The 72,089-nt window shown below is 40.5% G+C and overlaps 1 protein-coding gene across 3 annotated transcripts; it reads left to right on the forward strand.

Moving 5' to 3' along the window:
* Window positions 1–7,200: 7,200 nt before the first annotated feature.
* Window positions 7,201–53,270, forward strand: VSTM2A (V-set and transmembrane domain containing 2A). 3 transcript variants are annotated; one of them, XM_089532341.1, is made up of 5 exons: window positions 7,201–7,665; window positions 9,892–10,058; window positions 15,057–15,107; window positions 25,847–26,180; window positions 51,878–52,000. In XM_089532341.1, exons 1-5 carry the CDS (start codon window positions 7,590–7,592, stop codon window positions 51,922–51,924), a joined length of 675 nt encoding a protein of 224 aa, XP_089388467.1. In that variant the 5' UTR covers window positions 7,201–7,589; the 3' UTR covers window positions 51,925–52,000. The 3 variants fall into 3 exon arrangements, with proteins under 3 accessions (XP_089388467.1, XP_089388466.1, XP_089388465.1); XM_089532340.1 differs by lacking the exon at window positions 51,878–52,000 and adding an exon at window positions 52,016–52,229 and having other exon boundaries at window positions 7,202–7,665; XM_089532339.1 differs by lacking the exon at window positions 51,878–52,000 and adding an exon at window positions 52,139–53,270 and having other exon boundaries at window positions 7,204–7,665.
* The last annotated feature ends 18,819 nt before the right edge of the window (window positions 53,271–72,089 follow it).

Consider the following 72,089-nt stretch of genomic DNA (forward strand, 5'->3'; position numbering starts at 1 on the left):
GTTCTTCAGCAATCACATGGGTGGAAGGGAGCAATAGATCCAGTAGCCTAGTGCTGGTCATTCTTATTTAATAGGACACAAATCAAGTTCAAAAACAATGCACTACTTCTATTTTACAGCGCACACAAATTGAACCAGTCTGATCTCTCTAGGAAACTCATTGTGGAGCCTAGAAACAGCCATCTGAGAAGGATCTCTTTTGTGTTCTCCCCAAATGTGCCTGTGAATGTTGTGGGGCTGAGAGGAAGCCCATCCCTGAGGAACTAAAAATTCAGGCAGGCTCATAGTATCATAGAGCTGGTAGAGGTCCTATGGGCCATCAGATCCAATCATCCCCTCAGTATAGGTTCTCCAGCTAGAGAATCCCTGGCAGGTAGCTGTACCACCTCTTTTGGAACACACCCACAAAAGGAAAACCTATCACCTCTCTAGGCAGTTAGTTCACTGTCAAGAAGATTCTTCTAATGTCCAATCAAAATTTACTTTCTTGTGACTTAAAACCATTAGACCTAGTTCTACCCTCTAATGCGGCAGAGAACAAGCCTGCACCCTCTGATGCAGCTCTTGAGGTATTGCTGTCCAACTTAAAGAAGAGACCAGACACATATATAGGTTGTAAAAAGGGCCACTTTATTTAATTAACCTATTTAAGGCAGGGTACAGACCGCCCAAAAAGGGCGGTCTGCCAGCGCCTTGTTTTGCTGCGCAAGGAAGCTGCAGTGGACAAACCACATGGCTACCTGGTGCGGCAAAAAAGCAGGTTCTTTCTGCAGTTCCATAATGCGGCGTCATTATGGGGGCATGACATGTGGACGCTAAGCGTCCATTGCATCAAAATGGCAGCGCCCGTGTGTACAGGGCGCCGCCATTTTGACGCCCTCATCACATGCTAGGAGTGAGGCACATATGGGTGGTTCAACCTCAGCCAACCCCTAGCACATGATGAGGGTGCCCTGTCGGCCCGTCTGGACAGGGACTAACTGTCTTCTTAAAAACCTGTAAAATTTAAAGGGATCAGCCTGGTGTGGGAGCAACTGTGGCAGGTGGTCTATTCTTCAGACCGCCTCCTCAGCTTCCCCTGGGCGAAACACCTGAAAATATCATGGAGGACTTCATCAAATGTTTTACAGAAATTGAGATAAATGACATCCACATTGAGATAAATGACATCCACAGCATTCCCAACATTTAGTAGTAGTAGTAGTTAGCTATTTTTTTTAAAAAAAGAAAGATCTAGGTTTCTGCCAATGTTGCTCTAGTCACCTTCATATTTCTTTCATCACTGTCAGCTCCTTGAGAAATCTATTCTGTGATTTTTGACTCCACCCTTGAGAACAGTTGTTCAAGAACAATTGTGTTCACCACTGCCCTGGTCATTTCCTCATTCAAGAGGTCAACCAGGGCTTCACCAGAATTGCTTGCCAAGGCAACAGAAAACTCTCCAAAAACATCCAGGAAACCATTTGAATCCATAAGCCTCTTGGGAGGGACTATCGTAATCACTCCTCAACCCATGCAGAGATTCTAAATCCAAGCATGTCTAAACCACACTAGCTCCATGACAATCTGTCCATAACAATGAACTACAGACATTTCCTCCATGTCCTGATCATCATCACCCCACCCAGCACAGAAACAAGGTCCAGATTGTGTCCACCAACATGACTGGGACTTGAAGCAAGCCCATGGCTGTCATGGGGTACATTAAGTCCTGACCCATTCCTGACAGGGCAGTCTCAGTGTTCTTATACTTTGGGGAGACTCCCTTTTACTCTATTCTATTAAACTGGAGTATGCAGAGCAGCAAAGGGCTAGAAGGAACTAGAGTAGAAACTTGAACATAGCCCATAGCCAATTCCTCCTACTTCTTCTCAGGTGACATAAACTTCAGAGGAGTTTTTGTTCCTCTGCAGCAATTGTTCACTTTGTAGCTAGGCACTCTAGTCTCTATGCTGCACCAACATGCTACTAAGTTGTAGAGATAACCACATGTTACATTTAATGCAGGTACAAGAATTATTAATCTGTTCACAGGGAGAGTTTTTCTATACATAACATTCAATAACTTACATCTGTGAGTTCACTGAGACTATTAAGTCGAACGCTTTCATGGCCAGCATCCATAGTTTTTATCAGTTTTTTTGGGCTATATGGCCATGTTCTAGAACATACTGAGACTGATGATCATTACTCAAGTATGATTATTCACAGGTAACAGAATGTTTGTTGTTGTGTGCCTTCAAGTCATTTCTGACTTATGTTGACCCTAAGGCAAGCCTATCATGGGATTTTCTTGACAAGTTTCTTCAGAGGGGGTATGTCATTGCCACCCTATGTAGCTGAGAGAGTGTGACTTGTCTAAGGTTACCCAGTGGGTTTACATGGACAAGCTGGGATTTGAAGCCTGGTCCCCAGAGTCATATTCCAATGCTCTAACCACAAGACCACAAATGTACACATGCTCATACAATAGTTTACGGATTTACAGTACAGTTCTAATGTGCAAATGCCTTGATTGGGAAACAGTAAAAAAAATAATTTGGGATGTTTTCTAAAAAAATTTCTTCAAATTTTATTGTATTACAATTCACGGATTATATAAAATGCTTCTTTTAAAACTTAAAAGCAGTTGAGTTGCCGTAAAAATAGTTTCCATAAAATAAGGCTGCATCTATTCACACTTAGACACATGTGTTCATTCTAGCCAACTAAAGCTGTAACCTTGATATGAATTTAGCAGGATTCTGAATTTATGGGAATAAATACGAATACAGAGACTCTCACTAACATTTGTACATACATGCAGATAGTATGGGTACATGCACAGTATAATGGGTGAACAAACACCCTAATATTGAGCAAAGAAAGATGTACACACTCACTTATCGTCATGGTTATATAGGTTATTTGCTGAAACTGATCTGTGGAACTTTCCTTCTGGATTTTAAATATGACAGCCTGTTAAGAAAGAAGATGATCTCCCTAAATGATTAGTCATCAGCTGTTTTGCCTTTTAAAAATACAAAAATATGATGCCCATTTGATGGCAGATAGATAGATAGATAGATAGATAGATAGATAGATAGATAGGAGAACAAATTGAGAATTAACTTTTCCAGTCTCCTCAGTCTTCTCTTCATTAACTGGGTGGAAGGTAGACTAAACAAAGCACAAGTATTGGCAGCTCACCAGTAATGAAATTGAAATAATGGATCTATCCTGGTTACATCCTTTTGCCACTTCCTATTCAAAAGTAACTGGAAGGGGAATCTTAGCTAGCTCTTGGCTGTAATAATCAACTTACACCAATGATCAGCAATAGGTGAAGGTTGTGCAGGGATCAAGACTTAACCATACTGCAATTTCCCTAAGTGTTTTACAGAAATTACAGTAAAACACATATGCATGCACACAACACACACACATGCATTTAAGGATTCCTACATAACTATGGATTTGTCCTTGAGGCAAGCCCCTCTCTGTATTTGAATATAACATTTACACATCAGGAAATCACATGGGCAGTTGGAAATGTTTTCCTTACAACTAAACAGGAATAAATAGATGAAATAACATGAAATCAGCTAGTTAGCCACCTGTGCATCAATCTACCCTTTACTCAGATTTAGTGTAAAAATAGCCCAGTGCAATGTGCTCCTGTGTGGCCCCCTTTCCCCTTTTCCTCATTTGTTTGTAGGATTTTCTACATTGGAGAAGAGTACACAGACCTGCCTGGTAGTGTATTTGGTGCATGGAAAGGGCCAAAGTGGTTCAGTGGTGGTGAGGAAAAATAAAAACAAACAACACCCTGCAAGATCTCAGATATTCTATTTTTCCTTCATGTAAGCCAAGAATGAGCCCTAGCATGAAGAAAACAGTTTATCGGGCTAATTTCTATTGGATCACAGATTACAAGATGCCATTGGTGTACACAGTGGAGGGTTCTAATTCTGACAGTTAGGAATATAGAAGGGTGTGTGTGTGTGTGTGTGTGTGTGTGTGTGTGCGCCAAGTCCAGCTGCATTGACTTAGAATTCCCAAAGATATGATCTTCCCTAGTCGTGCCAGGGAGTAGGATGTTAGGGGAAACCTGATCTCCCAGATAACAGTGTAGATAAATCCAACTTATCATCATTCTCAGGCTACCCAAGTGCGGCTGCATCTGCATTGCAGCAATAATCTGGTTTGACACTAACTTACTACTTCCTTGAGCAAGCTAGGAAGAGCAACAGGAGTGAGAGTGAGGGCACGCCTGCCCCTCCTTGTCTCTTAGCTTGCTTACTTGAGCTAGCTAAGAAGAACAATGGGGGAGGGAGCATATCCCCCCCCCAACTTCCCTGTTGCTTATCTCACTTACTTGAGCAAGCTAGGAAGAGCAGAGGGGGAGGATGTGCCTGTCCCCTCATCTTCTGTGTTAGTCATAGAATCAAGGAGTTGGAAGAGACTTCAAGGGCCATCCAATCCAACCCCATTCTGCCATGCAGGAACTCACAGTCAAATTACCCCACCAGATGGCCATCCAGCCTCTGTTTAAAAACCTCCAAAGAAGGAGACTCCATCACACTGTGAGACAACTTATTCCACTGTCTAACAGGTCTGTCAGAGCAGCTAGGAAAAGAGTGTGTATGTGCATACAAACATGCCAGAGCCCTAAGATCTTCAGAAGAAGGCTTTCTCTCTGTCCCACCACCATCACAGGCTCACTTGATGAGGACACAAGAGACATCCTTCTAGGTGGCTGCTCTCAGCATCTGGAACTCCCTCTCATGGGAGGCTGGTTCTCTCCCTGCTGGTAAGTAAAAATGTTTTTATTCCAGCAGGCATTTTAAAATCTCCAAAGAATCATGACAGGGTGGCCTTTATATGGGGTAGGTGTTTTAGATTATGTGTTTTAACTTTTGTATGATTTTTAATCTTCATTTTGTACTGTTTTAACTGGATTGCTTTAATTGTTTTTTTAAACTTGTTTTTCAGGGATTTTTATCTTGTGAGTTGGGCCCCTTTTTAGGAGAAAGGTGGCATAAAAATGATGATGATGATGATGATGATGATGATGATGATGATGATGATGATGATAAATTCTCCAGTGGTGGTCAAGTGCTCCCCCACCCTGCCCTGCACCATCTGAGTTCCTGCATGTGAATTCCTGCATGGCAGGGGGGTTGGACTGGATGGCACTTGTGGTCTTTTCCAACTTTATGAGTCTATGATTCTCTGTCATCTCGGGAGTTAAGTGGCCTGTGGCATTGACTGGGGGGAGGGGGAACCTCTTGGCCCCACCCCTGGAAGCCCTGCTCCCCCAATGGGTGATGTCTCCCCAAGTCCAGCAAGACCACAAGTTGAACATGAGTCAACAGTGTGATGCAGCAGCTAAAAAGGTTAATGCAATTTTAAGCTGCATCAAGAAAAGTCTAGGGTCTAGACAGGGGAAGTTATAATGCCAATCTGGCCTCATTCTTACTACAAAATAAATTGTTTTTTGAATTGAACTGATAAAGTGATTTAGCACCAAATAGATGTTCACCCTATTTTAGTCATGATCAAACTTACCCATTTCAATCCCCTTTGCACTCACATTCAGCAATGGATTGATTCAACATGGAGTCGCCTCACTGGGGCAATGGTGCCAGAGGAACCAAATCAAATAGACAGTGTATTCACACTTGCACTGAATTAATTCCTTTCAAACGAAGTGAGGAATGCCACAGATCTGGAAGAACTGGTTTAAATGGGTTCCATGCTCTGTGCCCCCCTGTGCCAGAAATTTGGTACAAGTGCAAAGAAGGGCCATTTAAACCTCTCAGTGGCTGCTCCTATCCTGTGGAATGCCCTTCCATGGGAGGTTAAGCTGGACCTCCCCTCCCTGCTAGCCTTTCATTGGTGAGCCAAAACATTTTTATTCCAGCAAGCTTTTTAAAAATCATGCAGGCCAGGTTTTATTGTGGTGGTGGTGGTTTAGATTATGTTTAACTTTTGTATGTCTTAAATTTTAATTCTAATTAAAATAATAATACTTCTAAAAAGCAGAGTCCTACCTCCAGTCCATCTGCCATGGTCCAGGCCTCAGAGGGAGAGATGCAGGCCCAGATCCTGGCCTAGATTAAGAAGCAGACCCCTCCCTCCAGTCCATCTGCCATGATCCAGGGCTCAGAGTGGGAGAGGAACTGTTGGACCTGATCACCTTCCCCACCGCCATTTCCCTCTCCTTTTGTGTCATGTCTTTTTAGATTGTAAGCCCGAGGGCAGGGAACCATCTAATTAACTGTTTGTAAGCTGCTCTGAGAGCCTTTGTGGCTGAAGAGCGGGGTGGTGGTGGTTTATAAATAATCCAAATAAATAAACAAACTATATCAGATTCCCTACAAGGGAAAACATTAGTTCGACCATAAAGAACAATTCCCAGGATTCCCCAGCGCTAAGCCGGGCAGTTAAAGTGGTCTCAAAGTGGACAGTTTCACCAGCATGCATTCTCTGGACCAAAAAGTGTCACATTTTGTGGTACATCAGTGTATAAATAATAATAATAACAATAATACAATTTATTTATACCCCAGCACTCTGTCAATGTCAATCAGGGTGGCTTACAGTTAAAATCTATGCAAATAAATGTCCCTCTAGCTAGCTAGAAAGTCCATTGTCCCCAAGTAGGCCCTGCCTCCCTCGGACACACAGGTTGTATGTTTTGTATGTTGTTAAAAAATTAACTTTTAACCGTTTGAATTAGGCTCGTTTAAGGGTTTTTAAAAAAGTTGTTTTAATGTATTATATTGTGAGCCGCCTTGGGTTCCTTTTGGGGAGAAATAAAACCAAGGCTGCATCCACACTGGATAAATAACCCGGTTTGGCAGTGCTTTAACTCTTTGTGGCTCAAGGCTATGCAATTCTGGAAGTTGGAATTCTGGGCCCCACAACAAACTCCAACTCCCAGTATTGCATAGCCTTGAGCCACAAAGAGTTAAAGCAGTGCCAAACCGGGTTATTTATCCAGTATGGATGCAGCCTCAGTAAATGAAGCATTTGGGATTGGTTTGAAATCCAGTTCTAAAAGGCCCTGTGAGAGCAGCTGGAGAGCTGCCTTGGAGGCTCCCCTTCTTGGGCATCTTTCAGCACCCTGGACAGCAGTCGTCATCAGCGCAGCCATTCCAGGCGAGAGAGTGAGGGGGGGGGTGAGGCTCACAGCGAAGCCCAGCTCCTTTCTCCCTCCCTCCCAGCTTTTCCGATCGGGCTCAACGTTTCGGGAGGGCGCTGCTCCCGCAGTCCGGAGCAGGCAGGACTGAAGGAGCCATCCAAGCAGCCGCAGCCTCCCAGGAAGGGGCATCCCTCGCTCTGCCAGGGCAGGATCGGCACTCCCCCGGGGTGGGTTCTTTGCATGTGTTTGTCGGGAGCGGATCCTGGCCTCGCCAGCCTTGCCAGGAGGAGGATGCTGCCAGGGGTGCCAGGAAGGCTCCTCCAGAGCCTGGTGGGCCGGTGCTGAAAGCCCTCTGCCCTGCCTTCCTGCCTTGCCTTGCCTTGCCTGGGACAGCAAGGTCTTCTTGGCATGAGCCCAATGTGACTTTCCCAGCCACCCCCACCCCCCTCGCTCTGGAATCATGGGGATCTTTTGGGTTTCTGTTGGATTCCTTGTCTTGCCGGTGTTATACATCCAGCAGGGACTTTCTGCTCAAGGTAAGACCCTTGCTTCCCTTCCCTTCCTCCTTTAGCCAAAACTGGTGCAGGAGGGTTTGAGGAGGGACAGAAGACGACCATCACAATGCGCTCTCTCCCTCTCTCTCTCCCCTCTCCTCTGTGTGAGTGTGTGTGTGTGTGTGTGTGTGTGTAGGGATGTATGTAGGACTGTAGCCCCCTCCTCTGTTTTAGCCTATGCTTCTTTGTGCAGGCAAGGAAGAAGTCCCCCCCCCCGCCCCGAAGTGTATAGGAAAGACCCTCTGCGCTGGGTTTGCAAACTCCAAAAAGGCAGCTGGGGCAGCCCCAGGGTTGTTTGTGCGGAAGAAAGCCATTTGTTTTTCTTACAAAATGGGCATGCCTTGGAGGGTGGCATATAGCTGCCAGTGTTCTCTCTCTCTCTTGCAACCCTTGTTTCAAGGATCCAATACCATAAAACCCTATGAGGAAAGGGTTTACTCATAAGGGATGAAAGAAGGCAGTCTTTTCAGGGATTCCCCCCTTTTCCTCTGTCCTTCCTTGGCTTCCCTGTGCCTTTCCGCAAAGCCTGGCCTCTCCTGCACCCCAAGCACCCTGGGAAAGGCACCTCTTGCATCCCAAGCAGCCCCCAGCTCTGCAGACTCCAGACGGTGCTTCGAGACTTGGAGGGCTGAGTGGATCATTTCAGCACCAAGGACAGATCCTATTGGGGGGGATGCACCAGGGACAGATAATAGTGGACCCCATGTGAACACTGCCCAGCTCTCCTTCGCTGGTTTATTTAACTCTAAAGGGAGGGGAATGGCTGACATGGGGAAGAAGGAGTAACAGGCTACAGATGATGTGAATATGCATCACTGGAGAAAGGGTACTGTAAACAAAAAATGGGAAGCACATATTGACAATGATTGAAAAGAAACCATTTTAAAAAAACATCTTACGTGCTTCTGATGTTAAGGCCACTTTTTTCCTCTTCTCCAATACTACAGCTATGAAGCCCCAGGACATACTCTAGCACAGATGCATGCCACATTTCTACAGCCCCTCTCAATATGCCCCTTGTCAACCTGTAACCAGTTGCAGAATTGAAAGGAGCAGATAAACCAAACCAGTGAATCCTTGCCTATTTCTCTGTCTTGTCTCATCACTGTAATAAGTGAAAGGGTCATGATTATTTTGCCTGTCGTTTTAATTGAGATTTCACATGGTTGGTGGAACGGATCACTTTCTTCACTTTCCCTATGTAAATAGAGAGAGCATAAAGGAGACAAGTTATGAAAACTGTCTGGTTACTGAGACAGATCTTCCTGCGTTCTGAAATACGCCACCGAGATTCATGGCTGGTGTTGTGTGAAACGAAGCGGTAGCCATACTGGAGTGCTAGGATTTAACAGAAGAGGCAAAGTATTGCTAATTTGTGAATCTCCCTGGCTAAAATATGTTGCAAGTCTTTTCTTGGCTTGGCATTGCAAGGGAAAGGAGGAGAGGGGATGACATAAAGATGCAATCACAAGATAGAGTGAAACATGCACCATAGGACAAAGAATGACTTTAATCTACTCCTTAGAAAATTCACTTTCCCCAATGAAACAAGCCAAAGCCTCTATTTTTATAAGCTCTAGTGTATTTTATAATTCACAGTCTTGCGCATAAAATACTATAAATTCTCTGGAATGATTTTCCAACCCAGATTCTGCATTCCTGAGCTAGCATTCATATATAGAGCCTTCTAGAGACTGTTGCTATTTTAATTAGTTTCAGCTAATTTCCCCCCAGATTGTTGTGTGTGTGTGTGGTGGGGTATTTCCATTAGTTTTATTGTGGGGAACATCAGTTTACTAGTATGTGCATGCAACTGTGAAAAGAACAGGGGAGAATATAGTGGGGGTGGAACAGGACAAATCAGTGGGGGAAAACCAAAACCCTAAAGTAAAAGCTGGAGATTAGAAGAGGCATGAAGATGAAAGGAGGGGCAGATGTGAAATAGGGGAAAGAATCAAGGGTATCATACCATGGACACTTACCGGGGAGTAAGTCTCAGCCAACACACTCAGCATGTATATCCAGAAAGCACCTGTGTAAACATACATTTACTGGTCATTCAGCCTCTGTACATTTAATGAAACTGATCCCCTTGTTAAGTGGGTACAACACTGAAATCTTAAGAGAAATGAAGAGGGTGAAAGGAAAGAGAAGACATGGAAGAAATGGGGGAATGGAATTTCAATAAGATCTGCTTTTCTTTTGCAGCCAAATTTACGGAATTCCCTCGAAATGTCACAGCAACCGAGGGGCAGAATGTGGAGATGTCCTGTGCATTCCAGAGTGGCTCTGCCTCAGTGTACCTGGAAATCCAATGGTGGTTTCTGCGGGCAGCTGAAGACCAGGAACCTGGAGCTGAGGTGACAGGCACTCAGGTATCAGTTTACAGCCCTTGAAATCCTATGCAAGCCAGCATTCCCAGAAAGGATCTAGAGAACAAGGGTGGGCTTCCCCCCAAACCTACTGATAGCAGTAGAAATCCAGCCACCATTGTGGGATAGAACCTTGAGTCTTTCACCATTTTTGTTGAAAAGCCAGTAAATTCATGTGTATGGCTCATGTATCTTTGAACTTAAGAAACTGCTTTTCATCAATAAGGTATAATGCAGATAAAAAAAACCTTGGGAATGGCTTCAAATGAATTTGTAACCTTAGCTGTCACTGGAAAACAAACCGTCCCATTAAGACGACTGCCTGCTGTAATTCTTTCATCTCAGGGAATCGCATTACCTCTTCCATTGTTTGTTTCAGAATGATAAATACACAGAGCAGAATTTCTGTTACTAACACAGCATGCATCAATTTACTGCATATGTGATTTCTGGAAACAACACTGACTTTCTTTGACTCGGTTTTATTAATCTTTTCTCACTTTCTTATCTGGCAAGAAAAGATGTCAGTGGTTTCCGATTATGTTTGTTTTTCTTCTTCTCCCAGGGTGGAATTTTTCTCAGCATCTCTGTTGCTTTATTTCCATTCAGCTTTCCCGCCCATCCAGCAAAGTTTTTGTGCTATGAATTCCTATGATGTCCAGGCAGCTTCACAATTTAGTAATTTTTTTTAATAGCAACAAAAGTGTATGAACCTGTTATCTTGTTTGGACAGGTCCTCCACTCTTGTAAGATTGTCAGTGATGATCACCATTGAAGAGAATTTGAACTGATCAGCTCCTGCTCAGGCAATATAGCAGATAGGTTAGCAGAAACAGGAAGGAATGGTTTTCTGCCTATAGATGGCAGGCTCAGCATGTGAGTTCATCTCCAAGGCAGAATCCTGGGATTATAAGCAGCATTTCCATAACAATTTTTTTCTTGGAAGATTCACTGCTATGGCTTCTGCACAAGTTCTTCTTTTACTCTCTGGTTGTTGCATCAACAATGACACTCCCGATTTGCAAGTCTGTTATATAAAAAATAACAAGCAGATGAGTATGTGTTTGTGAGGGGGAACTGGGTCAGGAATTGGGGGTGTCATATGAATGTGGTACTACTGGTATGCCCTGTCCTCTGTGTCTTCCATTTGCAGTACAAAATGTCAAATAGCAGATGTCTGTGCAGAATTCCAATTAAGATTACACATGAGGCAAAGGGCTTACACCACCCAATGCCATGGGCCTGATCTGGGTTCCCCTCCCACCAGCTAGGAAAAAGAGGAGGAGGATCACCATAACCACCAGGGCTAAGCAACTGACACAACATTATATCTAGTTTGACCCCTCTATTCCTTCAGTTAAATTTCTCCAAGGAATGGGCCCCTCGCCTCTGTGCATCATTCAGTGGAAGGGATTATAGGGAGCCACATTCACCACGGAAATCTCATGCCAAAGGCCATTTAGATTCATCCTGGAGAGGGCTGAAAGCCAGATAGTCTGGAGTTCATACAGTAATAGAGATAGGAAGAGGGGGTGCCTACAATCAACTAGCCAAATACATACCTTCCAGAATTTTCTGCAACTTGGGACACGGCATCCATTTAAAATTGGCTATTGGTATCTGCCATGGATGAACTTCATGTTTCAAGTAGGCATGGGTAAATGTATAAATATAGAGCCAGGTTTCTCCATCTTAGCAAGTTATTCACACAGCCAGTTTCAATGATAGCAAACATGTGATGTGGTTAGTCCCTTCCAGTGCGCTAAGGATTAGATCATTATCCAAATTGCCTTTCATGATGAAATAGAACTCTCTGTGGCAGGAGATTTATGAGAGTGATTCACATATTCAGGGACAATCAAGCCATCATCGTGTTCCTCTCCTCAAATAATTCTCTCCCTCTTTCCCTCCCAAACACATATGACTACTCCTTCCCTCCCTCCATGGAACACCTGAACTTGGCTATAGTCTATACAGAATATTTTTTGACAGGAAGGTGTTCTTGAGAATGGATTTTGTCTCTTTGCTTTCTGTAGTGTTTTTACTTCTGTAAACAACAGGATTAGATTTTTCTTTCCTGTTCTGTTGCTGCTATTTTTTCTCTGAAGGCTTTACTGGGAAAGCCTTCCATAGAGGCTAGAAGGGCTGCTGGGAAGTCAGGAAAGCCTTGCGCAGTGGTGGAGCCTACACTTTCTTTTATTTTGTGCCCCCTATTCATCAAGCAATAAATGGGATGAATAGGTACAATTTTGACTAAATGGTATTACCATGCTGGCATCTAATGATTATCTGAAGCCATCATGCTTCCATTAAACAATGAGACTGTTGGGATTAAAACAACAACAACCACTTAATAAAAGCATGAAAGACCTCCTGCTTTCTCTTAACATTCACCCAACATGCCTCAGGGCACAGTGCAGGATTAGCTGGCTGTGTATGAGCTAATTGGGATATCTAGATATAGATATAGATATAGATATAGATATAGAGATATAGATATATAGATATAGTTGTAGAGGTATAACCATATAGAGGTATAGTTGTATGGGTATTGTTTCTTTTTTCTTTCTGCCAGATTTGAACAGTAAAGTACAGCTGTGCTGAGAATTAGTCAAGTTTCTAAGTTTTGGTTAGCTAGGGATAGGACAGTCAGGCAGCCAAGCCAGTGGCTTCCATGTCAGTGGGGCAGTGATTATACTCCAGGTTTTCCTCTGAAATTTAAAGAAACTATCATAGGCACAGAATCCTGTTTGGGGGATGGTTCAGCACTTTAGAAAGCTTCTTAATGCTTTGACTAAAACCCAGACTGAATTCACCCATCTTCTGATATGGAAGCCATTAGCAGCCACTGCTAGTCACAATGGCAATATTTTGCAGGAGGAAAAAAAATGTAAAACAAAATAGAAATGTAAGTAAAAATTCTGAGGCACATCAAATGTGATGAAGGGTTTTCAGGACTTCTAGCCAAAGACACAAGACCTAGGCAAGCACAGTCGGTCCGCCTTATCCACAGATTATTTATCCACCAATTCAAGCATCCACAGCTTGAAAATATCTAATAAAAGTATAAATTCTAAAAATCAAACCTTGATTTTCTATTTTATATTAAAGGCACCATTTTCCTTTTCCATTATATTTAATGGGGCTTGAGCATCCATGGATTTTATTATCCATGGGGGTTCTGGAACCAAACCCCAATGGATAACAAGGGCCCACTGTATTCTCTTTGGGCCAATCCAAAGAGTCATGAAGGTTTGTAGGCACATGAGTTGACTAAGGAAAGCCTCCCTCAGGTCTTGAAAATGTATGTCTATGGGAAGGCGCATAGGAATAGACCAACCTCCAATGTGAAAATAGGTCACTGTTTTCTTAAATTATATGCAGTATTTCATTCCCCAGTAGCTCCTGCATATGAGTATGCTAGGTTAGTGCTACAGGATGTTGCTTCTGTTTTTGTTAAACATTAATGGAATAAAATATGGTTCTGGTCCTACTTTGCCCAACTAGGTACATATCTCATCCTTTTATTCCAGCTGTAGACACAACAGTAATTTAATTTGGGGTGGGAGAACTGCATTATTTGGATTTTTTTTTTCTTCAATACAAGATAAAATAATTTTATTTTATTTTTTGCTAAAATAAAACTTGGAAAGAAAGACTCTATCCAAACTGTGCCCTTTAAGAGATTTTGGACTACAGCTCCCAGAAGCCTCAACCATGTTGGCCAATAGTCTGGAATTGTGGGAGCTGAAGTCCAAAATCCCTTAAAGAGCACAGTTTGGGGACCACTGCTCCAGGCTATTGAATTAAAAGTATTCATACACCTTCCCTGTTTCAAAGCTTCCAAGACTTTGACAAGCATGCATATATAGAAAGTTAAAAATCACCTTTTGGAGACAACTGTAATGATGCTTTGAGGAGCCGAAAGGACTGTCTGGATTAGTGGATAAAGGATACCCTTTGTCTAAAAATATCTTATATTCATGTAAAGAATCACATTTTTACACCTATCCTGTAAGGGTATTGCTGTTTGTAATAGACTACTACACTAGAAGCTGGACAAGTTCATATTCTAAACCAATGAATTATGAACTGCAGCAGCATGACTAAATTAGATTAAAAGCCTAGCTAACTGAGCACTCAAGAGTGACAACCCAGATCAATTAGGAAACTCATAAGCAACATCAGACACCTTCCTGTTGTTTGTCCCAGACCCCTTAAAATCAAGCCATTTGAAAATGGAGGTTCCACTTAGCTGTAACTTCTATTAGCTGTTAAAAGGCCTATAGTGCATCAACCTGGTTAATCCTGACTCAGAAGACAATTTGAGCTGGTGCACAATCAAATTTTGTGATACATAAACCAAAGAAGCAATGGGAAGTGGGACAAACATATATTAGCACCAGAGGACTCTTGGAATGATTTCATTAGAAAACTGTTCAATAAGTCATTTTGTACTGCACAATTAAAGTGCTATTTTCCACTTTAAATACCATGGCTATATTCTATCATATTCGGGGTTTTGTAATTTGGTGGGGCATTAGAGATCTCTGGCTGAGAATACTCAATATCCCTCCCTAAACTGCAAATCCCAGGATTCCACAGAATGTTGCCATTACAGTTAAAGTAGAATTGCACTGCTATAATTCAGTAGTGTGAAAGCACCCTATCTGTAAGAATAATCAGCTTTTTACTACTGAACAACCTAGGTATTTTAACAACAACCTTGCCCTCATAATGAACTCCATATTGATGACATTCTACACCTGTGAACCCTCTTGGGCCAAACCATACCTCAGCTGTTTGCGGCTCAGCAGGTATAAGTATATCCTTAGCAAGTATAGCTGATATTAGGGCTAATAAGAAATTAGACTAAGACCAGATGGTGACCAAGAGAAACTGCAAGTAAACATCTGAAAAGAAAGAGAGGAAGTACCGTAATTTTTGTAATGGAAGTGAGTTACCTCAAGTATACAAAAACAGCTGTCTGTTCTCCAACAGGTGGAGCTATTACCAGAAAGAGATTTGGACAATGATGGAACAAAGATAAGCGTAAGTATGTGTCAAAACATAGACTGCTGCTACAATCTAAATTGCTTTCCACTTGCTGTGCTCCTTTTAATTAACAATCATCCAAAACCCATGAGCAATAGACCTATTAATGGCATCCACTCATGCTGCCTTTGACTTTGAGATAAAATATTGCATTACATGTAGATAAATGGTTTGCAGTTTTCTGAAAGAAACAATCTGTCTCTTAATTGTCTTTTTCTGGGTTCTGCACACCCAAGTGGATGAATGGGCAGTAAAGCTGTGTCTAGCTTTCTCATGAAGTAAAGTTTTGGAGCTCTCTTACTAAGTGAAGCAAAACATTTTCAAAACAATTAGTTTTCCTTAATTGCTCATGGGATTGTATACATCCCTGGGATCTAAAAACAACATTTATACGGGGTGTTGTTATTCTAGGTGCATTGTAGTATCTCTGTAGGTCTTCTTGATCATCCATCCTGGTCAATGAATTCTCCTTGTAATACCACAAGAGCTGTGCACACTAGATTTTATCCATCTCACAGTGCATTGGAAGCATGCTCATACACCATAATTCCTAGCACAGAAAGGGATGTCGCCTGAGCTCACTACATTTCATGGCACATGTATGAAAGTTTTAGTGCCTTTATTTTCCCTGTGTCTTCCTCTCCATAGCTTCTCATGATATGGTCAAAGTATGACTATCTCAGATTAATCATCTTGGATTCTAGGAAGAGTTCAAGTCTGATTTGCTCTAGGGCTCATTTATTTGTCTTTTTAGCAATGCATGATATCTGTAAAATTCTTCTCTAGCAACACATTTTGAATGAGTTGATTTTCTTCCCATCAGCTTTCTTCACTGTCCAGCTTTCACAACCATATATGGAAATGGGAAATATGATGGCATACACAGCCCTAACTTTAGTATTTAATGATATATCTTTTATACTTCAGGATCTTGTCTAGCTCCTTCAAAGCTGCCCTTTGATGTCCTAGTCTTCTTCTGAAATATAATGATTACAGCCTCCATTTTTGTTAATGACTGAGACAAGGCATGGAAAACTTGTACTATTTCAATGTCTTCATCATCTACTTTCATTTGTGGTCATTATTATTTTTCCCCTAATGTTCAACTATAATCCTCTCTTCACATTTTCTTCCTTGATTTTCTCCAGTAATCCTTAGAAGTCTTCACTATTTTTTGCTAAGAGTAAGGTGGCATCTGCATATCTTAGATTGGTGATTCCCAAACTGGCCAGCACTCCCACCCAGGGAGTGTTGGAAAGATCCAAAAGAGCAGTGAGAGGGAAAGGGGGCAGCAGGAGGGAGGTGAGGGGAAAGGGGATGGCAAGGGGGCCCTCAGTCAAATGCACAAGAAGGACAAGGGGTGCATAAAGCTGATAGTAATGATTTTATTGTTTTTATTGTACTATTTATTCCTTTTGGATGTTGTTTTTAATTTCATAATTGAGTTTTCTATTGGATCTGTTGATAGTAATAAATGATGGTGGTGATGATTATGATAACTAGGGGGATATCAGCCTTTAGAACCATAGTGGGAATGAGGGTTGCATGAAACTTCTTCTCAGGGTCCCTGAAATCATAAGGCAGCCTCACTGATGATTCCATGTGGTGGTGTCTCCTGCTCTTTGCCTGCCCACACAAGCTCACTCCCTTAGCTGCATCTTTCTCTGGTAGAGGTGGCAGGTGGGAAACTCTTGCAAGGCTTGGATGCAGGATGTCGCTTCTATGGCTAAGAGTGGCACCATTTTGGGACAGACTGACTGACTAGAGCAAGGCGTTAGAGCACATGGCAATGGAGGACGAGTGGTGGCAAAAAGGAACTTTCAAATTTGGGACCCTACTTAAGCTTTGTGAGATTTGCAGGGACTTACCTGGCAGGTTGGAGCTGCTCTGCTGCTCCTGTTTTCTTTCATAGGACAGGCTGAGAGAAGAAGTAACAGAAGAAGCAGTGTTTGTGTATGTGTGTGTGGTGGGGGAAGAACACTTGAAGCTGTGTGGGGAAGGCATGTCTCTGGTGAAGGAGAGGGAGAAGCAATGGGGGTTGATTCTTGGAAAGAGTCCTTTACCTTGGAGTGGCTTCTGTAATTAAAATCTCTCTCTTTCCCCATCCATGCCAGTGTCCAGTCCAGGGCATGTGGGCCCTGTAAACTACCTACACACACACTGGCTGTGCCCATCAACAGCCTAATGAAGAAGGTTTGAGAGTAGTTCCTTGACAGGGAGAAGCTTCTCCCTTTGTACAGGTCACCTTGGGAGCAGCAACTAAGCAGCTGGCTGAGCAGCAGTTGAGAGGCCTCTCGCCTACACTGGCCTTTGCTGGAGGAGTGGCATAGGTGAGAGGCTTTTTGGTTGCTGTTCATCCAGCTTGCTCAGTTGCTACTCCCATGGTGACCAGATGCAAAGGGAGCAGTGACCAAGATTGGTTGTTTTGAATTTGTAGTACAACAGTAAACCTAATATCAAGAAATATGCATGAGGGGCACTAGGTTCATTGCCCAAGACAAAAGAGGGTAGTAGCCAGAAAAAGTTTGGTGACCAATGTCTTAGGTTGTTGCTGTTCCTTCTTCTTATCTTCACTCTCCTTTCTTCTGTGTTTTAACCTACTCTTCGTATGTTAATCTCTGTGTAAAAGTTGAACAAATAGGGTGATAGAATGCAACCTTGCCTGACCACCTTGCCAAAAGGAAAACCATTCTGTTTCTTTGTATTCTGTCTGAACAGTAGCATCTTCTCCTGAGTACAGATAATGTATCAGGGTAAATGTTGTGGCATACCCATTTCTTTAAGAGCAGCCCATAGCTTTTCATCAGTCTGTGCTTTAAAGATTATAGCAAAGTCTTTGATTGTGTTGACCAGTGGTTCCTAATCTTTGGTCTTTGATTTTCTCCAGTGTTTTGGACTTCAACTCCCAGAAGTCCCAGTCAGCTTGTGCAACACTCAGGAATTCTGGGAGTGGATAACCAAAACATCTGGAAGACCAAAGTTTCAGAACCACTGGTCTACACAACCAAAGACTTTGCTGTAATCTATAAAACACAGGCTGATTTTTCTTTTTGAAATTGTTTAGTGTGCTCCATTATCCAACATATGTTAACAATATGATCCCTAGTATCTCTTCCTGAACCCAACTTGGACATATGGCATCTCTCATTCCATCTATGGCAAAATACATTGTTGCAGAATTTTGAGCATCATTTTGCTTGTATGGGAAATAAATGCAATAATCCTGTAGTTACTGCAATCCCCTTCTTGAGGACAGGAATGTATAATGAGCATTTCTAGTCTGTGGGACATTTATTTGTTTTCTATGGCAGGTTACAAACCGCCATTAAAGTACGGACTCAGTCCGTACTAGGGTTAGGAAGGTGCGGTGCTTCCGCACCCCCCTAAGCCTAGTATGGACTGAGTCCATACAAAATGGTGGCTCCCCTTCCACAAGGGGGCCGCCATGACGACGTCACGACCGCACCGCCTCTACACGGGGCAGCGCAGCCGTGATGTCGTTGGTCCGCGCCAGGGCGCCTAGGGTGCCCTTTCCACGGACCAGGAAGGAGCTCCGTTTCGGAGCTCCTTCCTGGTTTGCGGCGGTGCTTTGCTTCGCTGGGCGCAGCCTTCAGACGGCTGCGCCCAGCGAAGCAATGGAGAAAGGGGCCAAGCGGCCCCTTTCTCCTTCTCCCCGCCGCCGCGGGGTGTCCGTGGGGCTTGAAGCCCCAGGGACACCCCTTTTCAGGCTGCGGGGAAGCGGCGTTTTGCTGCTTCCCCGCAGCCTGAAAAGCGGCGGATCGGGGCCTCAGCGGCTGCCGCTCTCCACACTGAGGCCCCAATACACCGGGGAAAGGGGCGGGTGCAGACCGCCCCAAATGGGCGGTCTATAACCCGCCTATATTAGTTGACAGATTTTTGTTAAAACTAGAGTAGATTCTGTCTCTGTAGTTTGAAGTAGTTCTATGCCATCTCTTCCTGGTGATTCATTCCTCTTCTCTGAAGATGCCAGTCATAGATGCTGGTGAAGTTTCAGGAATAAACTCTTAGAGAACATGGCCAAATAGCCCAAAAAAACCCACAAAAAACTACAGATGCAGGCCATGAAAGTCTTCAACTTCACACTCTGAATACAACTTCCATTTCACTTTATAAAAACGTAGGGTCCTCTTCAAATGGTTCTTCCTTGAATAAATTTGTCACCTATACACAGTTCTTCAGTATATAGTTTCCATTGTCTATTTATTTCCACTTTTTCATGTAATGCTGCTGGTTATAGAGCATCCCCACTCTTGGTTTAAATTTCTCTTTGATTTCTCAGATCTTGTGGGAGAGTTGTCTTGTTCTTTCTTTTTTGTTGTTAATTCTATTTCTCTACATTGCATATTATATTTCCCTCCAGCAGTACACAAATTCTGAATCTATTTCTGTCTCCTTTTACCATTGCTTTTAATCTGTTCTTTACTGTCTGAAAAGTTTCACCTGAGGCTTCATTGAGTTTTCTACTTCTTTTTGTCTACAGACAGTATCTTTTTGCATCCCTCCCTGACAGTGTCCCCGGCTTGAGTCCAGAGTTCTGGTTCTAGGTCAACTAGGCTTAATAGTGCAAATTTATTTTTTCCAGTATATTTCAGTTCTGCAGGGATGTTCTTCATACTGTGTTTTGGCAAGACGGCTAGTTTAGTGATCTTCGTCAGTTTTACCTTCATTTTTGATATTAGCAGTTTATGATCTGTGCCACAGTCTGTTGGTGGTCTTGTTTTTGCAGAGGGAATGGAGTTTCTCCATCTATTTGATTTCTACACTGGCCATTAGATGTCCGTGTATACAGTAATTTCTTTGTTTGCTTGAAAAATGTGTCTGTTATGAACAAACTATTGGTCTCACAAAATTCAGTCAGTCATAATCATGCTTCATTTCTTGATCCTAGGCCAAATCTTTCAAAAGCCCAAAACATGAGGGTCAGATGATGTAGATTCTGGCCACATTTGGACATAGAGTTCAGACGATGCATGCCCCGAATGTGGCCAGAACCCACATTGACACCACACTATCCAGGAAGAATCAGGCCAAGAAGGAGCAGATATGATCCACTCCTTCAGGCAGGCTGGTTTAGGACTGCGGTGGCAGCCCAGATTGGGGTCATGCATGTCCTGTAGCCATGGCCCTGGTGTGATCAGTGCCTAAATCTTTCATAGTGTTCTGTTTCATACTTTTGCAATCCAATATCTAATGATTAACAAGAAGTCGTGTGTGTGTGTGTGTGTGTGTGTGATCAATTTCCTCCTAGTCTCCAGCATAGAATCTTTCCATGTCTTCTTCTGCCTCTGTAGTTCAAGGGTAAACTTGGATTAAGGTTATATTTGTGAGGCTTCCCTGAAGTCTTACTGATATTATTTGGTCAGACTTAACATTATATCCTCTGAGTGATTTTGCTGCATTTCTCCTTACTATTAATGCCACCTCATTTCCTCTTAGATTTTCATTTTCTAAGGGAAATACCTTGGAGTTTATCAAGCGGGAGGAATTTCTCTTAAATTCAAATGAAAAGAAAGTGGGGCCAAAACGCATTCACTTAAAGTGGCTAGTTTCGCGCAATTACGTGAATACGTATTGCATTCGAACTGGCTCCCCATTGCCCAAAAATAGCATGTCATTGCCCGAATTTGTGTGTGGCAGTCTATCATGCAATAACGTGAAACCCCATGATTGCGTTCGGACTGACTTCCCATTGCCCGAATTTGTGAGTATTGGGTTATCACGCAATAATGTTAAACCCCATGATTGCGTTCAGATTGCCATCGGATTATACTTCCAATTCCCCTTGTCTGATAAACTCCTGTGTTTTAGTAAATTTAAATGCCAAATTCCTGTGTACTTTAACTGACTCACAAGTATCTCAATGTTTACTGTTCCAGTCCTTGTTTTACAGTGTCAAGCTTCCCCTGATCCTTGTCTCTCACATTTGATATTTTCTAAAATTTGGTGTGCAGCTTCTGACTTTCCTTTCACCTCTGAGCATCCTTTTGGTTTCACTCCAGTTCTGCCATTAGCAATTGTGCTAGTCATATTTCTCCCCTGCTGTACCCTAGTAGCTTGTTGAGTGCCCTCTGACCTGGGAGTCTCATCTTCTGGCACTATCCCTTGTTTCATTTTGGATTGTCTCATCATAGGGTTTGCATGGTGAGAGACATTCAAAATAGGTTCTCTATGCATCCTTTTGCACAGTATTAACAAGTGTTAGCTATGATGCCCCTGCCCTCTCTGAGACATCTCCTGCTAGTGTGCTCTCCCTCACCATTGCTGCTTCCCAGTAGTCATTTGTCACATTTAGACTGGCTCCTCAGACTAAACATCTGAGGAAAAGCCTGTGTGGCCCTACTAGAAGCACTGGATCAGCATAGCCTTTTTCATCACAGAAGGATGCAATCCCACCACCATTAAAAAGTAATGCCATTGGTTGGATGGTAATGCTTATCCCATCAGAATCCACCTGAGAATGGATTTGGAATTTAATGTGTAATTTCTATAATTAAAGCATTTAAATCTGAATGATCATGTATGCAACCAGAGCTTTAAAGTGTTAGTTTTTGTACTACATTCCCAGAATCTGCCAGCCAGTATGGCATTAAGATTCTATAGACATCCACCAACACCAACTTTATACAGTATGCCTGCATCCGCACTGCAGAAATAATCCATGTTGACACTACTTTAACAACCTTTTCTCAATACTATGGAATTTTGGGAATTGTAGTTTTGTGAGACATTTACCTTTCTCTGTCAAGAGAGCCACAACAAACTAGAATTCCCAGAATTCCATAGTACTGAACCATGGTAGTTAAAGTGGTATCAACATGGATTATTTCTGCAGTGTGACTGCAGCCTAAATTTTGCTAGAATAAAGAGGGTTTTTTCCCCTTTCTTGGACTCACACATCAAACTTTCATTAGCCTTAATGGATTTTTTGCCCCAATGAAAAAATAAACCCTTCAGAATCTTTTCATTTTTTGATTATTTGTTTTTACAGTGTGACATTACAAACATACAAGGGCTGCAATTGCTTTCAATATTATTTTATTACCTGGTGCAATGCAGTTAAAATTACATAGGAGCACTATTTTCAAAATTACATGGATCTCTTTAGAAAACATATGGTACAAATGAATAAAGTAAAGAGGTGGAAATATCAGGGTCCGAACATGGGATGAGAATTGTATACCAGATGTTCTTTTACTAGTTCAAAGATGCAAAATTTGAGACATAAAAAGAAATGCAGCCCACTAGCTATGTATTATGGTTTGCCAAGCATTATATTAATCCTTCTCTTCTTAGAATTCCAGGCATGCAAGTTATGTGAAATCCTCCTCTGCAAATTTCACCATACTGGATTCTAAAATCAAAGCTTAGAAAAATTACTTTTTTGGATTACAACTCTTAGAATCACCAGCCAGCATGGCATTTGGCCATGCTAGCTAAGAGGCTCTGGGAGTTGTACTAAAAAGAAAATATATGCAAGCTCTTGCTAAAATAGGTTGCATTTTGGTGCTTTGTGCAAAGAGTAACAGAAATGTGGGCCACTGCCAGAAAAACAAGACAAGAATGTCACCCTTTTCTCAATATTTTTACAGCTGTCATCTGACATACACACAACATTCCCAATATACTCTTATCGTCTCTCATATCCCATTCCCTCTCACACATTCACTGTCATACACAGTATTCTTATACCCCCACAGACACCTTTTTCAAACCCTGCTTCTCAGCTGATCCATGCAGATCAACTGTGTCTCTCTGTGTGTAGGGAATTCATTTCATTGTGTTAGTTTGACTGGGAGAGATAAACCTACCTGCCCTACATACAAAAAATGACATAAAGCAGAAAGGTCATATTTTGGAGCTGAGCTGATTACTGGCTTTTCTGAAAGTTTGGAAGGCTGCATCCACACTATCATGGGTACCATTTGGGGTGATCAGAAGACCTGTCACATCACTTTTGGTTCCTTTTTGGGTTACATGTGGGGAAGTCTTGATCCTTTAGGTTGGTGATCATTTAAACAACTTAGTCACATGTCATGAAGCATTCTAAAGTGGATTTTTAGATTAAAAAATAGTAGAAATATGGAGGAGATGCTCGAGTCTTGGTGGTATCACTGGGGGGTTCCAGGGCCACCATCCCCATCCATGGCCATGGGTTGCATGATTCTTACACCTGAAAGAAAGAATGGAATTACTCCACAGTTTGGATGTCCTAGAGAAAGGTTTCTTTATCCTCAACAAGAAGTACTGTCAGGGATGAAGAATGGGACTTCTTAGCAATCCACCAGAGAAACTGAGAAATCTGTCTTCATTCCCACTCCATGCTATTTTCTAAGCAAACTGCTATTTTGTGTTCAAAACAACCAAGCACAAATTTTGTCCAGAATAAGTCCTGAACCGTGAATTCATGTCAGTTCAGGATTCTTCTCACCAGGGTTACTCAACATTCAAAAAACATGTTTTTGACCATTTTAAAATAGGTTTTGAATATCCTTTCCAGCTCTATGCATACCAGATTTCACCACAGCAGATACTGTTGTGGTTATTATGTATTTTAATATATCTAATAATACATCCCTCTTTTAATAAGCAGTTTGAACCTTGGTCACAACTAATTCTACCTGGACTAGGCTTTTGTGATTTAAATGCTCAATGATCCTATACAGCCTTCTAATTAAAAGTAGGTTTAAATGAAGAAGCGTACTAATTTGTGAAGGGAGCTCACAGGTCATATTTTTATTCTTAAAGAACTCATTAAAATTGTAAATTAGAATAAGGGTGTGAATGAAAAGAGAATACTATGGATGCTGTTCTGCCAAAGTTAATCAACATAGATTTTGCTGATTCAAATGCTTTTAAAGAGTGATATTCTCTATACTCATATCTCCACTGAAGAATATATTACAAAGATCTGGTGCAGATCAGAGGCTATGACCCAAACACAGTGCAGAAACAGTCCAGTTTGAGACTGCTTTAGCTACTCCAGCTCAGTGCTAGGGAGTCCTGGGAATTGTAGCTTATTGTGGCACCAGAGCTCTCTGACAGAGAAGGCTAAATGTCTCACAAAGGTACAGTCCCCAGAATTCCTCAGCATTGAGCCAGGGCAGTTAAAGTGGTCTCAAACTGGATTATTTCTGCAGTGTGTTTTGGGCCTATCAATGTGTGTTGTAGATTGGGACATTCATATTTCAGTCATTAGAATGGTAACACCGAATTTATTTCTGGATTCACTTATATGGGAACCATAATTTATTTGAGAGTAGATTAAGACTGGTGGCGGGCCAACAAAAATATTGCTGCTAAAATCCAGTGCTGCCAGAGCTTGTTAGAAATAACTCCTCTTACTCAAAAGCTCTTATCCAAAATTTTCATCGGCTGCCACTATCCAGTCATCAGTAGTTAATTGAAATGACATGTATAATTTTTAATCTTCCTCACCAGCAGTTTTCATCTGCTGTATCTAATCTGCTGCATGGATTGCAGATGTGAAACCAAGGAAAAGTTGAACTTGCCTGGACTTCTGCCTGTACTAAACTGATTTCTGTCATTCCAGCCACCATTTTGACAACATGCATATTATCTTTACTGTTCGTTTGACACTTTTTGCACTTTACAAGACATCCTCTCTCAAAAAACCCACTTCCACTTCTGCAACTTGGACTAATAATAGCAGACAAATTTATAATAACAACAATTTATTTATACCCCTCTTCAGCTAAAAGGCTATCAGAGCAGCTTATGAATTGTTAATTAGACATTTCCCTGCCCTCAGGCTTACAATCTAAAAAGACAAGACACAAAAGGAGAAGGGAATGGCAGTGGGAAGGGGGAAAGTCCATCAGATCTTCTCTCCCTCTGAGCCTCGACCAAGGCAGATGGACTGGAGGAAGGGCCCTTCTTCTTACTATGGCTAGGCCGGATGTAGCTGGCCTGCCCTTCTCTCCCTCTGGATGATGGTGTATGGCTCTTCTTCTTTTCACGCAAGGCCTCATGGACCTGGCCTGCCCTTCTCTCCCTCTGGATGATGGTGGATGGATGGAGGGCCTTCTTCTTTCAGGCAAGGCCTGATGGAGCTGGTTTGCCTTTCTCTTCCTCTGGATGATGCTGAATGGAGGGATGGCCTTCTTCTTTCAGGCAAGGCCTGATGTAGCTGGCCTGCCCTTCTCTCCTTATTGTATTATATTGTAAGTAAAGTGCTTTGGTCTTTGAAAAATTGCTTCATAATGTTCTTTCCAGATATAGTTAATGGTCCATAAATTGAGCAAATAAATAAGAAATAAAAAAAGTTTTTTATGTCATATTGTATTATTATATTGTACTATCAACATAATATTACATTGTCAGAATGGCCGGTTTGTTTTGTATATGTTTTAAATATTTATACCCAACTTTTGATTGCATGATACTCAAGTCACTTTAGAACAGGTTGAAATAATGCCTCCACTATTCTATTCCCCACCTCACCCCCAAATAAATTCACATGACAAACCCACACACATACAAACAACCCAGTTAAACATAATTCTGTGGCCAGTGGATGGGTAACTTGCTTCCTTTAGTAACCTCAAATCCAAGGTCAGCTGCTAGCTGACTCAGAATCTTCTTTCTGGCAGGGGGGAAGGAAACAAACTCCGTCTAGATGGACCTTCTGTAAATACAAATAGTTGGGACATTTGCTGAATGTAATGCCTGATACGTTCTTTCTCAAACTTTTGCAGACAGTGAAAGTACAAGGGAATGACATCTCCCACAAGCTGCAGATCTCAAAAGTCAGGAAAAAGGATGAAGGGTTGTATGAGTGCAGGGTGACCGATGCCAATTATGGAGACCTTCAGGAATACAAAGCCCAGGCCTATCTCAAAGTCAGTGCAAACAGCCACTCCCGACGGATGCAGGCCTTTGAAGCATCCCCTATGTGGCTACAAGATAAGCCTCGCAAGAACATCTCAGCAGCCATCCCTAGTAGCATCCATAATTCTGCCAGCCAGCGTATACGCCCCACCTCAAGCCCTCCAGCAGATGCCAAAATCCCTAAACAAAGCCCACAATCAGGTATGAGAATGTATTTTGAACCGTTGATGGATTTGTGTGTTAATGATCTTGAGACATGTTTCAAAGTGAAAAGGGGAATAATGATGTTACTAGAGAAAGAAAAAATACTTATCATGCTCTGTGTTGTTTTACATCCAAAATGGCTTAGGGAAATATGCTAAACACAAGCCCATAGCTTTGGAATACATGGTTCTCTTACTCTCCAAAACAAAAACCAAAAGCCCCATTGACTTTGCTATGGTAAGCATTTAAAACAAAGGCTTGTTATCCATAAACTGAAATGCACAAACTATGTATGGAAGCCAACACCCATCTTCAGGACTTAATCATTGCCCTGTTTTTAGTGTTTTTGTAAGATTGCAAAAACAAACAAGAGTTATTCCCTGGTATGTATGGCATGATGGACTATGTTGTATGTGGTCTTAGTTTGAAGAAATAGGAAGACAATACATCATTGAGTCCTAAACAACGATTTTCATTGGTAATGTAAGAAAACATTGGAGCCCAAAGTAAGAGGATTTATATCAAAATATGCTAATTTATGTTTCCTGTATTTTCTCCCTGCCCCCTTCTTTTATGGAGAGCTAGATTTTCCTTGTTTCCATTTACAGAATTTTGTTTTTCTCTAAAATCAAGGCTGAACAATTTTTTGTGATCCACTAAATTAGCTGTAAATAGGATAGTGTGTGTGTGTGTGTGTGTGTGTGTTTGTGTGTGTGTGTGTGTTGGGGGGATATAACAGCAGACTTGACAACTTATGTCCCATCCAGCCTAATGCAGCCTATCAGCGTAATATTTGACAACCTTTGAGTTTGGGTTTAACAATGTCTTTGTGGGCTACCGTACATTGCTGAAGGCTGAATTAGTTTTGGTATGTCACATGTTAGGTTTGCTCCAAATCGTTTCCCAGTGACCATATTATTTATTTTTAGATAACAACTAGATGCATTAGTTGCAGAACATTAGAAGAGAAAAGAGAAATTTGTTTTTGTAAGAATTAAAGAGAAAGAACATTGTCCATGGAAGATCGTTACTGGTACATTTTGAAATGTGTCAGTTTTTGAAGAACACAGATGATTACTCACATCATCTTTGGAAATAATTCTTCTTGTTTGACTCTGGTAGTCCAGATATTCTGTTGGTTCATTTGCATATAGCTACTTGTATATTATACTACTTTTTGGTGAGGATAATTTTATTATTCTCAAGCTTCTCAAGATTTCTGATTGGGAGTTGAGTTATAGTGAGATGGTGAACTCTCATGGATCTGAGTGTGAGTTAGGAATAGTGATGAATTGACCATTAATTTAACCGTCCAATTATAAAGATTGTATGTATAGCGCTGTGTAAATTTACAGCGCTTTATAAATAAAGGTTAATAATAATAATAATAATAATAATAAAAATAATAATAACAATAGGCCACACTTTCTTAGTCTCTATCCTCCACAACCAATATGGTAATAATATTGAGTTGTCTGACAGGATTGTTAAAAATACCACATCAAGGAGGTGTTTAGAATACTCAAAAAGTACTCTATAATGGCAAGAAATGGTTTACAATTATACAGCACATTTTGAGTATTCCAGCCACTTGGTCTTCTTAACAATCAATGGTTCCATCAATTGGTTACACATGTGATTATATTTATTTACCCTACAATATTATACTTAACAAATGGTTTTCTACAGTCCCGTCTATGACTTTATATTGTCCCCTTTAAAAATTCCTCCTGTGGCCTTATTACTCATTAATTAATAGGGGTTTTTTTTCCAAATTTAAGTCAAGTACTAAGAATTACATTTAATCAATCAATAAATCAATAAAAAGTAATTTCCACTTGGAGGTATCACACAGTGTTAGATGAATAGTAAAGACTGAAACGTTGCCTGTAAACTATTACCTGTGCATTTGGAAAAGCTGGGGAAAACATAGTTATACAGAAAAAAAAAAACAACTCAAGTCTGAAGCACTGCAGGAATTTTAAGATGGAATTTAGAGTCAATCTAGTACCAGGAAAGATTTTTAAAAAATACTGTTATGAAAGAATGAGAACAAGATTTTTTCCCCAATGAATAGGTCAAATCTGCAGGATCAAAATTATCTTGGTTACTTAAAAAAACAAACCAGACCAAGTTCAGTTCGTGGAGCTAAAGGTCATGCTTTGGGTATGCTGTTTTCAGTGTGTCTCTCAAAATTACAACAAGATTTTTGTTGTTGGGATTTTTTCTAAAGAAAAAGAACATAAAATTACATTGCATTAAGAACTGAGCGTGGCAAGTGAAATTAACTCTTCCCTATCCTGCTCTGAACACACCCATTACATGACTGTTTAGCATCACTGAGAGTTGCTGTTGTTGTTTCCACATTGTTATTTGCCTTCTTCCTAAAGATTTTAGCCTTAGAATCATGCTTAGTCTGCTTGCACTTGCTGTTAATAAAAAGCAATCACTGTGGGCTGCATCCACACTATGGAAATAATTCAGTTTGACACACCTTTAACTGCCATGGCTCAATGCTGTGGAATTCTGGGAACTGTAGTTTCTTGTAGGTCCCAGAGCTCTCTAACAGAGAAGGCTAACTGTCTCACAAAACTACAAATCCCAGAATTCCATAGTTTTAAACCATGTCAATTAAAGTGGCGTTTAACTGGATTATTTCTGCAGTGCAGATGCAGCCATGGTTTCACTTAAAAATACATTTAAAGTAATATATTGTCAGGCCCTTATTTGAAGACCAGCTGTCCAGATGCTGATTTCCTCACCATTGGCTATGATGTCTAGGGGTGATGGAAGCTGCAGGCTAACAACATCTGGAGGGCTTATGACTCCCATCCTTGCTGTGGGTTTTTTTTAACATCCATAGGGAAGCTTAAAAGCTTTCTTGATTCAAGGCTATGTAGCAGATACACTACTCTTATTTATTCATGTATTTATGGAGTGCTCCTACCCACTTTTCTGAGTAGTGAGAAGTTTCAAGGGCAGCATGACAGGATTTCATTTTCTTTGATGGGAAAGCACTGGAGACTTATACTATCTTTGCAATTCTCACTCTGCTTTCAAATATACATGTAGTACAGAGGAAGAAAATTGATACCTATAAACAGCAACTGTCCCTGTGAGAGGTTGGTTTCAGCTAATTTACAAGTCTCTCTTCCTTTTCCCAACTGCAAACGGGCAATTTCACTTTCTTACACACACTTACACACAAACACACAAATCGGAAGCTGTAGAGCATGGGTTCCAGACTCCACCTAATAGGCAAATTATCAGGTGAGGCAAAATGAATGCACTGCTTCTCCAAATGAAACTTACGTCTTGCAATGAAAATGTTCTTTATTCCTCTAATTTCTAACATTGCAGAATTCAGTATTAAAATTGTTCACAACTGGAACACTTATATAGAGCCAGTGTGGTGTATTGGTTTTCATGTTGGACTAGGACACTGGGAGACCAGGGTTCAAATCCCTGCTGAACCATGCAAACCTACAGGGTAATCTTGGCAAGTCACACTCTCTCAGCCTGAGAGGAAAGCTATAGCAAACCCACTCTGAAAAAATCTGCTAAACTCCATGATAGATTCACCTTAGGGGCTCCATAATTAAAAAAATTACATGAAGGCACACAACAAGAACACTTGTATTTGCTGTGTTCTCATTCCCTTGGTCACTTTACCTGTCCCTTTCCTTTGCATACCTAAACTGTGTTTCTACCTGCTCAACTGCAGTTTACTTGTGGGAGTGCCTTCTTCCTTATAGTCCGCCCCACACACTCAGATCTTCTGGGAGGAACCTATTGCACCAATGAATACCAGGTTGGTGGCTGTCTCCCAGAGGGCCTTCTCGTGTGCCATTCTGAAAATATGAAATGACCTGCCAGATGCGATCCATCACAATACCACCTTCAACGCCTTTAAAAAGGCTATAAAGACGGAGCAGTTCTGGCAGGCCTTTCCAGACTGAGTGATCCTCCCTTACTCTGGCACCGATTGCCTTCCCTACCTCAAATTAGCTCTCCTTAATATGCCTTTTAACTATTTTATTCTATACTTTTATGTGCTAATGTTTTCTTTGCAGGGAGGGAAACAGTGGATTATGCTTTACTGATTTTACTTTTATTTTGTATTTTACAGTTTTATGTATTGGTTTATGGATTGTATTGTACTTTGTAACCCACCTTGATCCATAGGGAGAGGCAGGATAGAAATAAATTATTATTATTATTATTATTATTATTATTATTATTAAGTTACTGCAATGCTATAAATTAGGGGACAGAAAGAAAATTTCTTTTGGGTAGGGACAATTCTAATTGGGAATCAATGTACCTTGTACACACAAACCATTAACTTCTTTTGTCCTAACCCTGGTCTTTATCAGTGTCAGGAAAAATCACAGATCCAGTCCAAGTAAAAAGAAACTAGATAACCCTAACAGTATATTGCTTTGAAAGATGGACCCAGGGAAAAGGGTTTATTTCTCAGCAGTGGCAGGTAGCCACTCTATGGAGCTTTGGAACTGAAGCTTGGTCATCAGATGATTTTACTAGGGTAACCACAGATGGTCACCAGTGGAAATGCCATCCACCCCCCACCAGTTAATACAATCCTGAAAGGTCAAATCTAGACATTTTTTTAAAATTACACAAAGGTACCCCAAAACAAATATAACTCTCAGAGGCCAGTACAAGCCTGTTCCTGCTAATACTAAGCTTCAGAGGCTCAATTAAGACACAACAAATATAAGACAGGCATCTCATTCCAGTTGATAGATAAATAACAGGGAACAGATTGGAACACAGAGAAAAACAATCCTTGCTAATCCTGGCTTGTAAGAACAGCAGTGCTCAACCACATATGGCTGTTGTTGTATGCTTGTGCTACCCTCCACCCCACACCAACTACACATGACATAGGCCAGGAAGCTATTGTGTGAAACCACTTGCAAAATGTAGGGCCCATACAGACAGTCCAAAATAAAGCTGCTTCGGGTTACTTTGGAGGTATGCTGTTTAAATGATGCATGTGTCCTAAGAGGCTAGAAGCTGCGCCGAAGCCACGCTCCAGTCCTAAAGACTGGAGCGCAGCTTTGGCGGAGCTTCTGGCCTCTTAGGACGCATGCATCATTTAAGCAGCATACTTCCAAAGTGTCCCGAAGCAGCTTTATTTTGGACTGTCTGTACAGGCCCATAGTCTCCTGTGAGTGGTTTGACAAATCTCCTTGCTCATAGAAAAGAGAAAGTAGTTGCAGCTGTTTAACAGGAGGAAGAAGCATCTTTCTCCAGACCCACCATTCAATGGAAAACTGGGTTTGAGGGAACTGGTGTTTCTGACCTCTAGCCTCATGGCTCTTGTCCTATTTTTCTGGCTTGGCAAATTTTCTAAGCTATGTCTCCCATAGTCCCATTGGTTTCAGGAACACTTCACCAAGTGCCACTGCATAAGGCATAACTAAATCAGCAGAGCCAAAAAATCTCAAGTTTTGTGGCATAAAATCTCCTAGTTTCAGGAACACTTCACCATACTCTTCAACTTACACAGTCAGCCATTCATGAGAACTCAGACCTGGACACCTAATCTCCCCTCTCATAGCCTTCTTCATTTTTATATTTCAACTGCCTTGCCGCCTTCTTTACCTCACCACTGCTTTCAGTGCCACTGCATAAATGATAACTAAACAAGCAGAGCCACAAAATCTCAAGTTTTGAGTCATAGAATCTCACTTTTGCACATCTCAACCATTGGTGAATGATTTCTGTTTCTATAGTGCCATCTGTAGGAGTTACACAGAGCAGTGTAAGCCAAAATTATAGGTCCCTGTTTATGGAAATAATGGGTTAAATGTCAATGAGCATAATAGAAAAATAAAGAAAGGACAATAAAGGGGAGGGTGTATGGGAAATGGTAGCTGGCATTCTTTTAGTCTCCTGTCAAATTTCCTTTTTGGAATATGAGTATGGATGATCAAGCCAGAACTTTCCATGTAAGGTGGGCTAGGGAATAGAAGCAGTTCAAGTTTTGCCCTCTCCCCCCAGTAAAAAAATTAAACTTTAAAACAATGTATGTTCACAAATACATATACACATGCACACTTTGTCCAGCTGAAGCTTTCTGGTTTCACTGGGATTCATTGACTAGGCAGGGTGGTTTGATATGCACAAATCTGACATATGAATGGTGGTGCATTACATCAGCTCTAGCGTTCTTTTGATTATTTCCAACCTGATGGATGTCAGGTATTACTTTCAGGGAAAAAAATAGTCTAAGATGAGAAGGGGCAAAACAGATTGGCTAAAAGCCCAAGCCACTATCACGCTGCCCACCTGCCCAAATGGCAGGCAGCCTTTGGCATGGCATTAAGATGACTCACACCAAAATGAGTGCTGGAAAGTGCCACCACCTCAAAAAAAGGTACCCTTTTCCCAGCTCTTTTAGGGCCAGCAAAGTGCGGTTGCTGTGGGCCTGATCCAGTGCTGAAAGGGGCGGCATCAAGCCACTGTTTCGGGGCCATCTGTTTTGCCTTTGTGTTTGTGCCACTTGCTATAATATTATACTCAGTATTATATTGACCCAGTTGAAGCATTTATGGATGAAGGTGATTCTCTGCATGATTGAGGCAGGTCTCAAGCAAGATCTTTCCAATATTCTGTCAATGAGCTGAGTGCATGTGATAATCTGAACTTGAAAAATTACATTTGTAAACAAATCCCCATCGAGGTGATTTATAATGGCAATGGAGCCCTGGTGGCGCAGTGGTTAAATGCCTGTACTGCAGCCATTCACTCAAAACCACAAGGTTGCGAGTTCAAGACCAGCAAAAGGGCCCAAGCTCGACTCAGGCTTGCATCCTTCCGAGGAGGGAGCTAAAATGAGTACCCAGACTGTTGGGGGCAAATTAGCTTACTTGCTAATTAGCTTACTTGCTGTTCACCGCTATGATCTTTGGAATAGCGGTATGTAAATAAAACAAATTATTATTATTATTATTATTATTATTAATGTTACTTTACTCCAGGGATGCGAAATGTAAAACCTATGGGCCATATGTGGTCCCCAATGCTATTTTACAGTCCCAGGAATTCTCAGTCTCCTCAAGTTTTTTTTTTTTTTTTGGGGGGGGGGGGGAATTAAAAAATAAGAATGTGTATTACTTCCAACCCTAGGATATTTTGAGGTGTTTTTCCCCCTGATTTTTTTTTAAATTTAAAATGTTGTGAGAGGATGATATGGGCCTTGAAGTCCTGCTAGAGAATAATACACCCTCATCCCCTGGCATTTGGGCACCCCTCCATTATTCACTACCTTCATGTTTTTTTTTTTTGGGGGGGGGGGGAGGTAGTTAAAAACTAAGACTTAATATTTGAAAAAGAAATCTCTCTAAATGCTCCAGATAGCATTTTTATTCTAAAGTGAAAAAAGGTAACAAATAAATGTTACTCATTACTTGGAAAGAAATGTGTTGATATTACAAATGATCACATTATTTGCAAAAATAACATTATGTCCTAATTATCCAGTAACACATTACACTGTTTCTTGTAGTATGTTACTTTCATATACTGCTGATGTTTCCTGCCACAGTATATTTTTATTACTAAAATGGCCACCAAAAGTCATTTAGATTACTTTTCTTGGCTTTAGGAATCATTATCAGAAATTACTAGAGTTATTCTGGATTTTAGAAGAAACAAAATGTAAACCTGAGGCAAATTTGGAAGACTCTGCTATCAGAAAATATCCTTGTTAATGTCAAGAGAAATTAAAGGAGTTATAATAAGATTTATTCTTTTCTTTCTTCATTCATGCAACAAAGGCAGAACTCTGCCTTGGAAAACATTTGGGTAAATGCCAGCCAAATGGAAACTGTGCCAAGGTCAAGTGAAATATAGAGAAAAGCTCACCAAGGACCCCTACCAAAATGCAGAAAAAGGAAAGCAAACTTAATTTCCTGCTAAGCAGATGCTATTATATAAAGTAGTAATGTGGCTTCATTGACCCTCCTGCAGGTAGCATTCTGCAATTAAATGAACACATTTTAGAAGCTGATGTTTTACTATTAAGGAATAAACTCTTCTAGAACAGGGCCTCATAGCCCAAAAAACCCATAAAAATTATTTATTTCTCATATCGCAAATTGTGCAGGGCCCATTGCAAAAGACATATGAATGAGTTGATAAGAATTAGAAATGGGAGGGAATCCCCTCCACTATTTTATAAACATTCCTTGGGAATTCTTTGCAGTTTTCTAGATCAATCCTTGTTCCTTCCAAACATTATTTTCATACATGCCTTTAGATTGCTCACTAGATTGCCTTATACCTATACAGCTGCAATTAATTTCCATGAGACCTATACCAGAGAACTTTACAGTTGTGTACTGATTTCTGGGCCATGTTCCTTTCTGACAGATTAGGGCCCTGTCTGGATTGCAGACACACAGGCTGGATACAGACGGGCAAAAAGGGGTGTGTTCATGACGTCATGAAGGTAGAGCCTTCAGACGGCCCTTACCTGAATGCCGCCATGAACACGCCGCCCGCACACCCCAAGCGGGAAGAAGCGGCATTAAAAAGGTGCTGCTTTTCCCCACTTCTTTTCTGTATGATGCGCAGCTGCGCAGCTCCGTATGTAAGCTGCTGCACCGGTACGCCAGAATTGTTACACTGCTAATTTAAGTTGCCCATTTAAAAGCTCCGTGTCTGCTGCATCGCATAATGAGTCGGGGTCCTGGAACATGCGCAGTTTGCAGTCAGGCTTTAATTGCAGCGTCAGCTGCCATGCAGGTGTGGAAGCTGCAGCACAGTTGCAGCGCATTTTAAGACTTGTAACCCTAACCCTAACCCTAACCCTAACCCTAACCCTAACCCTAGAGCAACATGTACGCATGCGCTGCTAGAATTGGGGAAAGTTTGGAATGTAAAGTGAACCCCTACACACATTCCTGTGCCATTTTCACCTAACAATAAACACCTCTAAAACTTTAAATATTTACATATGTACAAGGGAGGTGATGGGGGATGGCAGGGGGACAGCGGTGGCAGTGGCGACAGCTGTGGCTGTGCATTGCAGATTCAGCAAGAGCGCGGGGACCAAAGGAGAGGAGGCATCCATGATGCTGGTGACATTGGCAATGTGCAAGCGGACAAGGATGCCAACACCAGCTGATCACCAGCTGGCAGGAGACTACTATTGTTCTTGGGCAGGGCGAGGGAAAAAGTTTTAAAGGGGCTTGGGCGCTTTAAATGTGCACATAGGCTTTCTGCCGCCGCCGGCAAAAAAAAAAAAAAAAGCCCCGTTTTTGGCCGCCCGTGAGGAAGCTGCCTCTCTCTTTGCAGCGTCCTCCGAGGCGGCGGTTTGGAAACTGCGGGTCAGAAACGGCCCCAGGTGAGGCGTCTTCACTGCCCCCCATGTGGAAGCCCCATCACCTGAGCCACGCCCCCGGGGCAGGCGGTCTGGAGGCTCCGTATTCAGCAGAATACACCTCCAAGACATCTTCCCCTGCCCGTCTATACCCCGCCATCCACACCATCCTGCCCCCATTCCCACTGTGATGAGTCCAGACAATGCAGTGCCCAAATCTCAGCTCTGGAAAGAACCGGCTAGACAATGTCTGGCCAGTTTATCACTGAACCTGGTGTATAGTCCCTCCACCTTGAAACACAGTTTTAAAACTCAACTCACCTTTTGTTTTTGATCTTCTTGGAAGATCCAGAACCATCTATTGCAAGGCAGGGAGGTTGTTTAAAATGTGTCTCTCTGTGCCATCTCAGGGATAGCAACTCTCAACAGTGGCAGCAACAGTAGTGAGCATTACAATGGGGTGCATGTGTGAACAGACTCCTGGCATTACAATAGGAATGCTAAAGTGACAAGGGACATCACAGCTGCTTTGGGGGACAGAATACTCTGGCCAGTATGAACACCACCAGTGACAGCATATACAGTAAATGAGTCTCTCTAAATAGTCTTATAAGTGTAAACTATCAATTATTTACTGTGTTCTTGATGACAAGAAGACAAAGTAAAGTCCACAACTAAATATTTTCTATTCAATGAATTTTTTAAAATAATTGAAGCGGGAACATGAAAACTGAGTAGTTTTTTCTCAGGTGTAACAAAATAAAATGTAGCTGGTTTTGAAGTAAATCATACCTTCAAAATTTTTACATAGAACTGAATTGAACATTCATTGTATGAACTACATGAAATGTATAGGTTAAATAAATAAAATATGAGAAAGAATTGTTCATTTCATTTAATTGGATTGCCACAAATGGAACCATCCAGCGCTCTATAACTTGTAAATGAAAATATCAAGTACAATTCTTTTTCTGATTGTGAATAGAATCTGGTACACATATATACTGCTAGAGGAAATGGAAACTCAATTTATCCTTCTAATAACCAGTTGTAGACCTCTCCTCTGCATGCTAATAGATATTTTTATTTTTAATGAGAAAAGGCTCTCCCACCCATTAATGCTTATTTCTGGGACATCTGAGGTCATATTTTAGCATGGTTTCATGTTACTTTTCTTGTGTGTATTAACTATCCCCTGAGTTGGGCTTGACTCATGACAACCCTGTAGATGAGATACCACCAAGATCCCCTGTCCTCCACTGCTCTGCTTAGGTCTTGTAAATTCAGGCCCATGACTTCCCCGGTTGAGTCTATCCATCCGGCATGCAGTCTTCCTCTCTTTGTGCTGCCCTCTATCTTTCCTATCATTATGGTCTTTTTTATGATTCATACTTTCTCATGATGTGGCCAAAATATGACAGCCTCAGTTTCGTCATCTTGGCTTTTAGGGAGTATTTATGCTTGATCTGATCAAAGGCCCATTTTCTTGCCTTTTGGGCTGTCCAGGGTATCCTCGGCACTCTTCTTTAGCAACATATCCCAAATGACTTGATTTTCTTTCTGCTAGATTTCTTCACTGTCCAGATCTCATGCTAATGGGGAATACAATGTCTTGGATGATTCTGACTTTAGTGTCCTGTTGTATATCTTTATATTTCAGGATCTTGTCTAGATCTTTCAAGGCTGTTCTTCTCACTCCTAGTCTTATTTCTTGTCTGCAATCTCTGTTCTTATCATTGTTTGATCCAAGGTATGGGAAATCTTTAACTGTTTTGATTTCCTCATTGTCTAGGTTGAATTTATGTAGTTCCTCTTTGGTCATTATTTTTGTTCTCTTTATGTTCAGCAGTAGGCCTGCCTTTCCACTTTCTTCCTTGACTTTCCTTAGTAATTGAAGTACATGATGTTTTCCAATAGTAGTATGGTGTCATCAACATATCTTAGATTGTTGATGTTCCTACCATCTATCTTCGCTCTTTTCTTTAATTTATTAGAGTACTTATACCCCACCCTTCAGCCCTAAAGGCTATCAGAGCGGCTTACAATTATTATTTTTAATGAGATGGTTCTGAGCCTAAGCCTGCTTTTCTTATGATATCTTCTGCATACAAGCTGAACAAGTCGGGTGATAGAGTTCAGCCTTGCCTTTGCCAATTAGAAACCATCCTGTTTTTCCAACAGTAGATTTCTGTTGGAGAACAGTTTTAACAGTATTCTGTTCTGTTCTAACAGTAGACTCTTGCTCTATGTACCTTTTTCTCATCAGGACTGTTGGCTGTAGTGGGACTCCCATGTCTTTAAGAGTCTTCCATAGCTTTTCATGATCTATGTAGTTATATCTTTGCTATAGTCTGCAAAGCACATGTTGATTTTATTTTCAAATTCCTTGGTGTGCTTCATTAACCATCATATGTTTGCAATGTGGTCTGTACTGCATCTTCCTACTATTGTATTATATAGGCTAGATAATGATTTCATAGGATAGATAAGGGCAAGCAGGAAATAAGGGAGGAAATCACATAGATGAAGGCAGAAGAGTAGTAGGGGAAGAGGAAAGATAGCAATATAAAGTGAAGAATAACTGTTGGAGAAGGAGAATGGAATAAGAGATCAGAGCCAATGGCTTTGGGGGATGATGTTTAGAAAGGAAGAGCCAGGAAAAACTGTTATAGAGAGTGAGAATGGGTCATGTAGGCTTTAGCAAAACATCAAAGAGACTAAGGCCCAAAACAGATGGGCAGACAGGGGCAGCTTCTGGTCACTCCAGAGACATGACATTTAGATGACATGTCCCCAAAGCACCTGGAAGCACCGAAGGTGGCCCAAAACTAGCCCCAAAAGGAGTAGATCTTTTCTGCTCTTTGCCACAGTCCATTTGGGACCATGGCAGGAGGTGCCCTTTGGGCCGGATCATGTGTTTGATGCGGTCCCAGGGCAATTGGGTTGGGAGCAGCTTCTGGCTATTCCTTCCTGCCTGTCTGTTTTTCCCCTAAGTGGTACTAAGAGAATTGAGAATTGGGCTGTTTTCAGACAAACCCTTTACTGTTTGTGCTTCATTAAATTATATTGAAGAGTGCATCCAAATGGCATTGTTCTTTTCCTGCAGCCCCCATGTGCTTTCCCAATATTTTATCTACTTTTATTTTTCTTGATTAAAAAAGGAAAGAGCAGAATAGAAGAAAAGGCACTATCAATGCTAATGTGGACAGAAAAATGAAGAATGGAAGCAGATTGGAAGAGTTTTCCATTGGGAAGGTGGATGATCTTTCCAGTCCCATTCTCATGGTGGGTTGAGGGGTTGTACTAAGGAAATGTAATTCAGTCAGAGAAATTCTCTGAGTAACCTTGGGCAAGTCCTGCTGTGTCAGCTTGAGAGGATATTACTTAGTGGATTTCTTCTAAGGAATTTCCACTTGACTAGCCATTTAGTATCTTGCAGTTCAATTCTTTTCTTCTAAAAGATCTTTTGTAATCTATCTATCTATCTATCTATCTATCTATCTATCTATCTATCTATCTATCATCTATCCATCCATTCTTGCCCTTTTTAAAAAAGCAACACATGCATTTTGGTCTATTTCTGATCCTCTCTAGGCATAACAACTATTTAATTGCTTCTTTTTTAATGTTCATAACATGATATTTCAGCTGCAAACACTCAAACCACTGATTTAACGTGGTGGTTTGTTTTGTTCTATGCTTTGCAATTTCATTTTTGAAATACAGGCAGGCAGGCAGGCAGAAAGGAAAGTGTGTTACAGAATTCTGATGAAACAAAATTGTGTGACAACTTTAAAATAATAATTACTTGGAAATGCCTAGATGTCTTAGAAGAACCTGAGCATTACTGCTCTCCTCTGATCAAATACATGGAATTTCCTTCTCTTGAACTTTCTCTGCCTCAGATAACTGCCTTCAAAACAATAAGAATTAGGCCTCAATCCTGTTGTTAGTCCCAAATTATCTAGACCCATTGACTCAGTGGGATTTACCTATGTGTTCACTCAAAATGGATTTACTCATGGTGTAGTGGCTTTGAGCACTGGGAACCATGGTTTGAATCTCCACATTTAGCCATGCCATGGAAACTCATTGGGTGATGTTGGGCATGTCACGCTTTCTCAGCCTTAGAAGAAGGCAATGGCAAGCCTCCTCTGAATAATGAATCTTGCCCATAAAACCCTAGGAGTGGGTCATCTTAAGTCAGAGAAGACTTGAAGTCACGTAACAAGAAAACAACTGTAATTGGGACTAACCAGCAGGATGCCAGCCATAGTCTTGCAAAAGAGAAAGGGAAAGAAAACCTGGCAGTTTTTGATACTTCCAGATGCTGATGATGTGTCTTTAACTTTAAATGGCTGTGTTGCCCAAGGCTGTTCTGCTGTTTCTTGTGTAGTGGAAAATACCACTGGAGAAGGAAATGGACAGAGTAATCTCCCTGCAATAGACCCAGCAGCCAGCTTTGCATTTCTTGCAGAAATAAGAAACTGGAGGTAGAGGAGTTGATGACAGAGAAAACTGCATCTCAAAACAATGAGCAAAGCAAGGAAAGATGAGAGACAGGGGACAATATTTTCTGTAAAGAATTGGAAAGTTCAAGGCCTCTCTGAAGGGCCTGTAAGTATATTAGCAGAAAGAAAATGAATAGGGAAAATCATATTTCCATTAACTGATTAGTATAAATGTACTGAATTGGTGGTCTGTGAGACTATGAACAGAGCACTTTGGATCTAGCCATTTTATACCATCAGAAGGAAACCATGACTATGAGATCTTCCCTCCCTCCCATCTAAAAATGATATTCAATGAAATATTTGCACCAGAAAATAAATGTATTTGGGAATTCCATAGAAATGCATCAATGGGGAAATGTATAAAATTATACAACCCATATATGCATTAATTTCCATTTGAGAAGAAAAGAAAAGGTCTTAAAATCCGACAGGATTTAAATACTGATAGGATTCTAATTAATGCCATGAAAATAAAACTGCCATATTTTGTTATCGATGGAGTTTATCACATGCAATTTTCACCCCGACCCATTTTAACCTGTTCCAGCCCAATTAGTTTTAATCTGTTCCAGCCTGATCCCGTCTCGTACCCGGGTTGGTCTGAAAATTGCATGTGATAAACTCCCCTCTCTTTTCCTCTCCCACAAGCCTATGAACCTTATCACATAGTGAAAATTGAGGAGGGAGGTTGGGGTTTAAACAACAATTATCCCATGCAAAACACAACATAACAATTAAGATTTTGACACGCGTCACTATTAACAATGTCATGTGAAAATCTTAATTGTGATATCATGTTTTGCGTGTGATAATCACTGTTTAAACCCCTGATTTTGTCTCATTTGCCCCATGTGATAAGGTCCTATCTTCATCTCATTGGTATACATGAATATAGAAGAACATACACCAAAACAGGAAAAAAAACCCTCTGGAAAATTTATTGCAATTGGAATTGCAGTTAAATCAGGAATGTAATTTAGTTGTTCCAGGAGTGTTCTGTCTGGAAGAAATCTTGGGGGACGTTAGAGAGAGAAAAAAACAAAAAACACAAAAGAGAACATTCATTTATAGGGTGAACTCAATCATATTTCTTGGACCTAAATCTGGTTGTTGGTCCCCACTACAACTGAGCCAGTGAATCAGTGGAATATATATAACTACTGACTTGTCAAGATCCCCTTGATTAAGTAAACATACTCTAATTGGGCCTAATACAATAGAATCCCTGTATTGGAATGAGGCAGGTAACAACAAACAAAACCAATAAAGTCAAACATGACTATCAATAGATAAAAGCATAAGAGGATGTATTAGATCCTAGTTCCCCAATCTCCCTCCCCCCCCCCCCCGACAAAATACCATTCCCAATATAATGATTAATAAAATAAAATGAGATCAAAGTCTGGTGGGTAAACAAATGGAGAGTGAAAATTCTGAAAGCCTGCCGGAAGAGATTCGTTTTTATTGCCTTCTTAAAGGCCTCCAAAGATGCGGATCTCATCCAGCAGGTCATTCCAGATTTTTGAAGCAGCAACAGAGAACGTCCTCTTGAAAATCATCTTCAGTCTAGTTCTCTCTAACTGCAGTAGGTTCTTCCCAGAGGACCTGAGAGTGCAGGAAGGATTGTATGGGAGGAGGCATTCCCTCAGGTAAGCTGGGCCCAAGCCATGCAGGGCTTTATAGGTAATAACCAACACCTTATACTGTGCCCGGAAGCTAATAGGCAGCCAGTGTAGGGATTTTAAGATAGGTGTAATAGAATCAAATTTGAAACTCCCTGTCACCAATCTGGCTGCCAGATTTTGGATCAATTGCCACTTCTGAACGTGGCATAAGGATTGCCCCATATAGAGCACATTGCCGAAATTGAGATGAGAGGTTACCAGTGAATATACAAACCTTTCTAGGTGTTCAAGTGCATGACAAAATGAACATATAAAACAGATGTTCAGAAATGGATGTTCATGCTGATTTACCCCCATTACTACCAGTCAAGGTATACCGCATATCCAAAATGATGATTATTATTTCAGCAACCTTAGCAACTTCTGCCATAAAATTTCACTGGCAAAATCTCTAAGATGACTACAACCTTATAAATAAAGGAGAGCTTATTTAATGGCATATCCTTTGGGATCTATATATGTAGCAGCAGAATTTCTTCTGGAGGCTGTGTATTGAGCAGGAAAAATACTCCCCTGTCATTTTAATTGGGCCTTTTCTCTCTCTTGCAAACATTGCATACATTATCCCTAGTAGTCAGTGGCCATGCAAGCTGGGGAGCCTGGAAATTATAGTCCAAACACATAAGTTTTCCAACGTCAAGCCTGCTGTGTCCTCTTCCAGAACATGCTCAATATTTCTTTGTGTTGTGTTCTGGAAAAGATTCGGAGTTATGAGCAAACCATATTTTTAGGAAGCTCCTCCATCATTACTGAACTTCTTCAAAAAACACTGATAAACATCCATGAATCCAGGACAGAACACTGCTATATCAAATTTCATAGTATTTGATATTTGACATGTAATACTTTTATCTGCTAGATAAACAGGTTTCATAATTAGTATTTGACAGCATCTGGAAGCTTATGAGATGTTATATTTGAAGCCTGTCAATGCTAAAGCAGTCAACAAATGCAAACATTCCACATTTAAATTATGGACTAGTTTCTGTTGTTTAGGATTTGTTGATAGAATTAGAAAGAGTCTTTAAACTTCAAATATTTGCTGTTTCCCTTTTTTTTTTTTATCTCTACAGTTATTCTTACTAACTTCCAACTAGGATATGATGCACATAAGAATCCATACCAAATAACAGATACAACAATAATTGATTATTGAAAAGAAACAACTGGTGTAATACTTAGACTTAAACTATATTTAGAAAAGCACATGCTCTCTTTCAGGGATGCATTAGTTACAGTGCTTCTCACCAGGCTCAGTGCATCAGTTGCTTTGTTATATTCAGTCATATTTTCAACAAGTTGTTAGTGTTGCTGTGCTACTAATAGTTCACATCTTGCCCCGGAACTTTTTATTTAGTCTATTGCAGGGATGAAAATAGCTTGGTTCCTTTTCCCCATATAAATGCAATTGAATGAGAGGTTTTGTTTTTTATATCTTATTAATGATTAACTGAATGCAGTAACCCCTTTTAAACACTGCCTAAGCCTACCCAATTCTTTCATCTTGCCACTCATCATATAACATCAACAGCACTTCCCACTCTTATTCTCTCCACCAGTTACCATTGTCATGCGGATTCAGTCTACTCAGAATTCTGTACCTTTCACTCAGTCCTTACCATATTGCCTACCTACCCTTAGAATATAAAAACATAAACCATCTTTACAAAGTATGTATCATACAGAGAAGCATTCCAAGACCTCTCACACTGCGGTCCATACCCTTCACAAGCCAATTTAAGCTCATGACGCACATTAGAAAATAGATAGAGCTTTCCTGGGGTAGGGGGTTTGTGAATATGTGCATAGCGGTGCATAGAAAACCAGGCAGCATGTAAGGACCCTCACCCCCAGTAGCTAAAAGTGCCACTCATTATGTTATATTTCAAAAATCCCTGAAAACATCTTTTTGTTTGATGCTGTCCCTTTAATGCCCACTTCCTTTTCCCTTCACCTGGAAACAGCTCTGGAATTTGTTTTCCTGGATGTGGGTTTTTTGTTGTGATGGTGGTGGTGACTTAAAAGATTTTAAAATGACATCACAGTACCATGTTTGATATCAGAAATGTTATAAAAATCACATCATTTTCTACAATAAAATAGACTGAACAGCGGCATTAAAAAATGATGATGATGAGCATGAGGCAAAGAAAATAAAGGAAAACAGCACTATGGCGAGGCTGAAACCACAGGGACAAAATAAGCCCTGACAACAGTGAAGCAGCATGAATGTAAAATACTACTGACAGGTAGTAAAACTCTCTGATGCCTTATTTTGGTAAGGGTCTACTCACCATAACAGGAAAAGAGGGAGTGGGTACAATTAAATGATACTTTAAAATCCTATTCGGGCCTCTGCCAGTAACATGAAGGTTTTCATAACTATGAATACTTTGTGCTGTTCCTCTGTACCCATAGACCCGTTCCTATTTTAATGTTAATAGAGTGAATAGTATTTTTTCAAGTTATCTATACAGTGATTTAAAACAATAATATTAGGCAGAAGAAGAGTTGAAAGAACATTTGAAAGTATTAGAAAAATTGTCAAAAAATATTTTGGGCATATCAAACCTGATGAAAAGACTTCTGAACTGATGAGAATCTTCACAGTCCAGGACTTATTCTGTTCAAAATTTGCACATGGTTGTTTTGTGTGGGAAACAATATTTTTTGTGCTGGATACAGCTTTGATTGAGGGGAAGATAATATTTCTGCACTAAAATATTATTTTGCATGCAGAAAAACCTATTTTACATGTAAAAAACACTGGAATTGGGCATTTAATCTACACAAACTTTGCACATGGTTGATTTGCACAGTAATATTACTCAGGAAACCCACTGAGTGACCTTGGGCAAGTCACACTCACCCAGCCTAAGAGGATGGCATTGGCCGCATTCCCACTACATTTTAAACAAGTTTGCAAATCAGTGTGAAGCAGTTCAAATGACCACGGTTCATACTTGAATTGAATCGCTGAAGCGATTTGGAGGGAGGGGCCATAGAATCATAAAATCATAGAATCAAAGAGTTGTAAGAGACCGCAAGGGCCATCCAGTCCAACCCCCTTCCATGCTCTAGACCCATTTAACCTACATCTTTTTGATGCTGATTTTTCTGTGTCTTCTTTGAAAAATTGATTCTGAACAATGTGAACCAGAAGCAGATTGGTATCGATTTGAAGAATCAAAGTCACAAATCGATTCAGTGTCAGTGTAAATGGGATGCAGATTGGAATCGATTTACTATAATGTGATAAGGGGTCACCGGATGGGGATGTGGAAATTAACAACCTGTGTCTGCCCATCCTTTGACCCTCCCTCTCTCTCTTTTGGCCCAGTGCCATTTTTACTGCTCACACGACCAATGTCTGATGGACAGAGAAAAAAATATATTGCTAAAAAGGCTTCAAAATGAACCAATTCATTTGCCAATGTGAACTACAAGTGGGTTATTTTGAGAGACTCCTGTATGAAATAATTTAAATTGAATCAATTCATTCATCAGTCATAGAATCATAGAATCACAGAATCATAGAGTTGGAAGAGACCGCAAGTGCCATGCACTCCAATCCCCTGCCATGCAGGAACTCTCAATCAAAGCATCCCCGACAGATGGCCATCCAGCCTCTGTTTAAAGACCTCTAAGGAAGGAGACTCTCTACACTCCGAGGGAGTTTGTTCCACTGTCAAACAGCCCTCACTGTCAGGAAGTTCCTCCTAATGTTGAGGTGGAATCTCTTTTCCTATAACTTGCATTCATTGTTCCAGATCCTGTTCTCTGGAGCAGCAGAAAACAAGCTTGCTCCCTCCTCAATATGACATCCCTTCAAATATTTAAACAGGGCTATTATATTACCTCTTAACCTTCTCTTCTCCAGGCTAAACATCCCCAGCTCCCTAAGTTGTTCCTCATAGGGCATGGCTTCTAGGTTCTTCACCATTTTAGTCACCCTCCTTTGGACACGCTCCAGTTTCTCAACATCCTTTTTAAATTGTGGTGCCCAGAACTGGACAAAATATTCCAGGTGGGGCCTGACCAGAGCAGAATAGAGTGGCACTCTTACTTCCCTTGCTCTAGAAACTATACTTCTAGTGATGCAGCCTAAAATCACATTGGCCTTCTTAGCTGCCGCATCGCACTGTTGACTCATGTTCAATTTGTGATCTACTTGGATTCCTAGATCCTTTTCACACGTAGTTTCATTCAGCCAAGTGCCACGTATCTTATATCTCTGCATTTTATTTTTCTGCCCTGAGTGTAGTACCTTACATTTCTCAGTGTTGAAATACATTTTGTTAGCTTTGGCCCAGCTTTCTAATCTATTCAGGTCATTTTGAATTTTGATCCTGTTCTCTGGGGTATGGGATATGAGCTAGTCCTCTGAATTTGGTGTCATCTGAAAATTTGATAAGTATGCCCCCAATTTTGTCCTCCAAGTCATTGATAAAGATGTTGAATAGCACTGGGTCCTGGACAGAACTGTGAGACCCCACTAGTCACTTTTCTCCAGGATGAAAAGAAGCCAATGTTGAGCACCCTTTGGGTTTGACCAGTCAACCAATTACAAATCCATGTAACAATTCCATTGTCTAGCCCACATTTCACTAGCTTGTTTGCAAGAATGTCATGGGGAACCCTCTCAAAAGCCTTACTAAAATATACTATATCCACAGCATTCCCTTCATCTAACAAGCTGGTAATTTTATAAAAAAAAGAGAGATTAGATTTGTCTGGCATGACTTGTTTCTCTGAAACTTGTGTTGACTTTTTGTGCTTATGGCATTGCCTTCTAAACGTTCACGGAGTCTCTGTTTACTGATCTGCTCTAGAATCTTTCCTGGTATAAATGTCAGACTAACTGGACAATAATTGTCGGGATCCTCTTTTTCCCCATTTTTGAATATAGGAACAACGTTTGCCCTCCTCCAGTCTGCTGGGGTCTGTAGTAGACTCCTACAATAATATCCCTGTTGTTTCCTTCCCCTTTAATTTTTATCCAGATGCTCTCCACCTGTCTTTCAGGATTGATGTCCTGGATGTCTTCACTGGTGTAAATGTCCCTGACATATAATGCTATTCCTCCTCCTTTCCTGTTTGGCCTATTTCTCTTGAAAAGGGTCTAGCCCTGTGTTCCTACATTCCAATCATGAGACTCATCCCACCAGGTTTATGCAGATTTAATAACCACAAGTGGGTTATTGTATTTTATTTTCGAGCAAGACAATGAGATCAGGACAAATGTAGTGTAAATCACGCTCTGCTGCCAAACTGATCCATTGATTTGCATTGCAAAGTGATTTATTTGTAAGTGGGAATGAGGCCCAAAGGGGAAGGAAACAACAGGGATGTTATTGTAGGAGTCTACTACAGACCCCCCCAGTCAGATGGAGGTATTGGATGATGCCTTTCTAGAACAGATGACCACACACTCAGAAAGGAGAGATGTTGTAGTGATGGGTGACAAATTCCCTTTGAATAAACTTTTCCCATAAAACCATAGGATTGATTTCCAGTAAATCAAAATCAACATGAAGGCAGATAACACAAACAAGATATATTCCCCAGAAAGACATTGTATCTATTCTCCTTATGTGCAAGAGGCCACCTGCACAAGCGGGGTCTATTATTATTATTATTATTATTATTATTATTATTATTATTATTATTACTATTATCCCTACCGTAGTTAGTGGCACTGAAGAAGTTTCTTTCCCTTACATTTCCCAGCTTCATCCAGCAAAACCACTCTTGAATCGAATTCAGTATAACTAGCAGTGTAGTTTTTAATGAGCACCTGTGAGGTCAATATGAGTGGAGTGATGTAATTGAATAATCCAAATGGGTCATCATATTCAACTGAATTCAAGGGCAATGTGTGGGAAAAGGAGGTCAACTATCATGAGGATGAAAAAGAAAGAAAGAAAATGGTGCTATGGGAGTGACATTGAAGCAATGCAAATCTATTCTCAGTGAGTTCAGAAAAATCACAGAAAATGAAAAGCTTTTCTACCATTCATAGAATAGAACAAATGTGTTCCAGTTTTGTGCTCAAATTATAACCTTATTATCCATGCATACAAAGGACTGTGCTGCTGTACTGTGATGCACTCCATTGGCTTCAATCCCTTGATGGCATGGATTTTTATTTTATTTTTTGCTAATGTCTACCACAAAAGAAAGAAACTCAACCAAAACCCTGCTATCAAAACATCTGTCATGGCATCCATACGCCTGTGAATGATTTTTGTTCATGTTGTTGAATAAGCCGGGAAGAATTTTAGAAATAATATGCAAGCTGAATTTAAACAGAGTTTTTGAACAGAGACGTAAGTAACCAATCCATCTTTGATGTAGTTAGCCACTGGCTACAGTGCTGTATGACTTTCTCAGCTAAAATAATTAAACTCTACATAATGGAAATCTATAGTGAGAATCTTTTTTTTAAAAAAAATACCTCATACATAATTTATGCAAAACAGTTTGTTGCATGTAAAGGTGCCCCCCCCCCTTGGATTCACATCCTTTAATAACAAGTGAGTTTGGGGGGGCTAAATAGTTGTTATGTGTCTTCAAGTCATTTCTGTCTTACGACAACTCTAAGACAAATATATAACGGAGTTTTCCTGGTGAAGTTTGTTAAGAAGGGATTTGCCTTTGCCTTTCTTTGAGGCTGAGACAGTATGACTTGCCAAGTTCACCAAATGCTTTCCATGGCCAAGCAGGGATTCTCCAGAGTTGTAGTCCAATGCTTAAACCACTGTTCCATGCTGGCTCTCAGGTCAAATAGTACATTAACATTAACATACCAACACCTGTCAAGTCCCACATTTCCAAGTAAAGTTCAGTCATGCCTGGAATAATCGCTGTTTAACCCTCTAATCCCCCCCCCCCCAATTTTCCATGTGTGATAAAGTCCAAAGCAGGTGCAGGTTGTGATGATACTATGGTCAGCATTCCCCCATCCAGTTCCACTTAATTGGTTTTTCCCATAGATTGTGGGGAAACATTGAATGTGGTAGTGTATCACATATCTCCTTTTAAAGTTTGACAAGGAGATGAAGGGCAGCTATAAATTTTAAGACATGTGTATGTTGGTACAAAGTCTTCACAGAAACCGAATTTCTGTTATTGATGACAATGACTTAAAATTTCAGTTAAACATTTAGAAATACAGTTTAGACATCTAAGGAAAAAGGGTAGGGAATGCAAAAATCAATATAAGGGTTTTTAAGTGTGAATGATTTTCACTCTCTACACCGCAAGAAATTTGAAAAATGAAGGAACATTTCATGGGGAAGGGGCAGAATTCCTAATCCCGGCCCCCTGCTCATAGCTACACTTTTGTAATGAAAATGACTATGTTTCTGAGAAAATGAGGGCAAGAGGAGTACTGATATCTGAGAAACAGTTGATGGGTAAAACTAATGGGATGTGCTTGTAAGTCAGACCTGCACAAGCGGGTAGTAGGTAGGGGCCAAAATTAAAATAGGCTGAACCTTGGTCTGCAAATTAGTTTTAATTACATATTAATTAATTAATTATTATTAATAAATATTATTGATATTAATTCTGCCCTCCCCATTCTCTGTCTGACCCTTTCCTCGGGAGAAAGTCAAGCAGCAGAGAAGCTTGAGGGACAAGCGTTTGCCCCTCTTTTGCCTCTGCCACCTGGCCTTCTCAGGAGAAAGCCTTGCAGGGCGGGTGTTTGTCCATCCTCCTCAACATGGCCCTTTCCTCAGTAGGAGGTTGAGCAGCAGAAAAGCCCTGAAATAATTCCACATCTTTGTGGGCCACCCAAAACCCTTTAGTGGGCCACATGTGGCCCCCAGGCCATATGTTGTACAGGCCTCCTGTAAGTCAAATTGAGAAATAGAAATATTATCCTGAAAGGGGCAGCAGTTTTGCCTCTGAAACATGCAAATTCCCTTCTTAAGATGTTGAATAAATTAAAGAGGTTCTTCTGAAAAAACGGACAAGGAATTCTGCAGTAGTAATTTGTTATTTTATTTTTTCATGTTCATTGTACATAGATATAGAGCCATAAAAGATAAGAAGCATTATTAATTAGTTTGCTGGGAATGATCTTGAGCATTGTAATGAGTGGTTTTCTATTCAAAGTTGTTTGCATATTCGAGGTTTACTTTAATCTTCACATGTCATGTGAAACATGGCAATAAGTCTACCACAGCCCAAACTGTCTATGTGTTAGCAAAGAGGTGGCCTGATAATGGCCTCATTCCTGACTCAATATTGATCCATATCTGTAAGAAAGAGGCAGGACACATGTGGTGGCTAGTAAGTCCTATGTCATCTGCTCTGAGTTAATTTAACTTTTAAAGGAGCTATCCGATGTGTTGAATCTTAAATAGCACCTTTAGAATTCAGACTAATACCCAGGACAGATTGATTTCCTCACTGGCATGGAAGCCACCAATCACAATGGCTACAGGTTTAGGAAACTAGGCCCACAACTTTATTAAGTTGCAACAGGAAGAATTTGCAATGACCCCCAATGGTAAAGTAATTCAGTAAGGCAGGAATATCATCCTCACCACCTCCCTACAATCCCTGTCTTGAGCAAAAACATTTTCAGTTTCCTTCATCCAGTCAGTGGTTTCCTAACTGAGGGAGGTTGACCCAGTTCAGCATGGTCAAACCAGGGACTTTCTCTCCCCGCCTTATACACAAAGATTTTAACATCAAATCTAAAAAAAAAAACTTTGACACAAAATATGCCTCAAATAGGATATAGATCAGCAGCCCAATCCTGATCTTTGCATAGTTCCATCTGCAAAGGACTGTTCATCCACGCAGTCTCTGAGTTACAGCCATATGAGAAAGAAAGAAAAGAAAGAAAGAAAAGAAAGATTTAATGGATTTCCCCATACTTCAGATACTTTTTATATTTAATATTTCTGTAATTTCCCTTCCATTATGTATTTTAATGATACCACATTACACAGGCATATTTCTTGTGTATGCAAAGTTCCCTGTACCTTGATACTTCAAAGTCATGCATGTAAATGTTGTTTTTCTTTTTTTGGGGCGGGGAGATAACAGATGATATTTTAATAAGATGCAAGTGGCTCCTAGAGATGGTTGTCTGAAAGATCATGAATGCAGTCCTACACTAAGCTAGGTTGACTACTCCCACTCATTTTACTGGGGCAATTATACTTTTGTTTTGGAATGTAAATGGATACCTTTCACTAGATACATATGATGGCCTGCAATGGACTTAAAAGCCTTCCAATCTTTCATTCCCAGGCAGACAGCAAAACCAGTAATCTTATTGGCTCATGTAGACCCAGTGTCAAAATTACCTTCCTTTGTTTAGAAACATTTTGCAAGTCCCTAAAATCAACACAGGCCATTTGGCCCAAGTCTGCTTGTTTTGGCTGATAGTGGTTCTCTGCATTCTTGGGAATCTGGAGGTGTTTCCAGGTCTTGTTACAAAAGAGCCTTTGACTTTATGTTGGCAGAGGCTGAACCTGGGATCCTCAGCATTCAAGGCAGGTGCTTGAAAAGTAGAGAAATGGGCCCCTCCAAGCATTTCAAACGTTTGTTTGGTAGTTATACAGATAACCACCTCATCAGCATTATGCTTATGAGTAAATATGCTACATTCTGTTGCCTGCTACTCTAACATTTTTAAAACAATTAGTTCTGGCACACACCCCTTGTATTCTACCTAGCTAAACACAGTCTACCTGCTGCATGTGTTTCCTCAAGAGTGGGGCTACATCAACTTTCAGTGCTTGCAGACTACCTGGGATGACAAAAATAATGGTAGGGCTTTCAAGGCCATATCAGTACACACTTCATCACTCATGTGCTGGGCTCAGTTTGATGGGTCATGAGTTGCATAGTCCTACCACAACATCTGCTGAATTACTACAGTAAGTATGTTCTAGTTAACAGTGGGATCCTGTCTTATGACGTTATCTTTATAAATGGATTGTGGATTGATTGGTTGGTTGGTTGGCTTTACTAACAAATGCTTTGAGGTGGAAAGTGTTTAAATTTGTTCCTTTTGCCATAAGGTAATTGGACTACATTGTTGGGGGAGTCATACAAGACACCAAAGCAAAGCACCTCTGTGGGACTGAAATACTTTGTATGTGTTGTTATTTGCAGTGCATGCCAAGACAATCATGGGCACAAGAGCCAAGCTGGCGAGCTAATTAAGTAAATAAATGTATATGTTTAAACAGCCTTATAAAGGAGCATTGGAAATCTGCAAGATGAGCGAATATCTTATAACTTCTTCCGCAGGTGCGAGGATAGCTACAAGCCATGGACTTTCTGTCCTGCTTCTTGTTTGTGGCTTTGTGAAGGGTGCTTTGCTTTAATCTAAAAAGTGCTGACTTTTTCCAATATCACTTTCTCTTCTTAAAGCAAAGAGCAAATCGCCTGTAAAACCTACGGAGCGGACAGCAAAGTTGACCCTAACTTCCAACTACCACCCTGCACCCAATGTACTCTAATTCTCTACACAAAGGAGCACCTTCTTCAGGACATACACACAAAAAATAAACAAAATATTTAACAAAGTTTCAAAAAGGAGAGAAGAGGCTACCACATAGTTTCTTTATTTCTTACTTTCTTTGGAATGTATCCCTGGTTTTCTCTTTGATGGGAACTGGAATGGTGTGATAGAACATTGTTCAACTTGTCAACAACCTTTTCTCTTCCTTTCCCTCATTTTTGGTTTAATAAAGAGAACTGCCGAAATCCCTTCATTATTCAGAGGTTGGCTACGCATTTTTAGTACTTTCAAAATGGACATTTGTTATTGCACTTGGGGGAAAAAACTACAACTGGAATCAGAAGGAAGAAAAGAGCCTAAACTGTCCCAATCCCAAATCTCTCCTGAAGACCTGTCCAACATACAGAAGATATACAGCTTATCTATGACAATGGATGAAAACACATCTATGTTTTAAAAGTATTTATTTTCTAAATGAGAAATCTATTAAAATTCAAAGCTGCTTATTGTACAACAGAATTAAATTTCTGGAAGACGTTCAAGACATGTTGAAGCCTCTCCCTGGCATTCTTCTCTCATTTAATTTTTCCCTGTCCCATTATTGTTTTTGGATTTCTTTTCTGTTTGATGGTGGCAAGCAATTGCTGGCCCTGGCCAACCCTTATGGAGCACATGAAGGTTTCTATAAATACATATTTTCTTTGTGTGTGTTCTCAATTTTGCTGTGTTTTCTCTAATTTTGCAACTCCTGTATATGCAAATCTTAAATTCTGTAAATTGCTTACATGTGTGATATAACTTCAGAATAGACATTCTATGGTTCATCCTGCAAGCCAGTTCTGAATATTATCTCAATGTGGTGCCACCAACTCACATCTGTTTCCTTTTGAACAAAGCATTCATTTTAATTTGTAATTCGGTACTATGTGGGATTTTGTAATTCATGCATTCACTTTTCGCTGGTCTGAGCCCTTGCAGATGGCAATGTGACCCTCTGTTTACTCTGTAAAAATGCACATTAAAATTTGTTATGGTCTCCAAGCAGTGGATTATTTGGTTTGTGCATATGTCAGGTTGGAATTATTTCTTGAATGCTCTTTTAATTTATTATGTTTATTGGAGATGAAAAAATTTTGACTATACAATCATTCAATTGCATGCAAAGAAAAAATTATGCTTTGATTGTTTGGATTTTCTTGAAGTGATCAAGGAAAGACAATTTTCTCTATTAACACAATTCACTCAAAAGCCTTGGATATTGTTCATTGCTTTATGGGGATTTAAATAGAATCATACGTTTTATGTCCCTGGTGTGAAAAGAGGCATTTTCTGAATTTGCTATAGGCGTAGAATTTTATTATAGTGATCTTTGGACAGATTTTTTAAAATTGCCAAAGACTTCATATTTCATAGCTAAATGAGAAGCATATCAAATGATGTGCTGGTTATTTTACAATTAATACTCTCCCTTTTTAAAATGTGCCATTTTAGCATTTAAGAATGGATAGCAAATGTCTCATAATTAGCATGTATGCACTGACCAAAATCCAACGGGTAGGTCTGTGTCAGCTTTGTTTATCCTATATCTGACTATCTGAGGGTAAAACAGTCGTATATAGATTTGCTTTTCCCAAAAGAATGTGGAGGGTTGTTGTCAGGTAAGTGTGCTGAGGGTTCTGTGGTATGCCTAAAGATTAATCTGAAATACTTTCTTCAGTGCAAACCAGAGGTGGCTATTACTTGAAGAAACTGAAATCGACATAAGTGCCAGTAATAACAGCCACAGTGTATGCATATATCATATATTAAACATATCAGAGAAGTTCATAATATAAAAATATTGCAACAAATTAGTTATAAGACCAAACTCCATTCAGATCATTGAAATTATTTTTGAATTTGAAACATGGTAGAAATCTTTTTATGGTAGTCTGACAGCAAAATCCTGATGAGGATTCAGTTTACTGACTTTGTTGGTGTTAGCTGCCATGTCATTTCCTTCATCTGACATTCCTTCTTCTAGGTGAGAAGCCATCTCCTTAACTATCAATTAAGCTAACCCTGGTCTGTACCAGTCAGCAAGAGGATTACACAGTTGTGGGAGGTCTCTTATTTTTGATCCCAGGAGAATCATTTGGGCCTTTGAGGAAAGGGGTGTTCGGGAATGAGAATGAGAAATGGACAACTATTTGAAAGCCTTAGTTTGGGAGTTGCCTGCCTGCTTGATCTAATCCAGAGTGTTTTAGTGTTACACACTGGCAGCGCAGGTGGTATGGAGAGAAGGAGAAAAGAAAATGTATGCTGCAATGCTGAAAATATATGTACTATTTTCCTGCCTTCTGAAATCTCTCCAGTTACCATGAAGAGGGAACGCTTTTAAATGTAATACATAACATCTCTTTTGGATGTCAGAAGTTCTTAGGGGCTCAACCCAGCCAGGTCTATGTCCCCTTTCTTTCTCTTTATTTTCTCATTCTTTATTCCATCTGATACCCTTAACATTCTATAGATCCTGAATCTTGCAGCTACTTCAGGCCAGTTTTAATTCTTTTTTCTTTTCTTTTTCATTCATTCATTCATTCATTCATTCATTCAATTCACACACTAATACCCTATGATATTCCTGGGGTTTTTCAGGCATTCAGAAACTACTACTCATTGTTGGGTGACTGTTTCACTCTGACAGGCGTAGGATACACCAAACTTAGTATTTGATGTCATGATAATAAGATATGCAAAATATTTAAGAACGGGCATGTGCATTTGATAACAATATAGCAGCCCCTTTTTTCTAATTTTATATTTCTTGCCTTTAGTCTGAAAAAGTCCATGTGCTAAAAAATAAAGTGCACAATACACTCGATGCAGGCAGATGCTTGTATTCTGAGATAAACCCAGAAATGTTCTCACAGGGATTCAGCTTCCATGCTGAAATTGCATTGAAATTTTTGCATTGATTACCCAGACGAAGGGAGTGGTTACATATTTTCATCTCAAGTCAAATTCTGAGGCAAAGTCCCCTGATGAAAGGAAGCCTCTGAGGAATTTCAGGAAAAACTGGTGAAATTTCCTAGTGGGACAGTCCACTGAGTTTCCATCTAGAATTATTCGCTGCCGTAACTGATTTCTCTTCACTTCTTGCCTTTGACCAGAGGTAAGTGTCAGCATAATTACCTGACTCACCCATGAATGTGTTGGATTGTGTCACGAGAGACAGGAAAATTGCAACTTTCTATTTTGTGTTTCATGCATACATAACACATACACACAACTATTACCCATGAGAAACTGTCTAGACACAAAGTTTCTATGCTGAATCAGTAGAGGGACTTTTACTGACTTTTATGCATACTAAAACTTGCCATTTGTATCCAGGTAATTTAAGGACCAAACTAGAAGTCACATTAATTGTGAAAAAATAATAATTTATAATTGTAGTCACATGAAAGCCTGATCCAACTTAGAACTGTTGGTAAAGTTTAACTCCTTCTCATCCTGCCATTGTTCTATCAAAACTTTTCACCTCTCCAAAACTGATAACTTGAATTTCAGAGGAAGCCTCCATTAGTTCCAGTGTAGACTAGCTCGAAATGGAAGTAACAACTTCAGAGAAGGCATTTGTGTTGGCGTCTAGCAGGGAGAAAAAGTATTACAATTTTCTCCTACAGGTCCATTACAGCCCCAAGTCTGTTCAGGACTCCCCAGAGCTGCTGCAGACCAGAAATGAGGTCCTTCCCCTTGCAACACAGTAAAGGGTGCAGGTCTTAAGGAAGAAGCTGGTGAGGCAAAGACCCATGGACCAGATATGTTCTTGTGCTTCAAAGGGTTCCCATGTCTGTTATAGGATGTGTTACTTTCTTGCTGGTGTTCCCAGAATCTGCAATATTCCACACAAGGCCTTGTTTCTATAGCTGGATACCATAAATTACAGTGACCTTGTGAGGAAACCCAAGAATAATGTGGATCTCAGCTCCAGTGATAAACTGCCTAAGTAAACACAGTAGCATCACTTGGATTGGTCACCCAGAGTGATAACTCGTGATGTCAACCTCCTGCATTGATCTCCCATACCATACCATACAGAATCCTTCGTAATGTTTTTTGTACTGATGTTACACACACATTGTAATACCCATATATCAACGAATGGAATGGGAATAGTTGTGACATAAGCAACTAGAAAAATTAAAATTATACATGACAATGTCATGTACACCGTCTAAATATATTTGCATGTACATAGTTTCATCTGGCTAAACTGAAAATTTAGTAAGATGTGATGGTTTAAAAGAAAATTTAAAAAGAATTATATATATTAAAAATTTAAATTTTAAAATTTTAAATGGACAGACAGACAGACAGACAGGCAAATAGACAGACAGATATAAACAATAACTGGGGCCTCTCCTTCCACTGGCCTCCCCCCCCCCCACACACACACACCATCTCAGTGTTTTAAAAGTATGCAGGCAAGCACCACGCCCCGTTTCTGCCCAAAGGCAGATGTTTGGGGAGCAATGATGTTACCCCACCTTAGGGTGTTATGTGGTGCAGCCTGCCCTCCTACCGTAGTGATGACTCCGGGTAAACATATGAGTTAAGCACTTGTGCTAGTTTAGTAATGGGGAAAAGAGATCAGGGCTCTCATATGACCCAATTATAGCACCATGATTCCATATCTGCATCCTGTGGAATTCTGGACTTTGTAGGTGAAGCAGTAGAGTTCTCTGGCTGAGAGTTCTAAGTACCCCTCCTCATATTGCATAAAATGGAACCATCACAGTTAAAAGGTGATAAGAGCAAGGCATTTTGGAGGGTGGAGAGAGCTCTTCCAGGCACTAACTCTCTGCAGAATCTTACAGGATGAAGGTTTTTAAAATGGACAATTAACCAAAATGACTCCAAATGAAAATGAGGTAGAAGTACAAGCAAATACATTTATTTGTTTATTTATTTAAGAGACAGAAAAACAGAACAGCAGAAACCAACAGAACAGCAAGCTGTTTTTCAAAGTAAAAAAAACGGGAGGAGCATGGAAGTGAAAAACACTTCTCTTAACCAATCTAAGGGGTCCTGAGCTAAGCTTAAACTGCTAAAGGCTATAAAACACATACACAAACACACATGGATTTTCTCACCATCTGATGAGGGACATGGGCCTCAGAGAGAGGGGGAAGCCGGTCTAAGGAGTTTATCACACTAGCGAGATCCCACAGGAAAATGGAAGTTAAACATGACATAATACAAAGATAGCCAGGAAATGCCCAAAGTTTATCACATGATGTCACATTAATGTGAAATAACACAAAGTTAATCCAAATGCAAAGTGGAGGAAACTACCAGCTTTTAAAATTTGGAACAAACCAAATTTAAAAAGCTGCTGGTTTCTTCTGCTTTGTGTTCAGATTAACTTCATGTTATTTCGTTTTAGCAGCAATTACTGTGATAAACTTTCTGAATTTGCAAGTCCTGTTTAAATTCAAATTTAACTTAACTCTCATTTAACTCCCATTTTCCCGCGGATCTTGCTACTGTGATAAACTTCTAAGAGAGAGAAGCAGGTCTAAGATAAAGGAGCACAGCAAACTGAGATTATGTCTGTGTGTCTGTCTTTTGAATGCCTTTCTAATTTGGAGGCTGGTCTAAGAGTGACATGAACAACTCTGTGAGGAGCAAAACATGACCTCAACATGTCCTTGCAAAAGATGAGAGGTGAACGTCAGATTCTAATAATATCTCTTAAGTGGTTTGACCAGTGGAGAGAATGGTTTGTGTACACCAGACAAATCCAATCAAACATAGATATTTACCCTCTTTGAAATCCAGATAGGTTTCTCAGCTTCTCCAAAGGCTGCAGGATACCTCAAAATGGGAGGTGTACCAGTCTGAGCCAGTTCAGAAGTCTCCATTCTGTGGAGGCAAACAAGACAATTTTTTCTCAATCAGTGCTTGATTGCTGATTGCGCTAAATCAATTAAATCATTTCCATGTCAGGAGGAAGGAAGAGTTTGGAGTTCAACTTCAATGGTTCAGTCCACCATCAGCCCTAGCTTGTCTAGTATGCTTTCTTAACAATTTGTGTAGATTCTGTTAAGAGCTTTCTAGTCTTATGAATCAAAGTCTAATATTCACATTTACTGAGCATAGAGTGTAACAATGAGTTACATAGTGCTATAACTGTGCGGTGTGGAAAGGCCCCAGGACAATTGCTGGTTCACAACTCAGTTTTCCAAGTAAACAGTTCAGGTATAGAAAAGAAATTATGAAGTCAGCAAGATTATGCAAGGGACATACTGTGTTGCCTACACAGTGCTATATTTACACTGTAAGCCTGCTGGATTGAAGTGATGTCTGTGTGCTTGCTGCAGTAGCTGGTGGCTCTCATGGAACAATTTTGTTCCCTTGATGTAGACATATAGTACTATCTCTGTATCCATGGGGGTTACTTCCAAGACTCTGCATGGGTACCTGAAACTGCAGATAATAAGGAACCTTATTATTTTCAATTACAAGAATGACTTTCAGCCCAAGCCTACCATAAAATTAAACTGGCATTTCTAGGACTGATATCCTTTCAGACATCAGTAAGTGAAACTATGGATACTGAATTTACTTATAAGGGGATCATACTATAGTTGATCTGAAGGAAAGGCTGAGAAGGAGGTTGAGAAGGGCAGAAGGGCTTTTGGACAAGGCCATCAAACAGAGAAGGGCACAGAGGGTAGGCACAAAACAGCAGCCATTCACAACTTATCATTCATACACATGCACACAGGTATTGGGCAGAAGGGTGGATGGTACAACAATAGAATCCCTAATCTGTTCCACCACTCTGGACACAGACACAGACATTCACACAGACAAAAACATTCCTGATTGAAAATTAAGTGTCTTTGTTTTATTTATAATGTAATCATTAGAATCCTGTACTAGGAATAGGCAGCCTCCAGATTGAATCCATATGACCACAATGCTTACTTCAGCATTAGTTGTAGGTATAAGAGAAAACAGAAAACCCATGGTTGCTATCTTTGCCATCAAGTCATTGAATAATACAGTGAATCCCAGGTTGGTGAATGGATGAGCATTCCAAACTGGCATGTATCAAGGACACCTGGTTAAATGTGGCTGGTGTGTGTGTGTATTTTTTCTTAGCTTTGTCCAGCAGCAGGCATGACGTGGGGGGCAGGAAGGTGGAGTTGCTGTAGTATATAGAGATTCCATCCCCTTGACCAGATGCCAAGACAGGTAATGAAATTTCAACTCAGTTTATTTCCTTTTGCCCTGGTCCTCAGATAGGTAAGAAGGGGGGGGGGGGTAGCTTTTGCCTGCACTGAAATCCCTCAATGCCATCTTAACTGACAAAAGAATAGCATCTGAGACAGAATATGGGTCTATGATGCTAACAGCTTCACTTCTTTTCTTCCTGTATAATGAGGGATTAAGACAACACAAGCACCTTGAATTTAGACAGAAAACAAGCTGGCACCCAGTACATTATTATATGGTTTGTATAAGATATTCCAGTCAGTAAGCTAGCTCTTCCATTTGCACCAGTGGTGTCTTCCAAAGGCAGCACTAATTGTATACACGAATTGTGAAGATACCAGGATGTAAACTACTTTGACAGGTATCTGTATCTATGGGGCAGAACTGACTGCCCCTAAGAGGCAACTCTGCGCCACCCCGCTGGGTTGGGGACATGGCAACCGCATGCCATGCCCTGAACCCAGCAGTTCCATGGAACAAAAAGAAGCTGCCAAAAGTGGCTTCTTTTTTGTGCCGTGGAAAAGGCACACTATCTAGGATCTTCCATGGCTGTTTTCATTGCAGCGCATGTAAACGCTGTGCCAAAGATGTGGCGTGACACCTCCCACCATGCGGTGGGGAGTGAGATGTCAGGCTGCCATGGGAGTGGAGTCAGGGCATGCGGCGTACAGTTGCCACACCCCCATTCTGCCCCCATGTGTTTATTGCCACTATGTTTAGGCCCTATGACAGTCTTATGGTGATAGTCAGTCAATATTGGCATGAGGCACTTCGAGCCACAGAATACAGCTGGGCCTCCAATGACAGACATGCATCCAGGAATGTTCCCAAGCTATGCAGTTGATCTTTGACGGGGAGTGTAGTTCCATCCAGGTAAGTCATATACACAATTTCCAGACATAGCAGCCATCAATTCACAGAGCTTCCATCTTATCATGATTGAGTTTCTTGGTCATCATGCAGCCCCTCAGAAATACCAATCACTGGTCTAGCACCTATACTGTTTCAGCTGATTCTGATGGCAAGGAGAATTAGAACCAAGTATCCACAGCATACTGTAGTCATGTGTGAGTTCAAATAGCCATCTTGTAATGTTTGCAGTACATAAGAAAAGGTGATAGTTCAGCAACCAACCACTGATTGTACAGTCCGTCCTCGCCTTACGCAGGGGATCCGTTCTGGATCCCTCCGCGTAAGGCGAATTCCGCCTATGCTCGAGCCCCATTGGAAACAATGGGGCTCGTGCGCGGCGGTGCGGGTGCGCGCGGGGCGCAACGGGCTCACACACCCATTCAATTGAATGGGACATGCTGCCCCTTCCGCTCCACGCGCACCCCGCGGCTTCAGCGCGTATGTTCAAGGCCACGTATGGCACGCCCGCGTATGGCGAGATTCCACTGTACCACATTTCTTTCAACTGGCTTGATAGTGGTAGAAAAAAGCATAGTCCACACTTTAAAAAAAAATAGGAGAGATTTCTGATGTTTGGCCTGGGGATTCAGCACAGAACAAATGTGAGACTCTTGTCTCAAGATGTGCAGCAGCCACTTGGAGGTGGGGGTGGCTGGACCACACCAGGTGACACCCTAAGGGAGGGTGACACCATTGTGCCTCAAACATCTGTCTTTGGGCAGAAATGGGTTGTGGTGTTTGCTTGAGTCCCTTTAAAATGCTGAAGAGATGGGGCGAATGGGGTGAGGCTTAATGGGAGGAGAAAGCAGAGGCCCCAGTTTTTAAATTTTAAATTAATTAAAAAAATCATTTTCTTTAAAATATCATATTTTACCAAATTTTCACTTCAACCACATGAAACTATATATATGTAAATGTATTTTGGCTGTGCCTATAATATTGTAATTTAAAGGTATAATTTTCATTTTTCTAGTTGGTTATGTCACAACTATTGCCATTACATTCAGTAATATACAGGAATTACGATAAATGAGTAACAGTACAAAAAAACATTATTAAGGATTCTGTATGGTGTTTGTTGGGGGTAAGGGTGGCACCATGAGTGACACCAACGCTAGTGATGCATGGCTGCTACCATGCATACAGTGAAGCTCTGTCCTACTATTCAGAAACTGTATGCAGTTTTGCCTAAAATACACTTTAGTATGCATTTGTCCTTGGCATGAAGATTTGGTGTGCATTTTTGAAGTACAAACTGTTTCACAAATCTAGAAAGGTGCACAACTTAGATTCCCTTCCATATGTTAATCAAGGAAATGGAAAATGAATTGGCTTGCTTAAAATTACAATCTGAATAAAATTCTCAAATCTTCTTTATGAATTGTACTGATCCCCATGTGTGAAAATGCTCCCAATTTTCCAATAATTGAGGGAGTCACTGAGGACTAAAATCATGATGAGTCCATATTCAGATTAGGCGGTGTAACTATTTTCAAGGCTGGGCTTTTTCCTTCAGACATATAGAAGAAAAATAGTTGGTTTAGAGTTAAGGTTGAACACATGCAAAAGTGACATAGGCAGGGTACAGACCACCAAAAAGAGGCACCTCCTTGGCACCTCTCTTTCCTGTGCAGGAGCGCCGCAGCATACAAATTGTGTGGCGTTGCTGTGCAGGAAAAAAGGAGCCCCAAAATACAGCTCCCTTTTCCGGTGCCGCAAAGCACCAGAGACGGCGTGGTTACGGCGCAGCTGTGAAGCCCTGTTTGGAAGCTGCGCAGCTGCATCGTAACCGTCACACGCTGCATCTGGCAGGCGCACTGCAACTGTGGTGCCCTCGTCATGTGTGAGGGCTGCCGGGTGGGTGGGCGTTCCACCCACCAGGCACCCCTTGCATGTGATGAGGGCACCTCAAAGGCCCATCTGTTCTAGGCCCATAGATCAGAAATACACTGCTCCATCCATCTAAACCTGAGCTGCACAACTGACCCATCAAGCTATGATGTGGTCAGAAGGTGTCATGTAATGATAACATCCTCACATATTCTGTTATTTATGTGGATACATTCACATATTAGTTCACATACATGATTGCTAGCCAAAGAAGTGGACTCTGGTACATGAAAGTTATGAATGTTAATCTTTAAGATAACAAAGGGATTGGTTAATGTGCAGCTATAGGAAATAAAATGATGCAAAAATTCCATTGGAATGGAATGAGCTAGCATGGTTGTCTGTAATGAACTAGCATGGTTTTCTGTATGGATAGATACAACATAAAAATACTAATTGTGACCTACATAATTATTAAATTGTGTGAAGCCTGGTTCCTGTTCTTTCCAAGTAGAATTCCTTTGTCAAATGCAATTGAGGAAATATTTCTACTTGACCATGTTTTCTATAAAGGTCAGCTGTTGTTTGCAGAGTGAAAAACATGATGATCAAGGGAGGAGATCAATGTACACATTTCAAAGGTTACTCTATCAGGATTATTTTAGCCAAACAATGCTAAACATGCAATAAATTGTTTAACATGAAATCACTATAAATTGCATAAGTCATTTGGCCCAATATTTCTTCCATGGAATTTTTGCATCATTTTATTTCCTATAGCTGAACATTAACCAGTTCTCTTGTCTTCATTATTTAAATTCATCATCAAACAAAAAGTTACATGCTTTGATGGTTTTCTTCAAGAAACACCTTGTTGATGTAAGGCAGGTGTACACAGTTTGTAACGTGTCAAATCTACAAAGCCATAGGCCCAGCTATAAGACAACTGGTAGTGATTCTGTTTCAGCTTTTAAATATTTGATACCACATTTGTCCTATCCTGTTTATGGATATTTTATGATTTATTTATTTTTGGTAAACAGTCAGCGTAAACATTCATATATACTTTTTTTAAAAAGTGTATATACTACACTACAGGTTTATACAGAAAAATGCCTACAGAAATATATAATTAGGAGAAATGCATGCAAAAGTTAGTATAATAGGAGACATGCATACAAAAAAGTCCATATAGTCAGTGAAACAAAGGTATACAAAAAAAAGCATACCTTTGAAGAAACTTTTTAAAATTGCATTCAGGTTTGACCATGTTTTTCAGTTTACACATTTTGGGGACAATTTCCTTTAGTGAGAAGTCCAAGTTTTTGTTTCTGTTCTTTCTGGCTTTATACTGGACTTAAGTAAACCAGCCTTGGGAATTGGTATAAAAGGCCTCTGATCACATTGGAAGTAGACAGAAAATATTCTGGATAAACAAAATATGTATGGATCTCCAAAATAAAATTGGAAAGAACAAAAACAAATTGTGGGACTATATATAGACCATATACAGTCTTTAAGATGTGTGTGTGTGTGTGTGTAGTCTGTGTTAGGGGAAACTGTACTCTATATCATTTTTGTTTACCTTTGCCCTACTATATGAAATATCTATCTATCAGAGAACTGCATCATAAAATTTGGAGAAATGTAACTCAGCATTTACAGTACCAGAGGAGGTGGCTATATGTGGACTCAGGGAGCTGGTGATGTCACTTAGATGTACATGCTACTCAGCTACAACCCCAACTGACATCAAGGAGACACCATGAAGTGGTACAAGCAGAATATGACACCTTTAAGAAAGAGCTAGAAAAAAGAAAGGAGAAGGAAAAGAAGAGAAAAGAGATGACTGGGGGGAGGCGGAAAACAGCACAGAGTGCAGGTATGGATGGGAGGTCTGTGTTGGATCCCTGATTTGGTTCAGTCCTAAATTGAACACTTTGAAAAATGTCCTATTTCTGCTCAGACTGACTTGCATCCAGTCCTCTTTGATTTGCAACTCAAACTCTAACTGAAATTTAGGAGTCTGCCACTCTGTGTCTTCCACTGGTTCTCATGGGAAATACAGAAATGGCTATAACATTTGATTTTTTAATTATAATTGGCATTAGCAGGCTTAGTAACACTTTAAGAAGAGAATAAGCTTGACTAATTGCAGAGAAATAGATTCAGCACATAGGTTGTGCCATATGCCTTATAGTTATTGTTATTTTTTAAAAAAGAAACTGGCTGTAACATTAATTTTTGTTAGCAAAACTATAAGTAGTTTGCAGGTTTAGTGTCATCTTAAGAGGGCAATTAATCTTACAAAAATTTAGACAAGGGCATAGAGTTTTGGTGGAACACCCTTTCCATTAGGTGAGCATCCAAGAAAGGACACACATAATTTTCATATATTCCTTGTAGACTATGACTATGAAAATAGAAAGTAGGGAGAATCTGCCAAGTTTCAGTATGATTTCTTCAGTGGTTCATGTGAAGGAAGATTTCTATGAATGGGGGACACATTCTTTACTTTTCTTTCCTTTCCTTTCTATTGCATTTGAGGATCATTGTGTGAAAATGGGATACAGGTTTCCCCAGACATAGGAAAGAAGTGGCCAACTATGGAAGTTGGGAGACTTTAAAGTGATGGCACTAAAAATCATCGAGAAATCTAGGGTAACAAACAGGACCTTAGAGGTCTTTAAACAGAGGCTGGATGGCCATCTGTCGGGGATGCTTTGATTTAGATTTCCTACATGGCAGGGGGTTGGACTGGATGGCCCTTGAGGTCTCTTCCAACTCTATGATTTTATGATTCTAGGAGACTGTTCCCACTTTTCTTAGCAAAGGTAGTTTCAGCTCCAAAACCAAGTTTAACACCAAATGTGAATTTGTTCAGATACTGTCATCCAAAAGTGCCAGAGGCTGGCCAACAACCATCTCCCCAAAGACCCTTACCCAAAATGTGATCTTGGACACTGCTTAAACTTATTAAGGCCTCCTGGATTCAGCCCTAGCTCTTTAACTTGGGGCTGTGTAAACAGCCCCGAAGGGTCAGCCTCCAGCTGCCTCTTTTACAGCCAGATTGGGGCTGTGGCAACTGTCCAATCTGGACCTGCAAAGGGCACAATAGCCATGGCGCCATGGCTTTATGGTACTCCTTCAATGCTGTCTCTGCTAGAGGAGCGCCGTGACTCCATGCACCATGCGGTGCAGCACACGGCATCATGCTACCCTGCGAGCAGAGCCAGGGTGTGGATCATGAAGATGCTACATCCCAACTCTGCCCCCAACCCAGCCCAAACTGTCAATCTGCTCAGGGCCTTAAAATCTTAAAGAGATTAGTAGTCAGCCATTCCTTGGGAAAGTATTCATAATTTACTGGATACAAGCTCACAACCAGATTTACTAACTGTAAATCAGTCAAGATGTGCAAAGTCAAGGTTACAGGTGGATGTGAATAGCCTTTTTTTAAAAAGTACTGCTTATACACACACACACACACACACACACACACACACCATTATATATCAGCCTCCACATCTGAGGGCATGGTGCTGTCAAAGAAAGCAAAGCTTGGATCCCATCGTGGCTGAATGGCATGGGAGCATCATCCATCTCCAGACTGTGATTCATTAAAAGCCATGAGTATTGCCATAGAAATGGGGTGTGTGATTGCAATGTTGCTGTGTTAGGTACAGAGTAATGTGTTCCCTCCTTGTTCTGGTGAACAAGAGTGTAGGGCATGTTGATTGTACAGGTAGCAGCAGTGTACACTTACATCTCCTCCATCATAACTGGAGTAAAGAATTGTTCTTGTCAGGTTGCAGTCTAAGCACTCTTACTGGAGAACTAAACTTTACTAATTCACCTGACTTTACTTCCAAGAAAACATGCACAGGACTGATTTTTTAAAGGCTGCAGCACTACTATATGCATTTTTAACTGATTTGGAATGGAGTGAAGAATGGAGGGTGATTAATTTCGACAAAGAAGATCTAAATTGGCAGATTTCCACCCATTTCAGTACTTGTTTGAAAAAAGATACCAAGATTTTCTTGAGTCAAAGATTTGCTTTTGTTGGTGACTGATGGATAGTCCAACTACATGCCAGCACTGCAACAGATAGTTAATTGCACACAGATAATTACCTAACATCAGCACTTCAGTGTAGTGATTTTCCCTAGAAAGGGACGCACAGCACATCTATTTATCAAAAGCAATCAACATCAACAGTCAATCTGCAGAGCTGCTTAGTCTGCTTCTTCTGATGCTCATAGAGGCTGTGCAGATTGGTAAGAAAAGCTGGCCTTGGGGCGGAGTTGGGGCATAATGTCCATATGATGCACACTCAGACTCTGCCCCCAGGCTGGGATGATGCAGTGCACTGCACCACACACACCAAAACAAAGAATCCCTCATATTCAGAATGATAGGGAATTTTAAACTGTGGCATTATACAGAGTGAACTAGTGGAGGAATCCTTCCCTTGATAGGAGTGTCATATTCTATCTTCTTAAATTTGGTCAACCTAATCATCATATTGAGAGCCAGTATGGTCTAGTGGTGGATTTGAGTGATGGATTAGGAAACTGAGAGACCAGTTTTTGAATTTCTACTCAGCCATGGAAACCAAGTGGGTGACCTTGGCCTTTCCTCTCAGCCTCAGAGGAAGGCAAGGGCACTCCTGTTTTGAAAAAATTCTGCCAAGCAAAACCTGTGATAAGGTTTGTTTCAGAGTTGCCATAATGACTTGAAGACAAACAACAACAATAACAAATCTTCATCTTATTCTAATTGCTAATCATGCAGATTATGTGATAAGATACAAAGGGTCATGCAACCATTTCTCTCTCCATTCACTACCTTCAAAACTGATTTAAAGAAAGAAGAGGCAGATTGTTTGGACTTTCATATATATGTGAATATAGCCAAATAAAAGAAAGATAATGGCAGGGGGTTGGACTGGATGGCTCTTGTGGTCTCTTCCAACTGTACGATTCTATTCTATGATATGACTCTAAAATAGGTGACAGCATGACATAGTGGTTCCAGTGATGGAGTACAAGCCCAGAAGATCAGAATTTGAAACCTCACTCAGCCATGGAAACCCACTAGGTGAACTTCGACAAGTGACACTCACTCAGCCTTAGATGAAGGCACTGGCAAACCTCTGAATTTTTTGCAAATAAAACCCTATGTCAAGGTTACCATAAATTGACATTAACGTGAAGGAATGTAGCAATAGCAGCAGCAGCAGCAGCAACAACAACAACAATATACTATAAGAAGAAGAATTGTTGTTGTTAACTGCCCTTGGGTCAGTCTCGATCCATGGCATTTCCATAGGTGAGACATCTCCAAGACATCCTGCCCTCCACTGCTCTGCTTAGTTTCTGTAATTTCATACCTGTGACCTCCTTAATAGAATCCATCCATCTAGCATGCAGTCTTCCTCTCTTTGACTTTCCCTCCACTTTCCCTAGCATTATTGTTTTTCCCACTGAATCATGCCTTCTCATGATGTGGCCAAAGTAGAACAGCCTCCATTTTGTCATTTGGCTTCCAGGAGATTTCTGGCTTGATCTGCTCTAGGACCCTTTTGTCTTATTGGCTGTCTATGGAATCCTCAGCACTCTTCCCAATATCACATCTCAAATGAATTGGTATTCTTTCTATCCACTTTCTTAACTGCCCAGGTCTATATGTTAATAGGGAATACAATGGCTTGTAAAATTCTAACTTTCTTGCTCAGTTGTATATCTTTACATTTTAGGATCTTTTCTAGTTCTTTCATAACTGCCCTCCCCATTCTTAGACTTCTTATGATTTCTTGGCTGCAGTCCTCATTCTGATCAATATTTGTCCCAGGTATGGGAATGCTTTTACTATTTCTATTTCCTCATTGTCTAGGTTGAATTTGTGTAGATTCTTGGTGGTCATTATGGTTTTCTTTATGTTCAACAGTAAGCCTGCCTTTGCACTTTCTTTCTTGATTTTCCTTAATAGTTGTTCTAGGTCTGTGATGTTTCCTGCTAGTATTATAGTGTCATCTGAGTATCTTAGATTGTTGATATTCCTTCCTCCTATTTTCACTCTCCTTCTTCTGTGTCCAAGCCTGCTTTATATGTTCTGCATATAAGTTGAACAGAACAGGTGAAAGGATGCAGGCTTGCCTTACTTCCATGCCAGTTGGGAACCATTCTGTTTCTCCATGTCCTGTTCTGACAGTAGCCTCTTGTCCTGAGTACAGATTCCTCATCAGGACTATCATATGTGCTGGCACTCCCATGTCCTTAGGGACATTCCATAGCCTTTCATGATCTATGCAATCAAAAGTTGGGCTCTGGTCTATAAACCACATGCTGAATTTCTTTTAGAATTCCTGGGTGCAGTACATTAGCATACTGTTTGCATACAATTTAGTCCCTAGTACCTCTTCCTTTCCTCCAGCTGCTTCCTTTCATTGGCAAGGAGAGTAGGAGGGAAGATGATTCAGGTGAGGACAATTCAACTGGTCTGGGCTTGTGATGGTGATGGAAGCCATGAGTCTGTGCTAACAGACTCAATGTCTTATCTTTTTCCTTGCCCTTGGGTGACTAACCGATTCTTTCTCCTGTGAATTTCCTCCCCTCCTCACTGGAAAGGAGCAATAGCGACAGCCGCCGCTTATGGGGTTTGACAACTGTGGAAACAAGTTGTATGGGATGCAAAGGGAACACTCTCCTGATATCCCCCTGATATCCCTATGATATATTTTGATATCATGTTGCTGGAGGCCAGCATGGGCTGCAGAGGTTGTGATAACTTACGAAACACTGGAAAAGGTAGTATTGTGAATATGGCACATAGACCCCTGATATGTGAAAGGCTGAAAACAATGAAGAAAAAGGCTTGATGGAGGACATACATATTTCCTAAGTGAAACCAAAAATTGAAAGATGAGTTCTGCCAACTAGATCAAACAAGAACGGATTCCATTTCATTCCGTTGTGCTCCTAAATAGCCTTCCTGACCACTTGCTTTGGGGTACTCCAGATCTTGTTGGGATGTTGTGAGGCAAATGAAGCTACTATCAGTCAAATTAGCCTTTTTTTAAATTTTTTGGATATCAAAGCCAGCCACCACTTCGGGAATCCTTTTGGACCTTCTGAAGAGCTATCAAATCTTTGTTTCATCCTGACCTGAGGCTTTTTTAAAAGTATAAATATGACCAGGAAAATCTAGCCTCTGCTGCAGTCCCATTTCAGTTAGCTCTGTATTCTGGGTATTAAAAGTGACTCCATCTTGTATCTATGTCCTTTCATAGCCTTCCCAGTTATAAGTTAATTAGTACACTCATGCTTGCAGTCTTCATCAGTGAATACTGTTATAGTTGATGCTTTTCATATTGAAATTGCCCCCCTCTCACAAGCCAAGCTAAAATTTCTCATCTTATTAGAATAGACTACTACTACTTACATCTTACATCCACAAAAAAGAAAAGAATTTAGGGATATGTCATCCCTATGTCTTCTTGTAGGAAATTACTCAAATACAGTGCTTTATGTAGAAGGAAAAGAAAAAAATCACAATTAAACTGTTAAATGCTAGTAGTGTGAAAGGGATCTGGGAATCCAAGTAGCCCACAAATTGAACATGAGTCAATGCCAATGCAATTTTAGCCTGCATCAATAAAAGTATAGTGTCTAGATTAAGGGAAGTAATAATGCCACTATATTCTGCTCTGGTCAGGCCCCACCTGGAATATTGTGTCCAGTTCTGGGCACCACAATTTAAAAAGGTTTTGGAGAAACTGGAGCATGTCCAAAGGAGAGCAACTAAAATGGTGAAGGGTCTGGAAGCAATGCCTATGAGGAACGACTTAGAGAGCTGGGGATGTTTAGCCTGGAGAAGAGAAGGTTAAGAGGAGATACAATAGCCCTGTTTAAATATTTGAAGGGATGTCATATTGAGGAAGGAGCAAGCTTGTTTTCTGCTGCTCCAGAGACTAAGACCCGGAACAATGGATGCAAGCTACAGGAAAAGAGATTCCACCTCAACATTTGGAGGAACTTCCTGACAGTAAGGGCTGTCTGACAGTGGAACAAACTCCCTCGGAGTGTAGTGGAGTCTCCTTCCTTGGAGGTCTTTAAAAAGAGGCTGGATGGCCATCTGTTGGGGATGCTTTGATTTGGATTTCCTACATGGCAGAATAGGATTGGACTGGATGGCCCTTGTGGTCTCTTCCAACTCTATGATTCTATGATTCCATGATTTTATGATCTTTGTAGGTAACACTGTGCCCCATCCAAAACGAGATATACATGTGTATAAGCCACACTAGTGCATGCAAGAACAGGATTTTGTCCTCTGTATGACACCCTTAAAATGTTAACTACCTTGGCACAGGGACATCAATCTCATGGGTTCACCACATTGCTCAATTACTTCTGTGTCACATAACAGTCTCCTGGATGTAGAAAATATTTTACATAAAGTCCTATTCAGACATGTGACCTTACATGCACACACTTGCTGTTTAAAATGATAGAGCTTAGACACAGGTTTAGCTCTTCATTAGCAGTAAGATAGAATAATTTGCAGAAGAGGGTCCATCCAGATGATTACCGCTTTGGCTTGGGGGGAAAAATACAATTATTTTTATAAGCTGTTATGATGTTTATAATTATATCTAACCATGCAAAACTTCTTCCTCAAGTACAAAGCATCATTTCTCATGAGTCAAATTATTATTCATGGATTGTAACAACTTCAGACTGGAGATGAGCACTGCCATGCTTTTAAAAAGATTGCCCCATCTAATAGAATTCTGACAACATTCAAAAAGGTTATTCCACATCTTCTGTATGAGATGGAAAGGTCAACTTTACTACTTGAAAATCCAGTGATCTCATTCTTGTCACATTCTGGTCAATATAGAGAGCAGGGCTGACTTGATATGGATTTGTAGATAAGAAACAAGTGAGAAAAAAAATGAAATTGTAGTATTCTATTTCAGGGTTATGTTTACATATTTAACTTCCTTACTTGGATCATTGCAATCAAACACTCGGTAGTTAGTTATGGGTTTCCTGGAATTCAACAAGCCTTCCATCCTTGATGTACTTGCACTCTGCCTTCTTGTAATGAGATAATGTTCCAGGCTCTTAGGCCATTTGGCATGACAAACAGATGCTTTGTTAGTACAGCATCATTATAAGAACACTTTAGCCTGTCTCCTTTGAGGATTATGAAAAGCTCTTGTGAACTTGTTGGGCAATACTGGGGATTGTGCATCAGAGATGAAGTAGAACAATTATTTACTATAACTGCGAGCAGTGATTACTGAAGTGGCGTGTTTCTGATAATCACAGTTTATGCTTGTGTCTTCTCTTAGGATTGTAGTCACAAATGTTCATTTGAAATTTAAGATGAAAAAAAAAGTCTTACTAAGTCGAAGTCTAAAGAAAGTGGGGCAATATGTTTTCTAATTGTACTTCCCTGTATTAGGTACTTCAGTATTAGAATTGAAGGGCATACTTCCATAAACCTTTGTAATATTTCTCTAATAAATTATTTTGCTTTTCTGTTTATTCTTTTTAATTTGCTTTTTCTAAGTTTTTGAATCTTTTATAAATCTTTTTAACATTTTTTTTAACAAAAATTACCCACTTTTCTGTACTATAATTTATTTTTCATGTTTATCTTCACTCTGTTCCAAACTTCTCAATTCCAACAGCATGAAGCATACCCAAATATTCATCCACCTATGTTGGGTGCCCTGTTTAGAGATAGTTTCAATAAATAAGATACAAAGCAATTTAAAGAAAGAGTTCAATTTTGGCTTTCATATCCCATATGAGGTGTGGATATATTAATATC

This window comes from Sceloporus occidentalis, unplaced genomic scaffold (genome assembly GCF_023333645.1).
Source record: "Sceloporus occidentalis isolate IW3139 unplaced genomic scaffold, rSceOcc1.0.p SCAF_7, whole genome shotgun sequence".
Classification (NCBI taxonomy): Eukaryota; Metazoa; Chordata; class Lepidosauria; order Squamata; family Phrynosomatidae; genus Sceloporus; species Sceloporus occidentalis.

Bases quoted from the DNA above. Each gene is read 5' to 3' on its own strand.
- VSTM2A (XM_089532339.1), top strand. From the start codon at position 7,590: ATGGGGATCTTTTGGGTTTCTGTTGGATTCCTTGTCTTGCCGGTGTTA. The intron at 10,059-15,056 runs GTATCAGTTTAC...GTTCTCCAACAG, and splicing joins CTGAGGTGACAGGCACTCAG to GTGGAGCTATTACCAGAAAG. The intron at 15,108-25,846 runs GTAAGTATGTGT...AAACTTTTGCAG, and splicing joins ATGATGGAACAAAGATAAGC to ACAGTGAAAGTACAAGGGAA.